Genomic DNA, 60,030 nt, shown 5'->3' with positions numbered 1-60,030 from the left:
TTAAATATTTTATCTCATCACTATATTTTGACCTTTTAGATATTCCAATTTATCTATCAAAGATTTTTTAGTTAATAATCTTTTTATCAAGATAATTCAAAGAAAATAAATTTTGAATTCTATTGATATAATGGTTTCTATGCTATAAATCAAGGAAAATATGATGGCTTAGGTAGTCACTTTAAATGTGGTCTTATCAAACTATAAAGCTATATGAAGTTTGGTATTTCAATTTTGTTTAGAAGTTGTTACAATTTTTCTAAGGATATTCACTTAGGTTTGATTTACCCTCTTTGTTTGCTTGTTAGTTTAAAAGTGATAAGATGTTGACTTTCTATGGTCAATTTTTAAAATGTGAAATTAAGTATACTATCACTTCATTCAAGAAATACTTGCTTCTATCACTAATCAAGATTCTTAGACATCTAGATCTAGTGATAATGAATTTATAAAAGAATTTGATTGCTTGCTTGGCATCATTAGCTTTAATTGCCTTTGCTTCAGGCCACTTAGTCAAGTATTTGTTTGCTACTACTATGTATTTTATCCCACTAATAGAATTAAGATGAACTTCTTTATTATAATCAATTTTCAATTTTTCAAATGGAACTAAAAATAATGACACATAAAGAAGTAAATTCATTCTTAAGTCTTTTCTAAGATATCATTGACATGCATTGCATATCTTAATATATCTATATGTATCTTGAAATAAGATGGGCCAACAATAATTGGCTCTAAGGATCTTTTGTCCAATTAATGTCTTCAAAAAATGACCTCCACATGCATTATTGTAATATGAAGATAAAATTGTAGTAATTTCTTCACTCATTGTATTCCTTCTTAACATCCCATCTACTCTATGTCTATATAATTTGCCACCAATTATAGCAAAATACCTACTATTAATTAGATCTTTTTAACATTCTATCTTAAATATATGAAAAGGTAAGATTTAGATGGTTAAGAATTTGGTAATTAATTCATATTAAGTAAAAGAGGTTGAAATAATAAAAAGACTCTTATCTATCAATGTATCATCTGTTTGAGCTTCATCTATTTGATTTGATAACTTAGATAAATGATTTCCTTGCATGTGCATTATTCTTAGCTTATATTCTATCGTATAATCAAACTCCTCTAATAGAAGCACCTAGCTTATAAGTCTATTACTCAAATTAGTCTTATCAACAAGGTACTTGTTAATAAGACTATTAAAAATTGTTATGTGGTCTATAAAAAAATACTACTAGATTTAATAGGAAATAGTATCTAAACTTCTTGATAAAAAAAAAACCATGGTAATACATTCCTATTTTGTGGTAATATAATTTGTCTCCACAAGATTTAATTATCTATTAGCAAATGCTATGACATAGTGTTTGTTTTTTTCTCTACTTGCTTGACATAAGGTGTTGCTTATTGCTACAAATGAAGCATCAGAAAGCACATAGAAAGTTAATGACCAATTTGATGGTCTCAAAACAAGGTATATGCTAAGTTTTTTTTAAAAAATATCAAATTCATTTTGATATTTTTTATTCTCGTCAAACTTCACATCTTTTTGTTGAAGTCTAATAATAGGTGTAGAGATGGTAGCATAGTCATTTATCACTTTTCAAACCATCTTATATGGCTTAAGGTTCTATGTAACTTCTTTATCAAGAAAAGAGGTTTTAATTCTACAATCACCATGATCTTCTCTAGATCTAATTTCCTACCATTTTTTAATACTATGTATTCTAGGACTTTTATTTAAACTATTAAAAATATCTTATTAAGATTTAAGCCAATCTTAGTTTTTTTATACCTTTAAATTTTAGTCCTTATATAATTATCATGTATTATCTTGGAAGATTATGTATTAAAATTATTTATAAACATTATTATTAATTTATATAATATACTTAAAAAAATATATGATATTATTTTTTGAAATGTTATAAAAATACTACAAAGTCTAAATGGCATGAGAACATAAATAAAGATGCCTTAAGGTATAATAAAGATTGTTTTATGGTGATGCTCTAGAGCTATAGAAATTTAATTGTAATTCAAATATTATCCATAAACATATATAATTTGTGACTTAATACCTCTTCTAGAATGGTATTTATAAATGAGAGAGAAAATTGATCTTTTTGAATTACTTGTTAAATTTTTTATAGTCTATAAACATCAAAAGTTTTCTATTTTTTTTTACTAATACCATTGATGAAATCCAATCTGTAATCTCTATGGATTGAATAAAATTTTTACTCTTGTCAATGCCTTTCTAGTCATTAGTCTTTAATAGCAAAAGATATTGGACAAAATTTTAGAAAAAAACCTCATTTGAGAAAGTAGATCACTATGGAGAGTATTTGCATTCTTTGCACCCATGAAAGATTGTAAATTTTGCCTTTGAATTGACTATCAAGGCCTCAATAAGCAAATTATTAATAATGCATATCCACTTCTATGCATGGATGATCTTCTTAATCAACTTTAAGGTACAATCATCTCTAGTAAATTGGATCTTTAGAGTGGCTATTGGCAAATACCTATTGCAAGAGAAGATATAAAAAAGATGACATTTTGTACACACTGGATATTTTGAATGGCTACTTTTATCTTTTGGCCTCATCAATGCTTCAATCTCTTTTATAGGTGAGATAAAAAGATTATTTTGAGACCTTTAGGACAAGTATGTAGTCATCTTTATTGATGATATTCTTATGTATAGTAAAACCTCTAAAGAGCATGAGCAACTCCTACGAGAAGTGTTGTGTCCACTATAAGATAATTGCTTCTATTGCAAGCAATAAAAATATAAACTTTGGAAGTCAAAAGTCACATTTTTGGAGCATGTTGTGTCCTCCAAAGGCATCTATATTCTTCTGAAGTTTGCTCATTTTTAGGACTTACTGAATACTATCACCATTTTTTTTGACAATTTACTCACATTGCTACCTCATTGATAAACTTATTGGAGAAGGGTGCCCTATTTGAATGGAAATTTGAACAGCAAAATACCTTTGATAAGTTGAAGGAGGCAATCATTACTGCTCTAATATTGCAATCATATGATCCTAAACTTCCTTGTACGCTTGACATTGATGTTTTCAACTTTTCCATTGGAGCAGTCCTTCACCAAATCTTTGGTTTGGGCCTTTAACTTGTGGCATATGAATCACGCAAGCTCAAAAAACCAAAGTGTAATTACTTTGCATATGATCAAGAACAATTAGCAATTGTATATATTACAAAGATGTGGCAACACTATCTATTAGAGAAGCCAGTGGTTGTTTGGACTAACCATTGATCTTTGCTATATAATTTATATTTGAAAAATATAAAATTACGACATTATTGTTAAGAAGAATAGTTGCAACTTTTTGATATCCAACTTGAGTACAAGCAAGGGCAACAATATATTGTACTAGATAGCTTATTACAAAGACCAAACTTGCAAGACAAATTGAGAGACAAGGCAAAAGTCACTACTATTAGTAGTGTCATTTATGACCTAACCAAAGAGGTATAATGGAAGGAAGCTATGCATCAAGATACTTATTTCAAGATGGTTAGCAATTGGCTGAAGGTAAAGGATATATAATATCAAGATTACACTCTTAGTGATGGCTTGTTCTATTTCAAGAAGCAAATTTATGTACTAAACAATGCTTAACTCCAAACGCACATATTTCAGGAAAGATATGATATGTTAATATCTGGACATCTGAGACAAGAGAAGACTCTAGAATGGATCTCAAGGATTTGATTTTAGGCAGATTTGGATCATAGTGTTCAAGCCTTTGTATGCTCCTGTAAGTCATATCAACATAATAAAATATGCAACGCATTGTCTTCTAGACTATTATAACTAATTTTACTATCTATGGCACATTAACAGTAGATGACTATGAATCTCATTATATATTTGCCACAAATACTTTATAATTATACCATGGTTTCCGTCTTTGCAGATCGATTCTTGAAACAGTTTCACTTGGCCATGGTGCGCTCTGATATTGATGCTTCAATGCTTGTATTTATCTTCTTTGATACCGTCTTTTGTCACTATGAATTACCTCATAACATGGTTTCAAATCAAGATCCACGCTTCATGGGAAGTTTTTGGTAAGTCTTGTTTAAGCTACTAAACATATGACTTGTTATGTCTATAGCCTTCTATCATCAAATAAATTGGCAAATAAAGCATGCAAATTAGATCTTGGAGGATATGCTACAGATATTTATGGTGGTTCATCATAATAATTGGAATAAATACTTGACGCCCTTAGAGTTTGGTTATAATGATAGTGTTTAAGTAAGTATCGATCATTCACCATTTTTTCTTAATATCGCTCAACATCTAATTAGACTAGTAACTTTCTATTGTTCCATCGATACTAACAACCTAATAATAGAGGAATTTATACAATGGCTTACAACGGCCTTAGAAGAGGTATGGCACTGCCTATTTATTACATAGAATTGAAAAAAGTAATATGCGAATAACCATCGATAACACAAGACCTTCTAGGTGATCAGTTGTTACTTTCCAATGCCAACTTGCCACTTGCAACATCAACTCAAATCTATAAACTAGTACTTTAGTGGCTTGAATCTTTTTGTATTTCTACAGTGATTTCTAATGTTGCATACTCTCTCGAGCTTCTGCCACATATTTAGGTCCATCTAATCTTCCATGTTTTGCAATTGAAGGAATTTCATACCAAGCCAAAGTGCTTTTTCGATTGATACCAATTACCATCACCACCAGTTGTAATTGATGACCAATAAGAATATGAAGTGGATAGCATTTTGGAGCATTGTTACTTTTGTCGTGGCAGTGGATGTCCATAACTTCAGTACAAAGTTCTTTAAAAAGATTATTCCATTCATGATGCAATCTGGAAACCTGTACAAAACCTCATCTATTACCAAAAGACAATTCAAAGATACCATCGAAAGCAAAACTAGGACATTCTATATTACTGGAGGAGAATTAACTGTAATAGAATATAGATAAGATAATTGTATAGACAGTTAGAACGATAGAAGATTCTAAGATTGGGGTTAGGTTAGTAGACCAGATAGGATCTACTATGGAACATTCTAAAAAGAATTTAAAGCAGTTATTTAAGTAGGGTCTACTATGAAAACTTCCAAAAAAGGCTTAAGATGGTTATTTATGTAGATCCACTACCTAAGAACATTCTAAAAAGTTCAAGGTAATAAGACAAGGTATAAATAGGATTGGTTAGGATCTTTTAGAACATCTGGTTAGATATGGCTTTGGACCTTTTTTCTTAGTAAAATTTGATTTTGCATCTTTCTGTTTAGTTCAATTTTGTTTTATTTTTATTTGCTCAGTTTTATCTTTCATCTCCTATTTTGTTTAGTCCCATTCAATTTTGGTTCTACTCTATTTTATCTTATTTTATAATGAGGCATTATGTTGTAGATTAGAAGGACCTTGAATTTTTGAGATAATTTGATCTGTTTGAAATACCATTTCTTTTTCTTGTGCTTATTTTTTTTCAATCCATAATTTGTATTATTTGAATTCAATTAAAACTCAATAATTCAATTGAAGGTGTACTTAGGTTGGAAATATAACTTTTGATTAACTAGTCTTCACTTTTTTTTTCTTTTTTTTCTTCTTTTTTCTTCTTTTCTTCTTTTTTAATTTTTTTCTTTTGTAAATTTTTTTATCTATTTTTTTTCTTAAAAATATATATATTTTTTTTATTGATTAAAAAAAAATATCTTATTATTGAAGTTCTTTTCTATACTACACATGTAAAAAGAAGAAGTACAAGGAATAGAGGGAGTGATTAAATCTCCCTACTATTAAAACAAAGTCATCAACTAGAAATCACAAAGACAAAAAGAAAAGATACAAGAAATAGAGGGAGTGATTAAATTTTCCTACTTCTACAAAATGGCTCTTAATTGAAAAAAATAAAAAGAGATAGAATCATAAATCTTTGCAAATGAGATCCTTGCTTTTAAATTTCAATTCTTTTATATCACTAAGTTTGGATTCTTCTATTGGTAATTTTGCATAAAATTATCAACCAAAAATTCTTTCATACTTATCTTCTAAGTTATTAGAATCACCTCATTCTTGGCAAAGTATCAAAATATGAACTAAAATAAATCTCTATTAGTTAAGAATTATTTTCAATTCACAAAAATTTAATTATTTAATAATTATATTAAGTTATTATTGTTATTTAAATTTTGTTGAACAACTCTAAAAACTTTCCAATTATGAGCTAAATAAACCCCTCTAATAGGTGATTTATTCTACTTCATTACTATTAATTAACTTATAATTTGATTAATTAAATACCAATTTATTTCTTATTAAGAATCCTAAATTTTCTAACTAATTAAATTTCACACCTACAACAATAATACAAGCCATTTAACAATATCAAAACCTGTTAGGGACATAGTCCTTAGAACCTTCTAGAGACAAGTTTCTAGAACCTTCTAGAGACAAGCTTTTAGAACCTTCTAGAAGCAAGTCTCTGGAACCTTCTAGAAGCTTCTTAGTTGGTAGAAGATGTTAGGGACATAGTCCTTAGAACCTTCTAGAAGCTTCTTAGTTAGTAGAAGATGTTAGGGACATAGTCCTTAGAACCTTCTAGAGATAAGTTTCTAGAACCTTCTAGAAGCAAGTCTCTGGAACCTTCTAGAAGCTTCCTAGTTGGTAGAAGTTACTTGAGAAGCTTCCTAAATAGGAGTATATATTGGAATCGAGGCTGAAGAGTTCTTCAGTCTCGACAACACATCTCTTGGAGCTCTAGCTCACATCTCTGGTGTTGTTCTTGTATTCATCTGATTAATCTAGTTCTTGTTAGTTCTTCTTGAACTTCTTGTTAGATCTCAAGTCTGTATTTCTGTGTCCGTGACAGTTTGTCGAGACTTCACTCACCTCAGATATCAGAGCTAGTTTCTTCTTTGTTAGAGTGTAGATTACTCCTCTGCTTGGAAGTGTACTAGCATTTTAGAGGTTGAGGATTACCCTCCTCTAAATTGATACTTCTTTTGTTACAATATTGGAGTCTTATTCTTCTTGGAGAGAGTAGATTATTCCTTTTCTGGAAGCTCTTAAGGCATTTTAGAGGTTGCGGAGTACCCTCCTCTAAACCAATATTGTCTTCTTGTAGAGTCATTTCTGTCCTTCTCTTAGAATGGCCGAGGGCCAAGACATTAGTATGACGAAAAGTTCAGAGTCCAAGTTAGATGCTATCATGAATGCCCTCGCTACGTTATCGCAAAGAACTGCAGAGATTGAAGGAGTCGTGGCAAGGCTTCATAATGATGGAGCATCTGGGATGGCACAATCTAGATTGCACCAGCCTCAAACTTTTGCACTTGGAGAAGCAACTTTGCCTCAGGTTCGACAAGCACCACTGGTTCTACAACATAAGGAGCCCCGAGTTAGCCTTCCGGACAAGTTCGATGGTACGCATTCCAAGTTTCGAGGATTCGTCAACCAAATCAGGTTGATAACAATTTTACAGTCCGAACGCTATCCAACGGAGGAGTCATGTGTTGGGCTTGTTGGAACCTTACTTACAGGACAAGCTCTATGATGGTTTGCTCCTTTGTTTGAGAAACAATCATCCATACTAAACAACTTTGAAACCTTTTTGGAGGCGTTTGCGGAAGCATTTGGTGAACACGACAAGGTTCGATGGGCTACAATAAAGATCCGGTCACTACGACAAGGGATGCGTTCTACATCAATTTATGCATCGAACTTCAGGTAATTAGCATGTGACATCAATTGGGACAAAGAAGCGTTGATGAGTCAATTCTATTGGAGTTTAAGAGATGATGTGAAGGATTTGCTGTTAACTCTTCCCGATCCGCAAACGCTCAACGAAGCTATTAGCCAAGCTGTGAAGTGTGATAACCGCCTATTCCAACATCGCCAAGACCAACATTCAAGACAACATACGGTTCGCCACATCCCAACTATGTCGACAAGCAGCGTGAATTCACATTCAGAGGTAGAAGACATGCAAATTGATGCGGTACGTGTCAAATCTCTTACTCTAGAAGAAAAAAAGCGACGTATGGAGGAAGGTTTATGCTTGTATTGCGGTGAAGAAGGCCACAAAGTTTGAAACTACCCCAAGAAGCAAAATCGACGTATTATCAAGACTAGGGGCACGTTTATTCAAGAAAACGAGGATGCCTAGCCACAATAGGAACCGTGCTGCTAGACAGTGAAATATCGCAACAACAACCAGGTTCCTTTCTTTCCGCTCAACCTGTCTTTTGTTTTACAATCCTTTTGCTTATTGGCCCTCAGAAATTGAGAACCTTAGCATTATTAGATTGAAAAGCATCTGCTTATTTCTTAGACGAAGAAGTTGCGAAGCGTCATAAGATCCCTTTAGTACAAAAATCCAAACCTATTCACGTTGAGGTCATAGATAGATGACCTTTATTATCTGGTAGTGTCACCCATGAATCAGAACCTATAGAAGTGACGTTTAAGGGCCATAGTAGTCATATTATTTTTAATATTATTAGAACTCTATCAAATCCTGTTATTCTTGGTCTTTCCTGGTTAGAAAATTATAACCCATCCATAGATTGGAAGTTGTGGAAGGATGTGAAAGATTTTTTTCTCTCCTGCGACATCTGTTCAAGATCCAAGAATCCTCGGCATCGCCCTTATGGACTCCTACAGCCATTGCCGATTCCATGTCGACCATGGTCTTCAATTTCCATAGACTTCATCATGGACCTGCCATCATCGAACTCATTTGACAGCATCTTTTTCGTGGTAGATCGGCTTACAAAAATGGCGCACTTTGTCCCTTGCAAGAAGACATCGTCCAGTGAAGTCACAGCAAGGCTCTTTCTCGATAATATGTATCGTTATCATGGACTACCAGATGATATCATATCAGATCGAGGAACCCAATTCGTATCAAAGTTTTGGAGATCTCTCTTTGAGATATTGAAGGTGGATATCAAGCTTTCTTCGACTTTTCATCCTCAAACTGACGGCCAAACGGAACGGGTGAACCAAGTCTTGGAACAATACTTACGATGTAGCATCAACTATCGACAAGACGATTGGACCACATATCTGTCGCTAGCCGAGTTTGCATATAAAAACACCCTCCATGCGTCGACTCAATACACACCATTCTTTTCCAACTATGGGTATCATCCGAAGCTTGATTTATTGAGTCCATCAACAAATAACAATCCAGCAGCTGAAGGATTTGCGAAACAACTATCAGAGCTTCAAAATACGTTGAAGCTTCAATTACAATCCGCTCAAGAATCCTACAAGGCGTCTGCAGATAGATTTCGGAATCAAGCACCTACTTTCAAAATTGGAGATAAAGCATGGCTTCTTCGATGAAATATCAAGACCAAGCGACCATGTGATAAGTTAGACTATCGAAGATTGGGACCATTTATCATCCAGAAGCAAATCAATCCAGTGGCATACCATCTGGAATTACGAGCTTCTATGAAGGTACATCCAGTCTTTCATGTTTCTCTGTTAGAGCCTTATCGAGAGTCGTCTTTTCCTGGAAGAGTGCAATGTCCGCCACCTAGTATTGAGATCAAGAACCACGAGGAATACGAGGTTGAAAAGGTACTGGATTCACGGCGAAGGTGCGGCAAGTTGGAGTATCTTGTTCATTGGTGTGGCTACGACATTAATGAGCGAACGTGGGAGCCAGCTGAAAATCTTGCCAATGCGCTACAAAAGATACAGGAGTTTCATCAACAACATCCTCATAAACCTAAGCTGGTTCGACGATAGCTTCTTTCTGAAGCTTGCTCACCTAAGAATATAAGAAAGGGGGAGAGCACTACCAAAATTCGTAGTTGATGTAGTTATTTTTTCCAAGATAAAATAGAATTTTTTCAGTAGCCATAGTTTGGTCTTCTGATATGGATAGGCAAGAGATAGATACTATGCCAGTCAGATTATCTCAATCAATTAGCTCACGAAGGCGACCCCGAGATGAAGAACCACATGCACCACGACGACGATGGAGGATACCAAGTAACCAATCACTGGTGATTGTATTTGAGTCCGAGCCTGCTTACGATGGTCAACCAGAAGGCATATTTGCAAGACAATTTCACAATGAAGACACGGAAGTTCATGCTTGGTCAGAAGTTGAAGAAGTGGGCCACTACCGTTGTCTTCAAGGGCCGATGAACCACTTACCTCGTGAACAACAGTTGGAGTTCATAGCAGACGTTATGCGACAGATCTTTATTTTCTTGCGTTGGTATTGATTGACAACAACATTACTTCTCAGAGACCTCGAAGCTAAAGGAGGGGGTGATGTTAGGGACATAGTCCTTAGAACCTTCTAGAGACAATTTTCTTGAACCTTCTAGAGACAAGCTTCTAGAACCTTCTAGAAACAAGTCTCTGGAACCTTCTAGAAGCTTCTTAGTTAGTAGAAGATGTTAGGGACATAGTCCTTAGAACCTTCTAGAGATAAGTTTCTAGAACCTTCTAGAAGCAAGTCTCTGGAACCTTCTAGAAGCTTCCTATTTGGTAGAAGTTGCTTGAGAAGCTTCCTAAATAGGAGTATATATTGGAATCGAGGCTGAAGAGTTCTTCAGTCTCGACAACACATCCCTTGGAGCTCTAGCTCACATCTCTGGTGTTGTTCTTGTATTCATCTGATTAATCTAGTTTTTGCCAGTTCTTCTTGAACTTCTTGTTAGATCTCAAGTCTGTATTTCTGTGTCCGTAACAAAACCACACAAATTTAAAAGAATTTATTTTTTAGTATTTTATTATATTATTGAATAGTTTTTATTTTTATTTTTATTTTTCTTCCTTAATAATAAATAATGGTTGTTTTTCTTATTGATTTGATTGCTTCTATTTTTGTAATCCATTATTTTACCAATGCAATAGTGACTTAGATCCCTCTTTTATTGCCTTGATTTATTTAAGTAATACATACTAAAATACTAAAGAACCTTGACATAATCTACCTATAACTACTATTTTATTACAACAAAGAATTGACTATAATCAAAGTCTCTTCTTTTACAAAAAGCCAATCCTTACAAAGTTCTAGCTAATGGCTTTGTATACCAACTAGGACCATGATATCGGAAGAAGACTATTCTAGCATCAAGCTACTACCTACTATACCTTAAGTACTCAATATCATCTACTGAGCTCAATGAAGTCTTCATCTTTCAAAGAGATCATACTTTTATAAGATGTCTTTGTATTTTGGATCATCTAGAAGATCCATGTTGTTGTTGATATATTGGCAATCTATAGTTGATTCAATTGGAGCATTTTTTAGATCATGATTCTTCAATAGAGACAATTTTTTCAAAAACACCGACTTTAGAATTGATAATTAAGATGATGCAGATGTTGCAAAATCTATAGAAAATATCATATAATAATACGGTCAGAGTGATGATATAGCATTTTTGTACAAATTCCACTGCTATGACTTAATAATCTTCTTAGCATACACAACAAATAGATTCTACCTTCATCAAAATTCACCCTTCTAATAGTCTTTTGCTTATAAAATAATCTTCATATTCTTCAAGTCTCTCTTTCAACCATAAATGAAGTCTATTAGCATCCTCTATTAAATAAGGTCTTAGATATTTATTGCAAAAGAATCTACATCCACATGCTCATAAGTCTTGTTGGCTTGACTCACAATATCACTCTAAGAACTCATTGCCAAAAGAAAAAATCCAAAATAATCTTCTTTGCCATTAAAACTAGTTCATAGTACATAACATCAGTATGAACAATCATCAATACTAGTGACAAACATCTTGGCTTATTGTTCTTACTACTATAAAGCTTCATTCATCTAAAGTTTCAATAGGAACTTCACCAACAACAATTTGGCTAATATTAAAAAAAATTAAAAAATACAATATAAGCAATAGTACTAAGTACTTCTTTATATATTATGTTAGGAAATCTTGTTCTAACCATGACCATTATCAAGATCTTGATCAATTATAATACCACCATAGTTACACAAAAAAAACAAAAATCAATCATTGATAGTAATCTCCAACTAACTACTATTGCACCATGCCATGGTCCTCAATCAGATCTTAAAAAAAAAACAATAGCCTCCACAAAGGAACAAAAAAATTACCTAAAGTAGAACTCTTTAAAAATACATACAAAAAATAAATAAATAAATAAATAAACAAACAAATAAACAAACAAATTCAACCACATGAGGGATTGTCAAAGACAAGAACATGATAAAAATAAATAAATAAGTGAGACTTCTGTCAAAGAAAGATGAAAAAATAGAAATAACTTGATATGTATATTAAGAAAGAAACTGGAATGGCTATTGCCAAAAGCCAAAAAAACTAGAGACCCTTGAAATTAGATTTGAAGCAACAAAGGAGTTGACAAGAGTGAAGAAGGCTTCACTCTTATCTCTATATATACTATCTAACTAGGGGCTATGTGGTGATGTTCTATAGGACCTCCAATATATGTTGACTTTGTAGAACACATACCTTGACTTACAAGGCAAGTTTTTCTACGTGTGGGCAACATAGTTAACTTGGTTTTCAAGCTGACAACATGTGTGGTATATGGCCAACTTGTTGACCACGTTTCTAATCCAAAAAATCAATTAAAGACATCTATAAAGACAAAGTAGCATCTATGAGGCTTCTAAGAAGCTTCTATAGTAAATATTATAGAATTAACTTACTTTTACCTACTTTTACTTACTTCTACGTATTTATATATGTAATTACTAGTTTACATGCGTATGTCTGTGACATTATTCCTCCTCCTTCTAGGTACGAGTTCCATGAGGAGTGGTCATTACATGTTGAGGAAATCTATCATGCGACAAATTGTATTTGCCACATACTCTGATCTTTGTTCTCTTCGAAGATGATTGATAGGGCCTCTCAATGATCGATAGTCTCTCATATCAAGGTAGGAAGACCATCCAATTATTTGATCATTTTTGAGGCCTTCATAACTTCCTTCGAATAAAATATTTGGAACACCGTCAAAAGTTGTTCCTACCTTTAGTAAAATCACCAAACATCGGGAGTCCCTTCCAAGGTCGTGATACCAAATGCGTTGTATCTTGCTATCTATTCAAGGAAGAACATGTCATTCTTGAAGACCTTCATCTCGATTACGTCGTCTTGAAGGTTGTGACAATGATAATATCTCGTCCACTAGGTCAACAAACAAAGGTTCTTGAGTCGAATCTACTGGTTGTTGGTTCTCCATCTCCTCTACATCACAACTATAAAGAAACTACAAACAAGGATTGAAAGTAGAATGTTATCTTTCTTAGATCTTGTTTCTTTTATAAGGAAGGTTTTTATCTTGATTTTAATGGATGTCGTCCATGAAAAGCCTCCATCGCCTTGGCTATATTTGCAAGATTCTTTACTGGATCCCATGTACGTTCACTAATATCATATTTGCACTAATGGACAATAGACAACCGTTGATGGTATAAATCCTAGCCTATTTCCTTGAATTAGGTTAATTAAGACTAAAGTGATAAGAGTTAGAAAATTAGAATAGCAACTTAGTTAGTTTAATAATTTAGAGGTTGTTAGTCATTACTATAAGGGTTGACTAAAAGCCTATGAGTGCATCTATAATCATTCACATGATTTAGGAGTTGGAATTATAATTCTCTAAAAGATTTAGGAAAGTTAGCAATGGTAATTTTGGATTTTCTTCCAAATTCGACAAATTTAAGCGGCATGGTGGTTCTTCTACTTAATGGGAGTCTTTTTAATGCAATAGTGGCACCAGATTTACCTCGTGGAGTAAAGAAAACAAGATAAGCAATCTCTCCTTCAAAATACAAGAGAAGCAATGAAATTCTTATTTTGAAGAATTTCACAAAAATTGCCAAGATCCTTGGAAGTAAAAACTTCCATGAAAATTATAATTGAACATGGATTGAGGTATGAGAGTAGTCGATCTTAGCTTAAAAAGGTGTTTTGAATGCAATAGTGAAGTTATATTTACAAAAAAATGCTTTCTTAACTACTTACAAGAGCCATCAGCCTTGATAACGAGATTGGCTCTTGGATGAATGAAGGCCGTAGATCTAGATTAGGGATCTTAAAAATCAAGGGTAGGGATGTAGCCACCCTTCTACGAGCCTCCACTCAATTGTATAAGAGAGGCTTGGTTTTCTAGGCCCTCTCTTCTCCTCTTTTGGGTGAAAGATGGAGCCATGTCAAAATTTGGCCGAAACCCTTATCTTAATTTTATTTAGATTTTAATTCTCATTGTGAACCTTGGGATTGTGTATGTATAGAATTTTCATTGTGAAGAATGGTCATTAAGTTTTAAAATATGTTTCATTGAGGTAGATATCTCCTCGGCCTTTCAAATACCCCAAGGGTTTCAAGGGCCTCGGATTTTCTTCAATCAGTCACTCAATTTCTATTTTTTCAATGTGAGATTCTTATTAATTGTAGAATTTGTTGTAAGCTTTCCAACAAGATAAGATTTGCTTGATTTGGAATAAGAAGGAATTTTCGGTGAATTTTTGAGTTTGAGGGAGTCGACTGCCTTTGCAGTTTGAACCAATCGAGTTTGGAAGGGCATTTCTCAGTGCTTGGTGATTGGATTTATTTGAAATTTTGGAACCATCAAGCTTTATAAGCTAAGCTCTGAAAGGCATAAGTTTTTTTGATTTTGAAGAAAATCTGAATTTTAAGTGAATTTCTAAGTGAAGAGGGTTGGTCACCGCAACAGTTTGGATCACTCAACTTCAAAGGAGGAATTCTCACGAATAGATCATTAGATTGCAACAAAGGTTGTTGGATCAAAAGCGTCTTCAAGTCAGCCTTGCAACAAGCTAAGAATCATTCAAATTGAAGCCAATTACAAATTTTGGCAAATTTTGGAGTAGAAGGAGGTTGCTGCCTTCAATCCTTACGTGTTGTCAAGATACCTTCGCCTTCACCTCTCTCACTTTATTTTTACTATCATCTTCACAATGAATTGTAAGCTCCACATTTCACTTTTTGGCTAATCAATTTTAAGTTTAACTTTTAACCTTTAATATTCTCACTTTAACATTTAACTTTAACTTTTAAACTGAACTTTTAATTTTAACTTTTTACTTAACTTTTAATCTTAACTTTTAACTTAATTTTTTTTACTTAACCTTTTAATTTTAAATTTTAACTTAACCTTTTAATCTTAATTTTTAACTTTAATTTTTTTAACTTAACTTTTAATTTTTTTTTTAATTTAAACTTAAGTTTTTATTCTTATCGTCAATTAATAGTAATAACTTAGTTAATTATTTTTATTGTGTTTGGATAGTAAATTTCATTTAACGTGTTAATTTAATGTTGGTAACCATTGCTTGGAAGGCCTAAAACTAATTAAATTTTTTAATATAAAGATTTAAATTAATCTAACAATTACACAATTGGGAGCTCTCCAATTCCACCTCTTGGACTTGTTGTGTGGCATAGGTTTCATCAAGTGGTGAAATTTGGCCTCACATCTCCCAAAATCTTGATACAAATTGAGTTCCTCTATCTGATATAATATCTTTGGATAATCCATGATAGCGATAGATATTGTCAAGAAAGAGCTTAGCTATTTCTTCACCTATGATAGATTTTGTACATGGTACAAAATGTGCCATCTTGGTAAAACGATCTACTATCATGAATATAGAGTCATAAGAACCTGAGATTAAAAGATTCGTGATAAAATCCATAGAAACAGAAGACCATGGTTGTTTTGGAATGGGTTATGGCTAAAGAAATCCATAAGGTCGATGACAAGGAGTTTTTGATCTCGAGCAAACATTACAAGATTGTACAAAATCTTTGACTACTTTCCACATTTGGAGCCACCAAAAGTCTGTGGATATTAGTTCCAAAGTTTTATTGTATCCAAAATATCTTACTATTGGAAAGTCATGACGAGCTTGAAGAACACGTAATCGAGCTTCACCTTCTGGAACATATAGGCATCCCTCAAAATATAGTAGATTCTTCTTGAATTCAAACTTTGAAGTATTATGAGACTTTGAAGGATTTCCCTTAATATCACAAAGAAGAGGATCAGAAGACATACTTGACTGAACTTGCTTAATGAAAGTTGAATCAATAATTAGTGTTGATTTCATTGCTCAAAGATAAAGATGCTTTGGCTTCAAGAAAATTGTCGATTATTGATCGAAAGTAGCATCTCTTTCCTTTGGTGCAAGGTAAGATTGTCTAGAGAGTGCATCTGACAAACCTTGTTGTTCTTTTGGTTGATAAGTGATCTTGAATTCAAATTTTAACAAAGACATACTCCAACGGGCTTGGCCACAATTCAAAACATGTACTAACATAAAATATTCAAGATTCTTATGATCCTTATACAATGTGACTAGGTTAGAAGCACCTTCTAGATAATGGCACCATTCTTGAAATGAATCCATGATTACAAGAAGTTCTTTGCCGTGGATCTCATAGTTGATCTCGGCTGCTGAAAATTTTTTGGAATAAAAAGCTATTGGATGAAGTTTAACATTTGTTCCCATTTGTGACAATACAGCACCCAAAGCAAAGTCTGATGTGTCTAATTTCATAAAAAATAGCATAAAAAAATCGACGCGATACAAGATTGGTGTAAAAATAAAAGCTGTCTTTAAAGATTCAAATGCTACTTCTACTTCTTGATTCCATTGAAGTTTGTCTTTACAAATCAAACGTATAAGTAGAACTTCAACTTGAAAAAAGTCTTTGATGAAGATCTGATAGTAGTTGGCAAATCTCAAAAAGCATTGGATATCTCTTACCATTTTTGGAATCTTCCAATCTATAATAGTTTGAACTTTCTTAGGATCCATCATAAGTCCATCATTTGAAATGATGTATCCTAAGAAGTTGACTTGAGTAGTGTGAAATACACACTTTTCTATCTTGGCATAGAGTCCCACATTTCTTAGTTTTTGTAATACATGATGAACATAAAGTTGATGTTCTCATATATTCTTAGAATAGATTAAGATGTCATCTAGGTAACAAACAATAAAATCATCTAAAAACTCCCAAAAGATATCATTCATTAGATGTTAGAATGCTGCTAGTGCATTTGTAAGTCCAAAAGGCATGACATTGTATTTGAAATGTTCATACCTTATTCAAAATACAGTCTTCCATTCATCTCTTTTTTTGATGCATACCAAATTGTATGCTCCTTATAGATCTATTTTTGTATAGATCTTAACTTGATTCAATTGATCAAGAAGTCGAGATATTAAAAGTAGCAAGTAGCATTTTTTGACAGTGATTTTGTTGAGTCCTCAATAATCAACACACATCCGCAATGATCCATCTTTTTTCTTCACAAATAAAATTGGAGCTCTTGTTGGAGATTTGGAATGGCGTATGAAGTTCTTAGCTAGATTCTCTTCAATATACTCCTTGAGTTCAACCAACTCATTTTGAGATAAATTGTAGATTGGTCCAAATGGCGGTTGTACTCTTTCTTGAAGGTCAATTGAGTAATCATAGGAACAATGTTCTAGAAGAGTATCCGCATTCTTTTTTTCAAATACATCTTGAAAATCTTGATATTGGCTTGGAATGCCACTTGAAGTCTTTCCACCAGTAGAAACTGGTGTGGCATAAATGATACAAGGTGATCATTCTTTTGCAGCATGCAAGAAAGCTCTTGTACCTACAAATATAGGTTTAATTATATTAGAGTTATGACTTTCTACTTGATTAACTATACTCTTAGTTATACTTTCAAAAAAGTCAAGACTACGAGAAGTCTAATCTATTTTAGGATTATATTTTTTTAGCCATGATAAACCTAAAATGATTGGATTAGAAGGACATCTAATGATATTAAATATTACAAAGCTACTATGACCATTAATTGCTATTTCTATAGGAAGGATTTCATGAGTAACATCTCCTAAAGACAATGGATAACCATCTATGACTTCTACATGAAGAAGTTTAGTTTTCTTCACTAAAAATATGCTATATCTTTTAGTAAATTCTTCATCTAAGAAACATACTGAGGCTCCTGAATCTAACAAGGTAGAGACTTTGTGATATTTAAGTCCTAGAATAATATTTATGGTAAAACATGGAGAGGATTCTGAGGGAAAGATAGGACCTTCACTAGGCATTGTACAAGGTTCCAGCTGCATGGTCCCTATTGTAGCTAGATAAATTTGTTTTCCGATATGCTATCTTCTTTGATCACCGTACTCCTCATTTTATAGTTGCGTCGCTTCTTTGGACAATGTTGAGCAATGTGCGTAGGTTTTCCACAATATAAGCACAATCCTTCTTAATAACGACGAGTCTTTTCTTGCTCAATAAGAAGTTTGAAACGTATCGCATGAATTTGCATATCCTCTACTTTCGAATGTATGTGTTGAAGAGATGTTGGTATTGCCATTGAATTATAGTAACATTGAGGTCCACTTATACGATTCTTAGATTGAAATTCAAAAACACGATTGTCTTACTTCACAACAAAGTCAATTGCTTGACTCAATGTTTGAGAATCTAGTAAGTTGAATATTAATTTTTTTATCTCATATTATAATCCGTATAGAAATTGGCTAACAAGTGCAGCATCATCCTACTTAATATCAGTTGCAAGTTATCGAAATTATAAAGCATACAATATTATTGATCGATTGCCTTGTTGCAAACTACCGATCTTATTGGTTGCAACACGAATTGCATCATGTTCTCCATACATGGATTGAAACTCCAACAAAAAAACCTCTAGATTATCTAATATTAGATCTTGTCGTTCAAGAAAAGATGAAAACCATGATAATGCTAAACCTGAAAGAAGCGTACCAATGAATCTAACTTGCGATCTTGGAGTTGGATAGCTTTGGAGATGAAGTTCAATCACAAGTTGTTGTCATGGACATACATTGGAAGATTCTTCGAATATTCTTCTAGAATATTCTCTAAAGATTCTCTAAAGATTCCTTTAGAAGGTTCTAGAAGATTCTTAGAATATTCTCTAAAGATTCTCTTAGAAGATTCTAGAATATTCTTAGAAGGTTCTAGAATATTCTGATAGATTCTAGGAAGTTGCTCAAGAAGTTTCCTAATTAGTAGAAGTTGTTGGAGAAGCGTCCTAGTTAGCGGAAGTAGCTCGAGAAGCTTCCTATTCAGTAGTATATATAGGAGTCGAGGCTGAAGGGTTCTTCACTCTCGACAACACATCTCTTGGAGCTCTAGCTCACCTTTCTGGTGTTGTTCTTGTACTCATCTGTTTAATCTAGTTCTGCCACTTCTTCTTGAACTTCTTGTTAGATTTCAAGTCTGTATTTTGTGTCCATGACAGTTTGTCGAGACTGCATTTTCATTGGTATCAGAGCTAGTTCCTTCTTGTTAGAGAGTGGATTACCCCTCTTCTTGAAGGTGTGCTAGTGTTTTAGAGGTTGCGGATTACCCTCCTCTAAACTGATATCTCTTCTTTCTCAATATTGGAGCCTTATTCTTCTTGGAGAGAGTGGATTACCCCTCATCTTGGAGTCTTAAGGCGTTTTAGAGGTTGTGGAGTACTCTCCTCTGAACCAATATTGTCCTCTTGTCAAAACTCTTTTTTCTTCTTTCTGAAGGTTAGCCGAAGGTTAAGACGTTAAAATGGCTGAAAGTTTGGAATCCAAACTAGACGCCATCATAAATGCTCTTGCCTCGTTGTCACATAGGACAACAGAGATCGAAGGAGTCATGGTAGGACTCCATAACAATGGAGCATCTGGGATAGCGCCATCTAAAGCATATCAGCCTCAAACTTCTGCGCCAGAAGAAGCAGTTCTACCTCCATTTCAACAAGATCGAGTAGTCCTACAACGAAAGGAGCCTCGAGTTAGTCTTCCGGATAAGTTTGATGGAACTCGTTCCAAGTTTCGAGGTTTTGTCAACCAAATCAGGTTGATAACAATTTTACAGCCCGAACGTTATCTGACGAAGGAAGCGCGTGTTGGGCTTGTTGGAACCTTGCTTACAGCACAAGCTCTGTCTTGGTTTACTCCCTTGTTCGAGAAGCGATCGCCAATCCTGAGCAACTTTGAAACGTTCTTGGAGGCGTTTGCAGAAGCATTTGGCGAGCATAATAAAGTTCGATGGGCTACAACAAAGATCCGATCGCTACGACAAGGAACACGCTCTGCATCAGTCTATGCCTCGGATTTCAGACAATTGGCAAGTGACATTAATTGGGGTGAAGAGGCGTTGGTGAGTTAGTTTTATTGGAGCTTGAAGGATGATGTGAAGGACTTGCTGTTATCTCTTCCTGATCCTCAAACGCTCAACGAAGCTATTAGCCAAGCTGTAAAGTGTGACAACCGCCTATTCCAGCGTCGCCAAGACTAATGTCCAAGACACCAAATGACTCGTTACGACGTGACTATGTCTGCAAATAGCTTAAACTCACATTCGGAGGCAACAGACATGCAAATCGACACGGCGCGTGTCCGATCTCTTACTCCAACAGAGAAGAAACGACGTATGGAGGAAGGGTTATGTTTGTACTGTGGAGAAGAAGGTCACAAGGTTGGAAATTGCCCAAAGAAGCAAAATTGGCACCCTGTCAAGACTAGAAGTGCGATGATTCCGGAAAACGACAATGCCCAGCCACAGTAGGAACCGTGCGGCTGGACAATCTAATATCACGACAACAATCAGGTTCCTCCTTCTCTGTCCAACCTGCCCGTTGTTTTACAATTCCTTTGTTTTTAGGCTCTCAAAAACAAAAAACTTTAGCTTTATTGGATTCGGGGGCATCTACTTGTTTTTTAGATGAAGAGTTTGCTAAACGCCACAAGATCCGTTTAGTACAGAAGTCCAAACCTGTTCACGTAGAGGTGATAGATGGACGACCCTTATTGTCAGGCAACGTTACCCACGAATCAGAACCTATAGAAGTGGTGTTTAAGGACCATAGTAGTCACGTTATTTTTAATATTATTAGAATCCCATCAAGCCCTGTTATCCTTGGTCTTTCTTGGTTAGAAGATCATAATCCGTCTATTGATTGGAGGCTACGAAGGATAACATTTCCTGAAAAAAATAATAATAAACCTGTTGGTAGAACCTACATGAAGAAATCCATGTTTATTGGAGCGAGAGCATTCCTAAGATTGTCCAAGGAAGGCGCACCATTTGTCATTTATGCAGCTCCAACTAGCGGCGAGAATATCTCAACATCGAATATACCAGAGCAATATAGGGATTTTGAAGACGTGTTTCAGAAGAAGAACGCCGATATACTGCCGAAACATCGACCATATGATTGCGTCATAGACTTAGAGGAAGGAGCGCAACCACCTTTTGGTCCAATATACAACCTATCGCAGACGGAGTTGGCAGAATTGCGGAAGTACATCGATGAGAATCTAGCCAAGAATTTTATTCGACATTCAAAGTCGCCAGCTGAAGCACCAATCCTATTCGTGAAGAAAAAGGATGGCTCACTGCGGATGTGCGTGGACTACCGAGGACTCAACAAGGTGACCAAGAAAAATCGCTATCCCTTACCTTTGATCTCCGACCTCTTAGATCAACTTGGACGTGCAAGGATTTTTACAAAGATTGATTTAAGAGGAGCCTACAACCTTGTGCGAATCAAAGAAGGAGATGAATGGAAGACAACCTTTCGTACAAGGTATGGCCATTTTGAGTACAATGTCATGCCTTTTGGTCTTACCAATGCTCCAGCGGTCTTTCAGCATATGATGAACGACATCTTTCGGGAGTACCTCGATGACTTTGTTGTCATCTATCTGGATGATATTTTGATATTTTCCAAGAATGAAGAAGAACATGAGAAGCACGTTTGTTTGGTTTTTGAAAAACTACGCGAACGAGGACTCTACGCCAAGTTGGAGAAGTGTCAATTTCACCAGAATGAGATGGAATTTTTGGGCTTCATTGCGACTACAGAGGGCTTGAAGATGGATCCAAAAAAGGTAGAAGCAATTATGTCTTGGGAAGTTCCGAAGACGGTTAGAGATGTTCAGTGTTTTCTTGGATTTGCTAACTTCTATCGAATCTTCATCAAGAATTATTCTCAAGTTGCTGCACCACTCACGCGTCTAACAAGCAAAGACAAGCTCGAATGGGGATCACAAGCAGCAAAAGCATTTCAAGATCTTAAGACGGCATTCACTACGGCTCCAATCTTGGTACACCCTGACTTTGCAAAGGCTTTCTATTTAGAGACCGATGCTTCAGATTTTGCTTTGAAAGTTGTGCTTTCACAGATGGGCATAGACAAGAAGCTTCACCCAGTTGCGTTCTATTCACGGAAGTTCTTTGCTGCTGAGATCAACTACGAGATCCACGACAAAGAGCTGCTTGCTATAGTGGATGCCTTCCAAGAGTGGCGTCACTTCCTCGAAGGAGCTGCACATCCAGTGACTATTTATACGGACCACAAGAATTTGGAGTACTTCATGACAGCTCGAATTTTGAATCGTCGTCAAGCTCGATGGAATATGTCTCTATCACGATTTGACTTTATTATCACCTACCGCCCTGAAAAACAGCAAGGATTATCTGACGCATTATCGAGGAGATCGTATCTTGCGCCAAAGGCTGGAGAAGCAGCGTTTGATCAACAATGTACAACATTGTTGAAACCAGAAAAATTCAGGATTTTTGCTACTGTTGCAACTATCGATGACGGCTTCCTCAGCGAAGTACGTACTGCGACCATTGAGGATTCTATAGCTCTTGACATCAAACAACGTGTCGATAATGACAAGTTTAAGGTGGAGGGAGATCTTCTGTATTTTGAGGAGCGGTTGTATATCCCAAAAGGACCAACTCGACTCCGAGTACTTCAATCTCGCCACGACTTTTCAGCTGCGGGACATTTTGGATTCAACAAGACTTTGGAGCTCATTTCACGAGATTTTTGGTGGCCCCAAATGTGGAAGGATGTGAAGGAATTTGTCCTTTCTTGTGATGTTTGTTCAAGATCCAAGATCCCTCGACATCGTCCGTATGGACTTCTCCAGCCATTGCCTATTCCGCACCGACCATGGTCTTCAATTTCTATGGACTTCATTACGGACCTACCGCCATCGAATTCATTTGACAGCATCTTTGTTGTGGTGGATCGATTTACAAAGATGGCGCATTTCGTGCCTTGCAAGAAAACATCGTCAAGTGAAGACACCGCAAGACTCTTTCTTGATAACATATATCGTTATCATGGCCTACCAGATGATATCGTGTCTGATCGAGGTACTCAGTTTGTATCCAAGTTTTGGAGGTCCCTCTTTGAGATATTGAAGGTAGATATTAAGCTCTCTTCGGCTTTTCATCCTCAAACTGACGGTCAAACGGAGTGGGTGAATCAAGTTTTGGAGCAATATTTACGATGCAGCATCAACTATCAACAAGATGATTGGACTGCATATCTACCGCTTGCTGAGTTCGCATACAACAACACTCTTCATGCGTCAACTCAACAAATACCATTCTTCTCCAACTATGGATACCACCCCAAGCTCGATTTATTGAGTTCTTCAGCAAATAACAACCCAGCAGCTGAAGGATTTGTGAAGCAACTATCGGAGCTTCAAGCGACGTTGAAGCTTCAATTGCAATCTGCCCAAGAGAGTTACAAGGCATCTGCAGATAAATATCGAAATGAGGCGCCTACTTTTAAAGTTGGAAGTAAAGTATGGCTTCTTTGACGGAATATCAAGACCAAGCGGCCATGTGACAAATTGGACTATCGGAGATTAGGGCCATTTGTTATCGAGAAGCAGATCAATCCGGTGGCATATCGTCTGGAGTTACCAGCTACTATGAAGGTACATCCAATCTTTCACGTGTCTTTGTTGGAACCTTATCGAGAGTCAGCTTTTCCCCAAAGAGTACAAAGTCCGCCACCAAGTATCGAAATTGAAAACCATGAGGAATACGAGGTGGAAAAGGTACTAGATTCACGACGTAATAGGAGAAAATTGGAGTATTTAGTGCATTGGAGTGGATACGACATCAATGAACGAACGTGGGAGCGTGCCGAAAATCTTGCCAATGCACCAAAAAAGATACAAGAATTTCATCAACGATATCCTCATAAACCTAAGCCGATTCAACGATAGCTTCTTGCTGAAGCTTGCTCATCAAGTAGCATAAAAAGGGGGGAGGGCACCTCCAAAACCCATAGTTCGATAGTGTAGAACTTTGTTAGCAACTATAGTTTGCTCTCATCATTTTAGCCTTTGGACATGGATAGTCAAGATACTATACTTGTTATGTCATCTCAAGCGACTAGCTCACGAAGACGACCGCGAGATGAAGAACCGCTTGCACCACGACGACGTCGGAGGATACCGAGCAACAGATCACTAGTAATTGTATTTGAGGTCGAGCCTGCCTACGACGGTCAGCCAGAAGGTGTGTTTGGAGGACAGTTTCACAATGAAGACATAGAAGTCCACGCTTGGTCAGAGGTTGAAGGTGTTGGTCACTACCGTTGGCTCCAAGGGCCGATGAATCATTTGCCTCGCGAACAACAATTGGAATTCATAGCGGATGTGATGCGACAGATTTTCATTTTCTTGCGTTGGTATTGACTGATAATAACATTGCTTCTCGGAGACCTCGAAGTTAGAAGAGGAGGTGATGTCATGGACATACATTGGAAGATTCTTCGAATATTCTTCTAGAATATTCTCTAAAGATTCTCTAAAGATTCCTTTAGAAGGTTCTAGAAGATTCTTAGAATATTCCCTAAAGATTCTCTTAGAAGGTTCTAGAATATTCTTATAGATTCTAGGAAGTTGCTCAAGAAGTTTCCTAATTAGTAGAAGTTGTTGGAGAAGCGTCCTAGTTAGCGGAAGTAGCTCGAGAAGCTTCCTATTCAGTAGTATATATAGGAGTCGAGGCTGAAGGGTTCTTCACTCTCGACAACACATCTCTTGGAGCTCTAGCTCACCTTTCTGGTGTTGTTCTTGTACTCATCTGTTTAATCTAGTTCTGCCACTTCTTCTTGAACTTCTTGTTAGATTTCAAGTCTGTATTTTGTGTCCGTGACAGTTGTACTTGATTGATAAATCCTCTAAACTTTGATCTGGTGCCATCAAACTTCTCGGATAGGGCAATTCTTGGTTCTCTAATACTAGAAGGACGTTCCACCATAAGAGAAGGGACATGATTTGGTGCAGATGTTGAAGCAGCTCCAATCATTTCTATATCTTCACTTCCTGCCAATCTTGTTGCTCCTTGTAGTAGTAAATTGAGTTGATGCATCGCAAGCATTATCTCCCTCAATTGCTCTTGCATTTGTGCCATTGCACTCTTCATTTCAGCAAGTTCTACCATGATAATACTCAGAAAGAAAAGATGTCTAATATTACTCAAGACAAATAGAAAGAAAAACTTGAGAACAAAGAAAATACGAAAGACAATATTGGTTTAGAAGAGGGTAATTTGCAACTTCTAATATGCTTATGTCTTATCAAGAGAAAGAGATAATCTACTCTTAATCAAGATTAGACAAAGTTTTCATATTGTAAATGTACTCTTGTCAATCTGTCAAGAACAAGAATATGATAAAAACAAATAAACAAGTGAGACTTCTCTCAAAGAAAGATGAAAAAATAGAAATAACTTGATATGTATATTAAGAAAGAAACTAGAATGGCTATTACCAAAAACCAAAAAAACTAAAGATCCTTGAAATTAGATTGGAAGCAACAAAAGAATTGACAAGAGTGAAGAAGGCTTCACTCTTGTCTCTACATATACTATCTAATTAAGGGCTACGTGGCGATGTTTTATAGGACCTCCAATATGTGTTGACTTTATAAGACACATGCTTTGACTTACAAGGCAAGTTTTTCTACGTGTGGGCAACATAGTTAGCTTGGTCTTCAAGCTAACAACATGTGTGGCACATGGCCAACTTGTTGACCACGTTTTTAATCCAAAAAGTCAATTAAAGACACATATAAAGTCAAAGCAGCATCTATGAGGCTTCTAGGAAGCTTCCATAATAAATATTATAGAATTAACTTATTTTTACCTACTTTTACTTACTTCTATGTATTTATACATGTAATTACTGGCTTACATGTGTATATTCGTGACAGGGATTTTTTATGCCAATTGCTCCAATAGCAACAAGATCCCATGATATGCAAATTAATACTCCACTTAAGAACCACCACTAAAATTCTTTGGTATATGGCACTTGTATCCATCTTTAGTACTATATTACGATCGTATGGAGTACTATCACTCTTATATTCTTATTGTATATCTATTATATTTTCACCATATAGCTATTATGTTACATATATATATTTGTTTCCATACCTTGTATAAAATCTAATACTATATTGACCACATATCTAGACCATCTATATTGGTATTTGGATTATATATACTAGAAATTTGAAGGTTCTCGATTCTTGCTAGATGCTCCTTAAATACTACAATTGATGCTCAATTGATGCCTCTAAGATGCTCCTAAAATACTACAATTGATACTCAATTGATGCCTCCAAGATGCCTTCTCAAATTCGGATTTCCTACTAGAATTCCTACACATAAATATGTTTCTTTCTATTAAATCCTATGCTCGACGGCTTAAAATTAGGAGCCGAAGAAGACTCACCAAGTGTTGATGCTAAACTATTTTAGAGGTTAGTCGGGATGCTCATCTGTCTGGTTAACACCAAACCAGAAATCCTCTTCGTGATCGGTGTCTTGAGTCGCTTCATGCATAGCCCTCGGGTTCCACACTAGGAAGCTGCTAACCACGTACTCTGATATATCAAAGGGGCATTAGAGTTCGGCATCTACTAGGGAAATCTAAACTCCTGAAACGGCGAAACTCAGCGCCTTAGTACCCGCTCACTTGCTGTTTGCATTCTTCCCAACTCCGAAAAAGTCCTCTTCTGAAACCATGTCTTATTGCGTAAATCTTCTGCACTTCCATAGTATGAGGTTGACAGTTAATCTCCAATTTGCTCAAATTAGTTTCCCAATCCCCGACATCAGACTCCAAATGTTGAATTCGTTTCGCTAGAGTCAGCACACCCAAAGCAAAATCCAGAGTTTGGTGAAGAAAAGTCAAGAGCAAAGGAAGAACAAAGATTTCCGTCTGCACTGAAGATAACACTCCTCAAATAGTCACCCTAATATGCGATTACAATTCTGAAGGCAAAAATAATCTTCGAAACCTTACCAATGACATACCAACCAATTGACATTAGTTTCCCACACTTGTCTCCACTGAAATCATCCTCGCTCTCCCACCTTCTATGATTCACCACCCAACAACACCTACTGTTCTTCTAGTACTTCCTCTGTATTTCGCCTTTTAAGTCTCCATATGGAGTCTACATTCTTCTGTTTATAAGGAAACCATGACTTTACTTGTGGTTTGTCCAACCATGAATAACTCCAACAGAGGTCTCCAAATTCACACGAACGCGTGCTTCTCATCCACATAAATTATAGGGCAGATTTTTTGCACATCTGTGACTGGTCAAATTGCTGAGGGTGTCCTGTCAAAGTGCGTGCAAATCATAAGTTTTGGTTTATTTTTCATTTTCTCATAAGTTGGGTTTCTTAACTTTCACTGCAAGGGTGGAGGGATATTGTTGTTGTTGCTATCTTCCCCGTACTGAGTTGCATACAACAGGAATTTCTTTCGGTACGAGTAATTTGCTTTACTGAGTGAGGGGTGATGTGCATGACGCCGAAATTAGATTTGGTTTACAGATTGTATAAGTCGCTGTTGCTGTCGTAGTTTGTGTTAGAGGTGATGCTTTAAAGGACGAATTCCTGTCCATGTTTCGAATATAACAAGGTGTTGGAGCAGTTCATCATCGAATAAGATGGATGTCGGAGAAATGAAGCCAAGCCTCTCGCTGGGGCTGGCGCAAATGATGCAACAGACCACAGCACCAGCTCCAGATAGAGCAAGTCAACAACGTTCAACCTACCTTATCTAGCGGTTGTCACTGGAATGATCGTAACCAGGTAAGAATACTTGTCTGTGAAACCATATAGTACATTTGGTATACAAGTCACTTAGGTTTTTTCAAAAAATAAAATACAACAAACTAGGGAGAAAAAAAAGGAAGAAATTAAAATTATTAATCCTTTGCAGCATCATCGTTGTTGATGGGCGAAAGAAAAAAGAGTGAAATTATGAACGAATAACAGAACACCAGGTTTCAAGGTTTTCAGACTTTAATTTGAGCCATTAAAATAGAATACCATTATTAAAGGAAAACTTCGAGAGAGCATTTTCTCTGATCATAATTTTAAGGACATCGTATCCAAGGACTCATTCGTAAAAAAATATTTCATGTTAGCCTCCCGAATTTCGACATTGAGTCTGGACGTCTCCCCTTGAATTGTTTTCTCCTTGCTTCGTGGACAAATTCCATTTTTCTTTTTGAGAGATTGTAACATTTTGTTGACATTGAAGGGTTACCCGATAGTACGGAATTTATGGCGAGGGTTTCTTGAGTTTCGCTCAGTGAAGTCGTGCGAGATCATCGTTCTTTGCTCTGATGGTTTGATGGAATTGGGCAGGTAGAGACGGTCATGCAAGTTACTACGAGAGATGGCAATCAGCTTTTCTTTCCAGGTTCATGTGGTTCCTTGGGATTTTCTCATGTAAACAATTTTCAGCTTACGAAACGGAAGGCTACAGGAATGTTGTAGGGCAGTCAGTTTCGTACTCCTCCAGCGCCTTCTCCTTCCTCCGCTCAGCAGTCCCCTGTCGTGTATCAGACTTCCCCTCGTAATTCACAACCTTTACTGCATGGCCCGTCTCCTGGCGCCTTTCGCAGTCGTTGCATCCGAGCATCTTCAGAATGGGATTCCCAGGGCTTTGCCAAACCACTCATCGTCTATTGGAAACAGAGGAGCCAAGAACCAGACCCCATTTCAATACCATGACCACAAGGAACGGAGACGAGGAGTTCGTGATTGGGGTAATAAACCCCTTTCCGACGTGGATCCAGATTTGTATTATATCATGGAGAGAGAAAAGCACAGACAATGGAGAGGCATTGAGTTGATCGCTTCAGAGAATTTTACTTCGCTAGCCGTCTTTGAAGCATTGGGCAGCCATCTCACCAACAAGTATTCGGAAGGCTTACCTGGCAGTAGATACTATAAGGGGAACGAACACATCGATCAAATTGAGTCTCTTTGCTGTTCAAGGGCGTTAGCAGCCTTTCATCTCGACCCCGGAAAGTGGGGTGTAAATATACAGCCCTATTCATGTTCATCAGCAAACTTTGCCGTTTTCACCGCATGTCTGCAACCGAATGATCGCATTATGGGATTGGACGTTTTGTCTGGAGGTCATCTTAGTCACGGATATCAGACACAGGGGGGGGAAGAAGATCTCTGCTGCTTCCACCTACTTTCAAACTTTACCCTTTAAGGTCCATCCTGAAACAGGCCTCATCGTTTACGAAAAAATGGAGGAATTAGCGCTGCTCTACCGTCCGAAGATACTAATATTCGGCGGGAGCTCTTACACACGAGAATGAAATTATGCACGCTTTCGCCAAGTGGCTGATAAAATTCATGCTTTTCTAATGTGTGACATGGCTCACATAAGCGGGCTTATAGCTGCACAGGAATGTGACTGCCCGTTTGATTACTGCGATGTAGTAACATCCACCACTCACAAGTCTCTTCGCGGGCCTTGGGGCGGCATTGTCTTCTTTCGGAAAGGATTGAAGGCCCCAGGGAAATCGGGGGATACCGCCTCTGTTAACCTTGAGAAGGAAATTAATTTTGCGATACATCCGACTTTGCAAGGAGGGCCGGACAACAACCATACTGCAGCCCTGGCGGTGTCCCTCAAGCAGGTGTGCTCTAATGAGTATAAGGAGTACATCCAGCAAGTGAAGAAAAATGCTCAAGCTCTTGCAGAGGGCCTCAAGAGGCGAGGTTGCAAGCTGGTCACAGACGGAACTAATAATCATTTGCTACTTTGGGACCTTCGTCTTTTTGGTATTACTGGCAATCTTCTGGAAGAGGTCTGTGAAGCATGTCACATCACAGTTAACAAGAATGCTGTGTATGGAGACAGCAGCTCCTGGCAACCTGGTGGTGTACGCATTGGAACCCCAACAATGACGTCTCGTGGCTGCAACGAAGGAGATTTTGACACGATTGCAGAGTTTCTCTATAGGGCCATGCAAATTGCTGCAAATCTAAACAAAGGAAACTCCAAAACACAGTCAAAGAATGAGGTCCTCGGTAATGGCGAAATTTTGGAGTTGAGGTCTAAAATTGAGGAATTTGCCACGGCGTTTGAAATGCCTGGATTCGACGTGCCACAATGAAGCAGTCTCGTGTCAGCAAGCTTTGTGAGGGTCGGACTGGTTTTGCTTTGCACGTTGGTAAACTTTCCCTTCATTATGGTTATTTTTACCTTGGTTATGGCTGCCCGCTCGGGCAGTGCTATTGTTCTTCAAAATGACAAGGAGGTTGAGTTAAGCGCAGTTTACATAGCGACATGGGAAAGATCGTTGTCTTTCTCACAGCTATAGCCCGCTGCAGTTGAAGCAGCAGCACTTGTTCCTTCTCGTGGGTTTGCAGACGGTAGCAGCCACCTTCTACATCAAGGTATGCAGTTTCGATTCTCTTTCATTGTGTTAGGAATTTCTACGGTTTCTAGTTCTATGAAGCAAAGCTTAGTTATTGAGATTTGCTATCTGTAATCGGACCTGATTATCTCCCTTTTCTGTGAAATTATAATCTCTTATAACATTTTTGCTTTCCCTTTGAAAGTACAACTGATGGTAGAAAGGTTAATACATTGAATTAGTGGTGGTCTCCTCTTCGTGTTTTCTTTCATAATTAGGTATATGTTTTGTATATCGTCATATTCATGTTCGTTGAGTCAACAAACCATTTTTTCACTTATGATTGACTGTAGTGACGTTGAGTGTTCCCGTGTAATAGAACTATACATGCTTGTGCCTGTTGCTGCTCTTTAGTCTAACAGTACAAGAGGGTCAACTGTAATCACTGGCAACAGGCTGATGCCGTTGTGGACCATTCATCTGTACAATTCGTCTTCTTCGACACCCAAGGAATTTCTCCAGACGATCACACCTGAATATACGCACAAGCGCCAGCATTTGGCGTTGAGCTGCATGTGACTTGTACAAATAGTCAGAATGTTTAGCATACAGTAGGGTTTTGTCTTCAATTATTTAAAGACCCCTTTTACTACAAACTTTGTTATCATTGTCAATGATGCTCGATTGATTAGGGTGTGTCATTGCGCCTTCATTTGCCGCTTTCCACAACGTAATTCCGCTGGTATTGTTGTGTATTTCGATGGATCTTGAAGCAGAAAACCGCATCAGATGTTTATGACAAGGTGTGACATATGACTCCTGAATCTTTGTCCGTTACAGTGTTTGATTGAAGTCAACATGAAATTTTAGTGTTACACTAATCGTCCCGTCCCATCAACCCCAGGAGCTAATTAGGCTTCTGTCGACTAAATATATATATAGAGGGAGAGAGAGAGAGTGTGGCATTTTTCCTGCACAATGATAGGGTTGGGGACGGGTATCAGTGTAACTACTTGGTTGACCAGGCCAAACTCCATCATTAGGAGTATTTCCTCAATAATGACTCACGTCCCTTTGATACGCATCTAGATTCCAACTTTGGACCTGGATATGGGGTAGCAGTGTTTCACAAGAACCAGCCTTTTAGTTACAGACTCATCGACTGGAGCGCTCTAATTTTCAAGCCTCTACCAGTTTCAAAGCAGTCTATCTTCTTTGAAGCCATACAGAATACTTAGTTTTCAATGAACTGTTAAAAGTGGGGTATTAGCAGGTTTTACTCACATTCTCCTCCGACACATGCGCTAGGCAACTAGCCTCTGGGCATCAATAAAAGCTGAGAGCTCCAATTGATCATTCTTTGAAACTTCGAACCTAGGCTGGAGACAAGGTAAACAAAAGACAATGATCAAGCGTGCGACTTCACAATTAGAACCCATCGGACTGTCCCCACAGAAGCTTTTACAGACCGCTGGCCGTGCTCAGTTCAACTTAGCAGAAAAGTGGGTATAATCACATCTCCGGAATTCAAACTCCATTCACTGGAGGGAGAGAAGCCTAACAAAAGGATCTCCACCGGTTTTGGTGCATAGTTGGCAGGGGGGATAATTCGGGAGTTAAAAAAACGTGAAAGGGATAAAGGTGTCTGTCAAATTGCATGACAAATCCTCCTAAGTACCAGCCATAGAGTAGACCATCCAAACAGCAGACCGCGTAGGAATTAAGCCCAAGAGTGGGGGCGCAGACAATGTACCCACGACCACCCTTCTACGCCGCTGAAAATGTCAGTGTGTATGCCACCGTGAGCGTCCGACTCGTGTCACTACAAATTAATATAGGCCCCACTTGGCTTAGCACTCAAGCAACTCCATCGCGTCATCACTTCGAAGAATGCTCTCATCTCCACGCACCCAATTCCACAAGAAAATCCACATTAAAAAATGGGACAAAAAGGTGGACGTTGCATTCTCCGAGTTTCTCAGAGTCAGATTCTGCAGAATCCAATCAAACTGTATGAAGAAAGAAACTGTGCACTCGTCAAATTCCGAGATGTCGATTGTGGACGCCAATGGCTTCATAGTTACCTCGATTGGGACCTCGATGGGAATTACTATGTGACGGTACTCGGGGGCACTCGGTGAATGGGGGGGTGGGGGACTTGGAACTTGAGGAAGTGGAAGTCTGTTCAAGTCTTGTTATCGACCTCCCATTCTGTCCCCCATTGTGAGCGTGTGTGTGTGTATGTTTGTGTGTGTTATCGTTGCCGCTTTTCTGGTGCGTGGCTTGTTGCTCTGTCCAGGGTTAGAGGCCCGCTTGCCAGGGAAGGGTTTGCTATTTTTTCCGCCACTTCCGAGTCCGCGCACCTTGGGGTAGCTTCTTCCGCTTTCAGATCTATTGTTCCCGCGGGGCTCTGCCGCCATGGGGCTCACCTTCACCAAGCTCTTTCAGAAGCTGTTTTCTAAGCGGGAGATGCGTATTCTTATGGTTGGTCTCGACGCAGCTGGTAAGACCACTATTTTGTACAAGCTCAAGCTCGGCGAGATCGTCACCACCATTCCCACCATCGGTATGTTCTGATTCAGCATACCTCTCTTCTGGTCATGTCCTCTCTTGCCTTCGTGTTTTGCGTTCGCTGTCCCTGAGCGTGAGAGGTTCGGTTCTGGAGTTTGAGCGAAATCTCTTTTCTGTGTCATTGCATCTCAGATCGAACATCGACGCTTTGATTCGGACTCAGTTTTGCCGTTGTTGGTTGTGTCTTTCATTTGTTTTTTGTTGCTTTTCAAAATTAACATGTTGACATGTGGAATGCTTACGGAGGCCGTTAATGTTATCTTTTATTGCCGAAGCGTTTAAACCTAGGTATTTGATTGAGAGTTAAAACATTCTTTGATTTTTGATGTTCTTCTATTCTTGTCCTTCAGTCACCTGCATAGTTGATCACGGAGCAATGGCTTCGAAGTCTCGTCTCATTCTTTGAATTCTGAAGAGAGACAATCACTTTTATAATTGCATTAAATAGTTCTAAAATGTAGGAAGTGAGCACACAGCAATTGCACTGGATTTTAGTAATGTGAACTGAAAGTATTATGACTAACTGATTGGCTTAATTGCTACGGAATTGCATAAGTGAAAGGATGGAATGTTTAGAGTCAGGTTGTTCTGGTTTTGCTAATGATAGTCGGGATTGCTGGATTCGTTTGTTGGATGTGGACTGGGAATCAATTCTGTGGGCTTAACCTTTCGATGTTTGAAACATTGTGTCACAATTACATGTCCGAAGAGTATCTGAGGTGGTACAAATTTTTTACAGGTTTTAACGTGGAGACTGTTGAATACAAGAACATTAGTTTCACTGTGTGGGATGTCGGAGGTCAGGACAAGGTAAATTTCTCAAACGTTGTTTTCTCTTCCGAAGTGTTTATGGTTTACCACTAGGTCTTTGCAGCCGCACGCAATGGATTTAGAGGTAGATTCTTGTCTTTATATAATGTCTGTGCGCACAAATCAGATGTGTTATTGATCTTTATCGTTGATGTTTTTCTTTTTTTTTCGCAGATCCGTCCATTGTGGAGGCATTATTTCCAAAACACTCAGGGTCTTATCTTTGTGGTGGACAGCAATGATAGAGATCGTGTTGTGGAAGCCAGAGACGAGCTTCATCGGATGTTAAATGAGGTACGCGTTGTAATATTTGAACCGGTGTGAATACTTCGAGCAAACAGTCATTGACACTGAAATCTATATTGCCGATTATTAATTATAGTATCTCATTTCATCTGCAGGATGAGTTGCGTGATGCTGTCCTTCTTGTGTTTGCGAACAAACAAGATTTGCCGAATGCAATGAACGCTGCAGAGATTACCGATAAGCTTGGTCTCCACTCACTTCGGCAACGCCACTGGTAAACATTGTCACTTTTCATCGTTTAAAACAATATATTGGAGAATTTTCCTGTTTCTTATCTTTACTCTGAAGGAGCTGAAGAAAGGTCTTCACTGGTAGATGACGTAATGGAATGTTATTTATTATTTTTTGTGTTCTGTGTAGGTACATCCAGAGCACCTGTGCAACTTCCGGAGAGGGTCTGTATGAAGGCCTTGACTGGCTGTCAAGTAACATCGCAAACAAGGTATATTGTGTAACTAAGCCTTTGGGACTGCAGTACCTTAAAGTTCGAGCTGTTCCTCTCTGAGAGAGGCAAGTCCTGATGCTAATTGTGAAAGTTTGTCTCTCACGTATCATCTAATCGTTCTATTTTGGTGATGTTTTCTGCAGGCATAATTGTTGTTGGCTAGTTCTGTGTTTTCATCCAAAAGCTTTTATGCAACCCAGAGAGTGGGCACCGTTCCTTTTGAATTTTGTATGTGCAGATTGGCTGCCACGATGTTCCCTCAGTGCTGTAGAAGAGCAGAATGCTGTATTAATGAAACGTGCGTGCCTTTTATACGTTTCTCTTCGTCGCTTGCGTTACTACGTCCAGCAGGGCCACTCATTATCAGTTTTGTAACTCTTTTACATGCAGTACAGTATTCTGGAATTTGTCTCAGTCCAACATTCGTCTCGAATCTTATCGAAAACACTCCGATATCACAGATTGTTTGTTCTCGTCGCATGTTTGGTGTTTGATGAATGCCACCGATTTTGAGTCTGTGATGAATTGTCTCGAGCCATATGTTCCCTTAAGATATGCGAATCATATTACGATTTTTGCTCTAGACCTCTAGCTCATTCTCTGAATAAGTCGTTTTGTAATGCATCATGGCCAAATCTATGCAATGGAAGCTCACATTATCCCTCAGTTAACATGTAGTCTCTCCGAGGTAGATGTCCTTAATGTTGTCGCTCACAATCGAATTATTTTCGTGAACTGGGCACGTGATATTGGCGTCTGATTGAAGAATCGATAAACGGTGTGACAAATATTAGGGACTGGATGTCCTCGAAGACGCGGTTACACATAAACTGTTCGCAGAGTTCCGCAACTCTTCAGGCTGCACAATGTTGTCTTGTTGGAAAGGGAGAATATTAAAACAAAAAATGAATAAATAAATAAATAAATAAACAAATAAATAAATACCTATATTTACCACGCCGAAACGTTTACTTGCTGAAGACGAAGGTTCGACACGCATTAATACAGACTAAAAGATTACATCCATTAAACGCACCTTGGGATGAGCTCTTTTATATGCATTGTCTTTCACAAGTAAATAGTAGTGACAAAATAGAGAAGTATTTTTCACACAACGCAGTCTGTGGTATTTTTTCATTACACTTGTTTCATGTAGAAAAATTTGTAACGCAACCTTTCGACTGAATGCAAATGTATATATTTATTTTTGTCAAACTTCTGAAGTTAATTAGTAAAAGTTCCACCAACATGAATGGTGGAGGATTAAAAACATGTTTTTGTAGAGACGCTTTAGTCTACAACTGAATGGCTAGTAAGATACATTTTTATGCCATTACAACGAAAGAAGAAAAACTAAATTATTAAAGTTTTTTTTAAAAAAAACAACAATTGCTATAAAAGTTTGAGAATACGGTAGCGTAGTTTTGATTTGTGGGAACTTCTTTAGAATTACTGAACCTAAGCCAAATCACTAAACATGTGTAATATAACAACATATATTATGATGAGAGAAGCATACATACACTTTTATTTATTTACTCCTAGCATCAACGTTACAGAGACATGTAATATGATCATAAACATCGAATGCACAGTGCGCCGAGGCAAACCAGCAGTCATCTCAAATTTTACACTCCACTATCACTATTCACAATTTGAATTGTTCAAGTAATTAGGAGCGTGACATCATGACGCATTAGAGTTTTTTCTTTTGCTTCTTTTTTTTGCCTGCACGATATGATGCGACCTCGTTATGACTGGAGGGTCCAAGTCATGCAGCCTCTCTCAGTGCATTATGAAGTCTCCTGAAAGAGGTGGAGTAAAGTGCAAGTTGAAGCTGTGGTGGTGATCTCAACGGGTGAGCCCACACACACATAATGCCGAGAACCCAGTTGCGAGTCAACAGCTCTATGCTGAGAGAGAGATTCTGGAAGCTCCGTCCCTCCCACACTCTCTCTCTGGCTTGGATTCCTCCAACTCCTTTACATCAAACCCAGAGAAGGCTTTAAACCCATTACAGAAACACAGGGAAGGAGACTTACCTACCGAAAGCGCGGTTATAGGGCGCGACAAGTTGGGGAGTTGAGCCTCCACGAGTGCTTCGAGGCCACATAAACGGCCCCCAGAACACGACCCAGGGACGGAAGCATTCGTCACAGGTCCTCCGCGGGGCCACTCACAGCCCCCATCCACGTCCCCAGACCCAGACTCGCACCTCGATTGGGTCCAGGAACCTGGTTGACGAAGCGCGCAGTCTCGAACCGCGCGATTGCTTTACCAGTCTCCAGCGAGGGCTTCTCCTAAAGCGCGGCTTGCCTCGTTGATCTTCGTCACTGCGACCTCTCGCGTCGCTTCCTTCTGGTTTGTTTGTTTGTGTTGCTGCTGCTGCGAGGGGCGCTCTGGGGTTAGCTCGCTTGTCGGTTTCTTTGCTGTGCGGTTCCGTTCTGTATCTCCCCCACCCGTCGTGGTTTAGTCGCCGTCCCCGCGGGGTGCTGCCGCCATGGGGCTTACGTTCACGAAACTGTTCACGAAATTGTTCTCGAAGCGGGAAATGCGCATTCTGATGGTAGGTCTCGACGCAGCTGGTAAGACCACCATTTTGTACAAGCTGAAGCTGGGCGAGATCGTCACCACCATTCCCACCATCGGTATGGTTCACTTCATTGTTAGTGTGTTTTATCTGTGGCGGAGTGCTGCGGGGGGGAGGGTTTGAGTGTTTCCGGGTGAAGGTTACGGTCGGTAGTTGTTATGGGGTTGGCTGGATGGTTTTTGTTACTTGCGTTTGAGGATGTTGATCAGGTCACGCCGTAAGAGTGCGGCATGTAATGTCATTTTAGTATGGATCTGAGTGGTTGTGCGGGGCGTTTTGTGTGTTTTGTTGGTGATGGGTAGGTGCACGTTGCATGAAATTTAATGAGCGTTCTTAAAATTTCTATGTCTTTTGGAAAGGATTGAGAAAAGTTGACTAGTTTGCTTGACTCTGAACAGAGTCAGTTGTAGGAAAGATAGGATATTATCGTGTGCATCGTCCTACTTGTGATATGTACACCATGCCGTAAATCTGCTGGTAAATGTATGATTCGATCCACTCCTCTAGCTTTTGTGAGAACCCTTATTGGTTTTCTCTGGACGCAAAACTTCAATTCCGCTACGCAACAAGCTTCGAGAGTTGTCGGAAAAAGCGACAATTCTTTCTTCAGCGTTCTTGGCGTGGTACAAATGTATAACAGAAGTTAATAGGAGTGAGGAATAGCAAATTTTTATCGGATTAGCTCTCTTTTTTATCTCTTATGTATAGCCTATGTTATGAATCCTTGTGCTAAAATTTGTGTGAATGTTGATGTTGTAGGATTCAATGTGGAAACCGTAGAATACAAGAACATTAGTTTCACCGTTTGGGATGTCGGAGGTCAGGACAAGGTATGTATATTTTCATCATTTGCATGGCGGGGTCATGGGATATGATAGTCTGGTCTTAGTAACTGGTTTAAACTCATAAAATGAAATTGCGTGGGTGCTGTATTTGAAAGGGCAGTCTCCGGTTTGGTGACCTGATGAGGAACTCGGTATGCCTTGACAGATCCGGCCACTGTGGAGGCATTACTTCCAGAACACTCAAGGGCTGATTTTCGTGGTGGACAGTAACGACAGAGATCGTGTTGTGGAAGCTAGGGATGAGCTCCATCGCATGCTGAATGAGGTAGTCGGCAATGCCTAATGGACGTGTCAATTTTTTTAGACATCTCGAACTTATGTGTGATTCAAATTGCCGTTGATAAGATATGAATGCTGTCAACACGGAAAACTAACTGATCTATTGGTCTGATTTTTCGGTAGGACGAGCTGCGTGATGCTGTCTTGCTGGTTTTTGCCAACAAGCAGGATCTACCAAACGCCATGAATGCCGCCGAGATTACTGACAAACTCGGACTCCACTCATTGCGCCAACGCCATTGGTAAGTCATTTTTCAATTCCTGCCTCACTTAAACGTCGGCAGTGTTTGGGGTCGTATAGCGTTCCACACTTGGAGCACTCATGTTTTGTGCTTGTGGTCTTGTCCTGTTACTCAGGTACATCCAGAGTACCTGCGCGACGTCTGGAGAAGGATTATACGAAGGGCTGGATTGGTTGTCGAGCAACATTGCCAATAAGGTACTGCTAGCACATTGAGAAAAGATGAAGTTAATTAAACTGATGCAGATTTATTGTATGAAGGTTTTCCATTGGTACGATACATTTTATTTATAATGTACAAGTGTTGCTAACTTTGTGTATTTTGTTGTGTAGTCTTGAATGATGGTGCCTGTGAATATGGCGAGATGCGAAACTTTGGGGACTCACGTGATAACCCATTAACTAAGGCAAAAGAATGTAGTCCCGTATTTTAGACTCGACTAGGTGTTGTAAGGTAGATCTTCTGATTTTTAATGATAACGTCGCTGTGTATGAGTGCTTTGTTAGGCACGATATATTGGAGGAACGTCTATGCAAATATGCAACCAAGGTCCTTTATCTATCACTTCCATGCTTGTATCTGAGTATTTTTTGTGTGTGGTTTTGCAATCTCTCTATAATTTGGAGATCTGTTGTGTATGATATACAGCCATCAAGCATGTGGAACAATTTTGATGAGATATGTGAAATATTATGACAATAATATTTTTACATTTATTTTAGTAATATACAATAAACATATATTCAATGTGGCACTCTCACTCTATACATCCATCTCACTTTCAAATTGTAAAACAATTCTTTCCACTTATATTGCAAGAACCTTCTGTCAATAAAAACTGTTAAAATACCAGCGTCCACGAACGGGTAAGTGCAGCACCTGCCATCGATAGCTACATAATTCTGTCAGCCCAGTGACCGTTTTCACATTCTGTAAATCCAATCACTGTTTGAAACACGATCCGGGGCCATACGGTGAACTTCGTCCATATGCAAATCTGCTACCGTAAAATATAGGAGCAGCTGGAATTTCACGTCTATTCAGAAGACACCGAAAATGCTGAAACCTACTCACAGCTTGGGTATGCCCTACTTTCGTATACTCAAGCGTGCTCCAAAGACGCTCTGATTCAGGGTGAAACATTCATCGATGTTAATAAAAAAAATCTTTGAAACATTCAGAGACCCTCGAGTAACAACGATCCGCCATTCTTCTTCACTTACAGCTCTGATGAATGTGGCCGCAACAAAAAGAACACAAATCCTAAAAGAAATTTACATGTACCTTGGGAACAAAACTCATAAATTGGATGGGAAGATCAGATGTACCTGCAGCTGCTGCAGCACGTGGCCATATAGTTTGCAAGATATTCGATTCATCAGCTGTTTCGCCCCACATGCACACCTCCCCTCCCAACATAAGATCCTGCTCGTCCTTGTTTTCTATGTTGGAGAAAGGTTCAGTCTCGTAGAATTTGTCCCAGGTAGCGTCTAAATGGTCCAAGTACCAAGAACTTTGATCGCTTAATATGCAGCTAAATCCCTTTTTCACAGCTTGTGCACACGTTCCACTCTGAAACCTGATTTCAATTTTACAGACCGCGACATCAGAAAATATTTCAACTCTAATGAAGTTAGTCGTCTCAGATATGAAGTCTCGATCCTAGTCACGTCGTCTGTGAAATATAAAGCCGTGCAATGGTAACTTCTTTTTACGAATTATCGTTTAGAAAAATCTTGCACGTTACAATCCGCAAATATGAGGCTAAAATCTTTGGTTACATTGATCTATCACCACAAACCTGGAACTTAAAAATTGAAGGTACGACAGGTGGGATTTATCGAAATTCAGCCAAAATCTGCTAGTTCTTCTATTGACATTTTTCTGATAATTTCATTAGAAGAAGCTTATAAAGCTTAAAAAAAACATCATACCATGGTCGTCATTAAGCAAAGGGAAAAAATGAACACTGCAAGATCGAGGTTCGAAAATCGTACCAATTGTGGACAACCGTCTCCTTCTTGAGACGCGATGAAAATGTATGAAACGTTTCTTCCCTGTTACACCCAAAATTAGGCGTGAGAAAAATACTCCACCCTATTTTATAATTCAGAAATATGACTGCATTAACACGTACGTGTCAAAATCTTCCGTCCGATGCAATCTACAAAACGAATAGGTTCTAGTCCTAGAAGTACTTAACTATTGGATACTGTGGCGTAAGGACAAGGAGAAAGGAAAAATAGGATTACCAGTTCACAGGCACATAGCCATGCTTGATTGCGATATCCTGAGCACGGACTACAAAGTCAGCATATGCATCTTTCGCGGTGATGTTCCTGACGTTCAACCTACACAGATGAAGTTATTAGAATTAATTTGTAACGAAGTTGAAGGAAATTTCATATTAAGTATAGAAGTGCAAGTGTCAGTTCGTGATGCAGATTTCACACCAGTTCTGAATGTGGGAAGTTCGCTCCCAGCAACCTAGATACATTCATACAGAATGTGGATCAGGTGATAAACTTCAGCATTACTCATTAAAACAAGATTGCAATACACTCCACAAAAATGGTTTGATAATACAAAGCATAGGCAATATTTGGCGAGGACAATGAAAACTCATTGATTTATCACTAGAGCATTGCCATACTAGTATACATTGTTCATATATAATACCCCAAAACTACAGTATTATGAAAAAGTTACAAAAAGGGAATATCTATTCCACAAATCTTCAACTCTACTGTCAAAGATGCCAACACGGTAATTGCACAACTCAGAACAACCTATGGGAGATTGACTAGCTCTTCAAGAACAACAAAAACACATGAAGATTACTTACACATCTCGTACAAGGAGGTCAGAAAAAAATATGACTTACCTGTGTCAACTTCATCACCACCCAAGTGGGCAAATTTAAATGGAAAGACTGTCCTGAAATCTGCAGCAATACCAAAGAGGGATTTGTAAGCCAAAAATAATGCAAAAAGGAGTGATCAAGAAGAGAATACTCATACATGTGTTAACGTATGCACTACATTGAAGATATTTCAGGAGACTATCCCAGCAATGAATAGGAGGGTAACTCAGACCTTCGATTATGCCGTTGATCACATCGAATGTAAAATTACTGCTTACGTCCAACGGCTCAATGCACTTTGATGTGGGCCAAAGTTCTGGGTAGCCCACACCCCTGCCAAGTACACATCAGCAGAGTCAAATAGGAAACTCTATTATTAACTTTCATAATTAAAAAATAAATAACTCAATTATTTTTAAAATCCCTCGCTAGTATTGCTCGACAATTTGGATGAAGCAATTTGACGCATCAGCACTATCTTTTGACTATTATCCCTACATTCGCATTGGAACTTGTAAACATCCAGTAATACCACGAGGCTACAGATATTGAAAATATAAGGAATTCGTACACTGAACACCCAAAAACACAAAGTTGACCGGTCAACATTACCAAGACGCTGCGTGACCAGGCACATCCAACTCCGGCATAACGTTAATGCCTCTCAAACGTGCATATCTGGACAAAACTCCGTGTCAATAACAACTACAGCCCGATGAACAAGATGCAACCATATAAGGAAATAGAAAGGCAATACAGGAAATATTGAAGTCATTCATAAAGACTGCAAAAATAGGTCGGAAGTTCACAACATTGGAGTTATTCAGCACTTCAATGAATAACAAAGGTGATTGACTTTTCAACAACTTAAAACGTCCGAGAGGAATACTGGGCGTTAGATACATACTCCACAATTTCACGAGCATCATCCATGGTGTAGCGCTCAGCATACGAGTAAGCACCATTCCAAAGCAAAGGGTATGAGGGAATTTCAATTGGGAATGATTGCTCGTCAACAATATGCCAATGCAGAACATTCTGCACACCATATTACTACTGTTGTTAGTGTCTCTTTTCGCAGCCTGGAAGTTTAATATAATCAATGACTGAAGACAGAGCACAACAAACAACTCAATTTGGAATGATAAAGTACTCTATTTCACCTAATGAAGGCCGGGTTGTTCTACTCGAAACTCGGGACACAGTTAAAAATTAACTTACAAGTTTGGAATATGCCATCGAGTCAAGGACACGTTTTATAGACGTAACTGGTTGGTAATGGCGAGAGGTATCTGTTCAAAGGAACTGTATGAGTACATGCAAACGCTGACAAAATCAAGAATAAAACAATGTCACGTTAAGTACTTCGTTCTAAGGCTAATAATATTAAAGTAACAAACAATGTTGGAAAAGAGGAAGAAATGTAACAGAGAGATACGCATGTACCTATAAGAAGCCCACGGTATGGAAATCTGGGAAAGTCTTTGATGAAGCATGGAGTCCTTCGTATTTGCACCGATTTCGATGTAAAATTGTATGACGTCAGCTGACTAAACGTCTACACATTGATCAAATCGTGTAATTCCACATTTAATAGTATCCCAAATTTATGATTTGTCCCTAAACTAGAACAACAGGCATTACAATCAACTAACCGCAGATATATGAAGACCTGAAAATTCAATATCCAGCATTTACACAGGAACTATCTTTTTGTTCCAATAACAAATGTGAACACTGTAGCAGTAAGTAAATGATTCACAAAAGCATTAGTGAGAGACAGACCTCAAGACCACGTAGAGCTCCGTAAACAGTCAGCGCCTGCCAAGATGTATCATCTTATCAGCAGATCATTAGGGTAAGCAAGCTCTCTGAACGGTCAACTACGACCTTGAGAAACAAATCATATGTAGTGAGCAATGAGTCATTTATTGCCTACACATCTGAAGTTCGGCAGATGTCACAGGCTCAAAGTTAGATGAATCGTTTTTTGATGTAGTGTCTACCACATCACTGCACGACACTTACTTCAAGGTAAGCAACGTTGGAATCTGATGAATCACGAACGTCCAGCATGTAGGACTCGTCCACTCCGTATTGAAGCTGTAGACGATACAGAGCCGCAGAATTTTCACCCAGGATTAGAAATGCAAGAGATGATATCTGCAACAATTCTGTTTTTGATGGTACAACTGCTTTCTATCCAAGTACAGAAATTTAAGGATACCAATCCAATGGTTGCTTCAAGACTCAACCAACGCAACTTACTGAAGGAAACGATATCGATTAAAGTGTAAATTCCAACGAATCCGCTACCTCTTCGTTTTGCGACCCAAGAGTGACTATGAGCTTCGTGAGCGCAGGGGAGGACGACCCCGAATGCTGTGCGTGCAATGAGAAGATAATAGCGTGATATCTCACGAAGGCCTTCGCAAGAGTATCTGGCACAGATGGCAAATTTGCGACTTCAAATTTGAACGTGTGTCCGTCCAAGTAGAGCGGCTTCTCACCAAGCACAACTTCTACAGGCATTGGCCAGATCTTCACATCAACTTTCTCCAATTCCCCTATAATCTCCATCTCGATAAATCCCCCGTTATCCCCGGCATGTACATGCCAGTCGCCGTTCACGTCTAGAATCGAAGACAATTGCGCCCGCGGAGCACCATTTCCTTCCACCGTACGCAATTTACTCGCCTCAAAAAACCCCAGAATACAAATCAGAGCTGCAGCTGCTACCCCCCGATGCTCCATCACATCTAGGACTTCCTCCACTTAACTCCTCAATTCAACTTAATTCTCCTCCTCTCCAACAGCGACCGACTTCCTCAATCCTAAAGAAAACCACAAAAGAGTCGATTCAACCCTCTCATCCCGTTTCAACATTCAAGAGACCATCAACTGCCGTAATGGTGAATGCATCGAGCTTCTGGCTCACTGACAATGCTTCGGAAAGAGGATATCAGAATGGGGAAACGAATCCACTCCACACCATGTGCCTCTCTGTTTCTAAGTCCTGTACAGCTGGAAGCAACGAGGTTGAAACATGCCTCTGTATTAATACTTGACCGCTGTCACTAAGAACGAGTTTATATTCACCGACAACACTAAATTTACAATTATTTCAAAATTTCAAAGATTTCGCTGCGTGTAGATACTCCTTCCATTACGGACATTTCCTGGGCTCGGTAATTTACAATGGGTAGTGCAGCAATTAAAGTTCCTTCAAAATAGAGTTACCAGAGCAGCATTATAAATGCGGTGTTGGTCTTTAAGACTATCTGAGAACAGATGTGGACGCAGCCTTTTCACGCATTGTATTTATTTTGTTACATGCATGGAGTTCGAGGATATTAAATCATTCAGGTATTCGATATTAACGACAGTCTATCATGCATCCACTACATCACGATGACAAGCGAAGAAACACAACTTAAACAATCCAAGTGCTAACATTTACTCTAAAATTATAAAATAATTGGAGACAAATCATGCAAATTCAAACTAAGATCAAATCATAGAGCTGTGATACATTTAAGGGCCTAAATTCCATATGTGCATACAACTGCCTTCAAGGCATCCTGCTTACTGAGGCACTCGGACTGAGAGACATTATCATTCAAAATCAGAATTTCTAAGCTACGCCATCTCAAAAACTCTACAATAGGAGTTCACTAAATCCTCACATTTCAGCTAAGGGACAGCTCACTTAGGAGCATAGAATTCCACATATCGCCGTAATCAAGACTGCACAACAAATACACAGCGAAGTTAGCGACACCCAAAAACATGGCCAGTTAAATAGCAAAATGTGTAAACTGCATTAAAACTTCAAATACGAGGCTAATTGACGTGTTGATGGTACCTTGTTGGCAATGTTGCTTGACAACCAATCCAGACCCTCGTACAAACCCTCTCCAGAAGTTGCACAGGTGCTCTGAATGTACCTGATTAAAACCCAAAGTCAAGGTTAGCAGGAGTATATTACGTCCATACAGGACATAAATGGAACTGCGTAATCGTAACATAGGAGAAATATAGCAGAAATACAACAAAGTACGACTGATTACCAATGGCGTTGGCGGAGTGAGTGGAGCCCAAGCTTATCAGTGATCTCTGCAGCATTCATGGCATTTGGCAGATCCTGCTTGTTGGCGAACACGAGTAGGACCGCATCACGTAGCTCGTCCTGCAAAAAACAAAAGAGCAAGTGGTTCAACAGAGGGAGCAGAATTCGGAGGCGCTCTCCATGGCAAGCCATCCTTAAAACGAGGAATGAGCTCTTTGTAAAATGCCCACAGAAAAAAGCCCAGAAAATCGAAGAGGCATCGACAAATACCTCGTTTAGCATGCGATGAAGTTCATCTCTTGCTTCCACAACACGATCTCTATCGTTGCTGTCCACCACGAAGATCAACCCCTGAGTGTTCTGGAAATAGTGCCTCCACAATGGTCGGATCTGTGAAACAATGAAAGCTAATTAGTTACATAACCAAACGACTGCTTACTCGTCCACACGACATCCACAAACCAGCACTTGGATACTTCCAATTTCTGAAATCGTAGGGTGTCACAAAACCTCATGGCCGCATCCTCAACTAATAAGCGCAAATCATCGTAGGCAAATCGTACCTTGTCCTGACCTCCGACATCCCAAACGGTGAAACTGATGTTCTTGTATTCAACGGTCTCCACATTGAACCCTGCATTTACACCACCCACACATTTCTCAGTTCGAGTCCAACTCTACAAAATGAAACTCAACCTACGTTCACACACACACGCACACGAGTAAAAATAAAAATAAAAATAAAAAATAAAAACATCCTGCCAACCTTGTAATACTCTCCGACCGTAACCCTCACCCAGAACCACTCAAACCCCCCCGCACTCCGCCACAGATAAAACACACTAACAATGAAGTGAACCATACCGATGGTGGGGATGGTGGTGACGATCTCGCCCAGCTTCAGCTTGTACAAAATGGTGGTCTTACCAGCTGCGTCGAGACCTACCATCAGAATGCGCATCTCCCGCTTCGAGAACAATTTCGTGAACAGTTTTGTGAATGTAAGCCCCATGGCGGCAGCACCCCGCGGGGACGGCGACTAAACCACGACGGGTGAGGAGATACGAGCGATGAAACCAACGCGCAGGCTAACCCCAGACAGAGCACCCCTCACAAACCAACAACAACAACAAGAACGAGGGTGCAGGGCGAAGAGCTCTTAGTTTCCAGAACACCGCGTGGATGATGATGTCTCCGTTGGAATATGAGCTATGCCTGACCCTAGCCTAGCTCAGAGTCTCAATCATGTGCGGGTACCGGGTATCCCAGGTCGTCAATCCGGTTCTTGGACTGAATCGAGGTGTGGCCCCTGATAACAGGACGTGAATGGAGACCATGGATGGCCCGATCGAAGGGCTGTGATGGGGAATGACAGTAAGAGAGTCTTTTCTCTGCGTTCTTCAACCAACTTAGCTCACTCTTCGAGTGTCTTGTTGCACTACTTTTTTAACTTTTCATTGAGGTCAATATTTACTTGAAATATTTTTTTGAAGCATATCAGTTGAAGGTTAATATATATATATATATTATTTATATATAATTTTTAGTTATTTTCGTGATTTTAAAGTAGAGTTTAAAATGCTGGTAACTGTGACCCGTGTGAAGAATTTGTAAAAATATTAGTTTTATTTACGCACTAAACACATGCATGCAAAACTTATGTACAGAGCATGGATGATTCTTCAGTTTACTGTAAGCGTGATAACAATAATAGGCTACAAATTGTGTCTGCATAGCAAATAATGGAATGGTTGAGGTGAAACTTGTTATTTGTAACTTATTATTTGTTTAATTTATTTTACTTTTCAAATTTATGTTGAAATAAATTTCAAGATACAAACAAATAACCTTACAAGCCAGAAAGTTCAATTAAAAATCCCAAAAAACGTATAATAACCTGTGAGGACAAGGCTGGTTTTTTTGTGCATATATAGGCATCGTATAATTTACAATTAATGATATTCAAATACCTGTTTTTTTAAAATTAATGATTCATTTTTTTATTATTTTTATTCTATTTGTATTTTTAAAACAATATTTACTGGTTGCAAAAAAAGTAGTCGTAAAGAGATAATATATTTTCTCTACGAAAAATACTTTCAGTTTCGATATTTTTACGGATATAAATTGATTCAAATATTAAAAAAAGCTTGAAAAAAAGATTGTTTATTTTAACTAAGTTATATGAACTACATATAAGTATCACTGAAATGATACATCTATAACACTACACACAATTTTTTTTTTTTAATCGCGAGCAGTATGAGTGAATTTCATAAATATCATGATATTCATAAATTCATAAATATGCATTGTATAGTAAAGTTTTTGATGTGAATCAATGAACATGATTTTCGAAGTTATAACAAAATGTTTAGATTGAACTTCGTCCTTCAGATGATTCAACAATCGGCGGAGGAGATTAGTCGTCTGCGGAATTCGGTGACCTGCCTCACGGTCTTCAGGTCCCCAGCCATCGGTGAAGAGTGCATGACTCACACGGTTAAAGGCCTACTCCCCCTCAAGATTCTCAGGCTGGAGGCCTCATTTTCTCGTTTTCTCGTTTTCACGTTTTCTCTAGTCGCGTGCATAAAGCTGCTGCCCTACTTCGCCATAGCTAGAATAAGCAGAGATGAGAAAATTCTGGCCACATCGCGAGGGGAGGAGGAAAACTTTGATACACACCTCAGAACGATGCGCTTCGAACGAAGCCGAGATCAATGGTGAAATGTGATGGTCGCACCGGTGTCCAGGTAATTACTTGTGCCAGTCATGAAGATAGGGCATCCTTGACTCAAGTTCCACTTTCGCTATATCGAGGGTGAGGATTTGGAGAAAGATGTAGTTCGCAATGGTGGCTCAAGTCATTTTTCACCCTGAAGGTGTGGATGTTCGATTGTCCATTGGCACATTCGTGTGATTCACTCATTTGAATTCTTTTAGACGAGGGGCTGTTTGATAGAGGATGCTAGCGGTAAGATAAAGTGGCGGCGATTACTCCGCTACTGAGGCTTTGATTCAGATGTTGAGGACGAGAACGCTGAAGTTTGCTTCTTTTCAAGCATGGAAGGAAGAATTGATGGATTTAGGTTAAATTTTCCAGTTAGATTAATAATCGTAGAAGAGAGTATAATACAAGTGCTCTTCAATCTATTAGGCTGTTCATAGAGGTCTATGAGAATATCTTGCATATTTTTCTCTTCTGGTCACGAAGTCTTAGCAGATTTGGTACAAGTATCTCCAGGAAGAATTTGTAAGTCTTTACGTCGATCGGTGATCGATGTTCTTCTGCACGGGGAAATTTCAATGCATCAGGAATGTTGTTTAATGAGCACAGGATGGATTAAAAGTGAGTTATACGACGTTAATTTGCTTTGAATACCTATTTTTTCTAGAGCACTTGCTGCTGGCGAGGTTGATGCGAGAAATTTTTAGTTTAGGTAGGCTGGGAAAAAACTATTGGTAGAGAAAATCAAAATTTGGTGGAATTGTTACTCTTGCCATACAACTATTGTGCTCACATATTTAGTTCATCGTAATTGTGGACTCGATTGGGATTCCGGGGGCTCCTTCTCGAGACATTATTCTTTCATTCTTTGCCAACCCTTGTGTGATTCATTTGGAAGGAGACCTCCTTGACGTCAAATTATATGTGCTTGACTTATAGCGATTTGATGCAGCGTTGAATTGTTTCAGGCATTCCAATGACCTCATCCCCGTATTCATCAGAATTATCAGGGGCTTGTTATACAGCACTTATTCCTGCGTCAGGGACTGGTGGACTCTGAAAGGGTTTTGCAAGATGTTGAACAGATATGGCATGGACAGATTCAAGAAGGCGGAATCTGTCGAACCTTTCTCTGTAAATCCAGGAGTTGTTAAGCAAGCTATCACTCCGTCTCAACCCCGGGTTCCTCCGCCTGCGCCCCCAGCAGAAGCTCAAGCCGCTGCGGTGGGCTGTCTTCGTCCTTTCAATTCAATGTTCTTGAAATGCTAATACAGTATGCAAGAATACAACTTGTCTTCCTCACTGATGCTTTTTGATGCTGCCCGAACGTTGTGAGTGAGTAACTCTAAACGGCAGTTATGCTTAGGTCTTCAAAACTTAGAGGTCACTTGTTTAAAGTGCAGACTTCTAGCACATCATTGGGACAAGGTGGATCTAACTGGCAACCTCCTGAATGGGCCGCGGAGTTTAAGAACGGGGTTCATGTTCTGGAAGTGGTTAAAGATGGTACAGTGGTGGACAAGATTTCTCTTGAAAAAAGGCGGGCACTGTTTGGGCGTCAAGCTTTAATGTGCGATTATGTGCTGGACCATCCGTCAGTGTCTCGGCAGCATGCTGCTGTTGTACTGCACAAGAATGGAAGGTTTGAATTTGCAAAATAGCTTTTATTGCCGTCATTGAATTCACTTGGTGAATAGATTCACTGTTCAATGTTTTTGCCAGAGCTAATCTGGCCTTTATACACTGGTCACGGTGACAGAACGGTCATGGGATAGCTCAAAGATGCAAATTTGAACATGTGTTCAATCAAATAGTTAATATTCGTTCAAGTTTGGTGTCTAAGACCACAACCATCACGGTGGTCATTTTGCAGTGTGTATGTTATTGATCTAGGTTCTGTTCATGGGACCTTTGTGGCAAATGAACGCCTTACGAAAGACAATCCAGTGGAACTAGAAGTAGGCCAATCTCTCAGATTTGCAGCGTCAACACGGACCTATGTTCTCAGAAAAGTTGTTCGAGATCCACCTACAGGTTCTGCAGAGGTGCCAGCACAATTTGTTTACCCGCCAGGTCCAGATATGAGCGATGAGGAAGCAGTTGTGGCTTATAACACAAATCTCAACAAGTTAGGAGCTCCAAGTCCAAATCCTGTTCCAACAGTCACATATCAGAGGTATTTCCTACGAGATGAATGAGTTTTGGCATTTTGCAGCAATTTTGAATTTCGCAATAAATTATCTTAGTAACATGATTCATATATCAAGAAGCCTGCTATTTAACACTGGCACTAATGTTTAAGTCACATATCAGAGGTATTTCCTACGAGATGAATGAGTTTTGGCATTTTGCAGAAATTTTGAATTTCGCAATAAATTATCTTAGTAACATGATTCATATATCAAGAAGCCTGCTATTTAACACTGGCACTAATGTTTATTAAAATCATGGAGTGCATATGTGAAGCCTACAAGATTATATGTATACAATGCTTCTGTATATGAGATTTAACCTTCAAGGTTTGTCATGTAATTCCTCGTTCTCTCCACCCACTACAGAATCACAGACCTAGCGTGTGCAGGTACAAGAGGAACTATTCCACAGACTCGAAAACAAGAGAAGAAAATGCTAGTGAAAGGCCTACAAAACGGATTAGGAAGTCTCGGGTGTCCTATCGAGATGAATATGGTGGGATTCTAGCTGAGGTTGTAGGAATCTCCGATGGTGCAGATGTGAGTACAGAGCCAGGACCAATTGGTGTAAGAGAAGGGAGCTTAGTTGGGAAGTATGAATCACTAGTACAGGTCACAGTTATTCCGAAAGGGAAAGATGATTCTAAGGGGAAAGTACAGGGTGGGTCAGTGCCTGGTGTGACTGAAAAGCTAAAACAATACTTGGAAAAGGTTAAGTCTCCTGGTAAAGGTGGTCTATATGAAGATATGTATTCAGTATCAGGATTAGTGGGTAGTGGTTGGGCGGGACCCACCCGAAGGGCTTCAGACGGAGCCAATGCAGATGGGGGGAGTACCTCACCTGGAATAAAGATTGAGAAAGGCAAGGATGCAGCACATTCTGATGGCAATTTCGAAGGTGCTCAACTGAAGAGCTTAATCCCAGGAAGTCGTGGGTTGACAAAATATGACAATGATGATCTCTTTGGGGATGCAGAGGATAGATCTGTAGCTGCATCAGTTGTCTCAAAGTCTTAGAAAAGTAAAGTTAAACCACATCTATTTTCTTAATTATTTTTCAAGTGTATGTCATGTTACGTTTTTGGCTCTAGCTGTTGTTTCTCATGAAAAATGACTTCATGCTCGTCTTTCTCGTCTCGCGTTTGGAGTGCAACACATCGGGTGAACAATTGGAGAGCGTGGATTTTATGAGCACCATTTAGTTTTATGAAACAGGACGAGATTCTAGTGCAACTAATTCCAAACAGCTCAGTGTCATTCGTATAAACGTAGGGGAGTTCAAAAGCAACAATTACATGCGCAAACATGGTCTACAACTAATTTCAGCAATTCCACCGTGAACTTGGTGCAGATTGCTATCCCCATCACTTGAAGTTGGAAATGTCCAAATGGCATTTGTGTGTCCCTTTGTCGGTACAAGTAATGCATGGCATGAAACGGTTCTCTGTTGCAGGTTTGGTGACGTACTAGACAAAGTTTTTGGAAGTTGACAAAATATTCGCTCAAAATCCAAACAGTCGCAAACTCATTTCTCGGTCTTGGCATCACAAACCCTAGTATTTGACAACGTAACAGTCCATTGAGTTTGGTGCATTCTTTCGTGTGGGCTTACACAAGTTTCACCTCCACATGTCACTAATTTACGACACTCGCACCCATCAAACAAGAATGCATTGAAACACTGACAGTCTCACAAACTTCAGTCGACGTCGTTCAAGCACAACATTCTCAAGTGAAACCGTGCATGCGGGAATCACTGGCAATCTAACCGGAAGGAAATGTCCACAGTATATCAAGCTTGCTTAATGTGCCAATGGCTTAGATATCTGATTGCAATCTGAACGATTTCCAGCTTGGATGACCGCCCCAACCATGTCCTCAAGCACAGCCAGGACTATTTCGAACTGGCTACTTCTACTTTAGCGTCACTAACCTCGACCTCTCTTTCCTTAGCATCCGCTGTTTCCTCGTCTGATGAACATTTCTTCTTCGAAAAAGCTTTGGAATAACGTTTCTTCAGCTTGCGCCCACAGAGAAGGTATCGTATGTGCCACCTGGGATCTGTGTTTTTCTTTTCTGTCACCAAGATAAACACAAAGCACACGAAAACCGTTCCTAAAGCGACGCCAACACCAATGAAGACGCCTACCAATGTGGCTTTAGACCAGCTGTGGATGCTCGTAGACTTGCGTTTCAAACGCTTGGAAGACTTGGAAGACTTCGACTCCTTTCCTCCACTGCTGCCGGACTTCAGAAACCGGTGTTCTACATGTTGGGATCCTTGTGCCGGTGTCCCAACAATGGTGGTGATCACTTGTTCCGCGTCCTCGAGACGATTTGAGACTGCGCTAGAGCGAGACTGGGGCCGAGCAGATGCGCTGAGTGCAAGGGCTAGACAGAACAGCGCGATAGTCGGAACCTTTGTGGAGATCCTCATGGTGTCTACAAAGTATTGTACAGGGAATTGATTCTATGCTGAGCATATACTGTCCGATACACCAGCCATCTCAAAAGCTCTTGAATGTCGGCGCACATTCAATACAAAGGGAAACTTCACAACTAAATGATTCCTGAATGCACATCGAGGTTGACATGAGACGCAGTCGTTAAACTCACACACTCGAGATCTCAGTGCGCACTCACAATGCGGTCGCAAGCCGGTGGGAGGCACACCTACAGAGCAACCAACGCGGAGCAGAAATCGAAGTTGACCCAATTCGAATGAACTTGTTTCCGAGGGAATGTAGAGCGGCGAGAAATGGGGCGAAAATTGACTAAATGTGGGGTCTGACACCGTCGATGACAGAATGTAAAGCTAAATCTAGCGAAGGGGAGACAGCGGCTTTCCCCTGCCCCATCAAGGTATCTTCTTTGTGAATCGATCTCTTAGGTTAATCCATTCCCAGGGTTCCATGACTATAACTCTGAAACGTCTCCGTCGGTGCCGCAGATTCTGTCCCACATGGCCTAAAATGGCGGAACTAGTCCTCATCCAACGCCGAGTTGTGCAAGCCTCATACTCTGCATGAATTCGAAGTCTTTAGACACATTTCCAGGCACTTGGTGCGTATGAGTCATCTGCTCTTTATAGCAGTGCTGGCATCAGAATTGCTGAGCTGTGTGCTGTTCCACATGGGATGACTTGGATCCAAGAGATTTACTGTCCCATGTTCCAGTTCCAGCTCTTAAAGGGTTTGACAATATGCCATTGTGGGAAACCTAGCAACGAGCTAAAAGGAACAAGCGGGAAACATAAAGAACGACACAATCAATCTGATGGTTTGCATTGCGATTAGAACACTAAACATGCTGTCGGTAAGTTGTCGTTGTGAACAAGTTAATCGAGTAAATTTTCAGTTCTAATGCTCTTCGACTAAGCTGTGCAAACATCTTCTAATCTCTCATGCATCTCATCGTAAGGCAAACCGCAAATTTCTCTGATGTAGTGGACGAAACGACTCTGTCAAGCGATCAATCGTTACTCGCTGGTGGATTTGATGCAAAATACATGTGACTTACTCTTGAGCACGTTTAAAAAGGCTGCGTGAGTTTGTACTTGATCCCCACATTCCGCAAGACAAGGATTCGTAAGTTCTGGAACGCCCCGGGCTAGTAAAGAAGGAGTTGAAGATTGTCCCCGCGGTGGTTAGGATGTTTGTATAGCGCTTGGGTGGGAGTGCAACAGCCCTCGGTTAGCGAATAGATCGATTAGGCGAAATCTAAGCTGAACGTTGCTACTTTGCTCCCATACGGATCACATGCCATTCCGAGACTCGTCGCAAGGACCTCTTTCTTCAAAGAGTCTTGCACCGGGTGCAGTTTGGGCGTCACCGAAGCCTAAACTTTAACTAAAGAGTGTGTATGTGTATGTGGTCGCATGCGTAGAATGGTGGTTTCTGACAGCGAGTTTTCTAAGCTTTCTCGATAGTGTACAGCATCGGGTAACCTCATCCAGGGCAAGTTTGTAGACATCTTGAAGACAATATGTCTACAAACTTGCCTCCAATTCCTATTCCAGCTTTAGATGGTTTCCTAGTCCTGCGCATGCCGAAAGATGAGCAGAGCTGGAGGATCAACAATCTGCAATTGCTTTGTAACACCATCGAACTCGAGCCCGTTTCATTGTTTACTAACGGTGAAGTGTGGAAGAGTACTTAGAGGGGAGGGGGTAAGGATTAATATCGAGACATCTGTTGCAATAAGCATAATGTTGAGAGTATCAAGGAAGCCTTGATTGTTTTTATATCAATCGGCAAATGACTATGGTATGTGTTTTTTTTGTCTTCCATGTTTTATGTTGATGCTTTTGTACTATTTTAACCATGCTAATAAGTGTTTGTGTTTATGGTGAAAGGATACTTATTTTTGTTGTGCACATGAACAATTTTGGAGTTGTTGTATAAGCTCTGCTGCTATGCGTTAGATTTTGTTGATGTGCTTAATTGCATATTCTAACATGGAATATTAAGTGAAGTTTTTAGATGGGATTCAAGTAGGCCTTCTTGCATGTTGTTTTTCAATGCTTTTTTCTTAGTAAATATATATATATATATATATATATATATACTTGTGTTTTTAAAAGTTTTTTTTTTTTTTTTTTAAGTAGGATGCATTGATAAGGATAATATAGTTGATATGGTAGTATTAGTTGTAACAATCTATGTTGTAAGAACTCTATTGTTTTATGAAGTCAAAAAGTCTCTATCTTCTTAGCATTGTTGTTGGCAAGAAAGTGCATCCTATGTGCCTTCTAATTTGTCTTCCATTAGTATTAGAATTTTTTGGGAAATGAGGATTTTGTGATGTAATTTCTCTTTAGATAGGATTCTTATGGCTATTAACAATAGGTTTAGCTAATATTATTTCCCACTAAAGAGTAGATACTAATATTTGTTAAGAATGAGTTATTTCAGTGTATATAGGATTTAGTTAGGTTGCTAAGACTTTGGATGCTTAATGCATCTTCATAGATTTTAAACTTAATTCTTGCTAATAGTTTTGTAAGTAAATCTGCCAATTAGACATTTGTAGTATTATAATAAAATGCAATTTTTCCTTTTAAAACTTGCTCTTGGATAAAATAATTGTGTATTTCAATACATTTGGTTCTAGCATAAAAAATATAGTTTTGTGCCAATTTGATCGATCCTTGATTATCACAATGTATAGTGATAGATTGTTGTGGTAAAATATTTGAAATGCTTTGATGTATTTTTGTGTTTTTGGAAGTGATAAAGACTATTGCAATAGTGAGTTGAATTTTATTTATTAGTGGTTGTTACTAGACATTTCCTTGACCTCTCTCAATAAAGGCTTGATATTTTGATTGTATTGAGAATTTAGTGACTTTAAGGTGGTGTTTACTCTGTCAACTAATTGGATTGTTACAAAAATAAAAACATAAGCTCTAATAAAGCGATATATTTATATATAAGTTTTCTAATCTATATTAGTCTAATCTTTAATTGTACAATTTTCTTTTGGTGTATAAAAGAGATTATAGTCTAATGTTTGCATTATATATTATAATATATGTTTATCAACATTGAGATGAAATTTTTGTAGATTGATAATAAAGTTACTAACTTGGCTTACAACATATAAGATATCTAGCCAAGTCATAGTTAAAAAATTAATTTGCCTACTAGTTAAGAGTTGTAGGTTGAGTTGATATAGAGAGAATTCATGTCACTAATATAGACTAATCCTTTTGGAAAAAATATTTTGGAATTCTTGTAGTTTGACATTTCAAATTAGTTATGAATAGAAAGTGCATATGCTTTTTGATGTATTATTGAGGATAAGAATTCAAGGAAGATAAATAAATAAGTGAAATAAGTATCAAAGAGAGATGACAAAATAATAATAAGAAAATATGTATATTCAAGAAGAAATTCCAAAATATTTGTGCCAAAAGGATTATCCCTAATCCGCAACTACTAATTAACTTATGGAATAATTGAATAAAATTCTTTCTTTCTTCCTACTAAAGAACTTAATTTTTCTAACTAATTAAAATTCACACATACAAATCTAAAACCACAATGCAAGCCACTTCACAAATAAAAACCATATACACAATTGAAGAGAATTTTTTATATTAGTTTATTTTATTTTAATTTTTTATTTAGTAAAAAATAAAATCCTCCAAGTTAAAAGTTCATCCAAAGATTTTTTTTTTTTGTCTACAATTGATTTATCATCCATAAATGAGTATTCATCTCCAAATAGTTTTCCATCCAATAGAATATTTTCTCATTTACAACAACTCATCCAAAATTAACCTGATTCATTCAAGTTTAACCTGATTTGTAAACCGTCTTTCAGTCACTCTTAATATTAATTAATTGTGCCTATTTATTTATTTATTGAATTGGTTCTAATTCTTATACAAGATTCCAAAGATCTTAAGCTTGGAGATGTTGCAGTACAACAAAGAACTCACAATTCCTTGGTCTGAATGTCCTCAATATGGTTCCCTTAATCGAAAGCTCAATGGCCAACATCTCCATCCTTCAATGCCTCTCTATCCAAGATGCTCTTTGTGGCTGTGCTCTATAACCATTGGCTATAGACTTGTTGATGCTGGAGCCTTCAAGTTTGAAACCTAGTTGAGACTCAATCTGTTGTACCTATAAGAATCACCGATTTTCACGTTGCTAGACTTTGCAATTGGAATCGTCCGTTTGAGACTTCCACCGTATTCAAGAAAGCCAGATCTAAGTCTACCCTAATTTCAATTAGCAATGTGCGCTACTATAGATTCCACATTGAACCAAGGATGCTACAATTTTGACGCTTCTTGGTTGGTACAGATTATTACAGTAACACGTCCTGATCATGCTATATTAATACTAGCAATCCCACAATCAAGATGGATTGTTGTAAGGCGAGTTATGATTGATCGTAACACTTTTTTATGCGAGCCTCATGACTAGTGTGCATCCTTGAATGAGTTGCAATTTTGTGTCCAGAATTCAACTAAACAATTGATTGAGAGCCCAATATGCAGGTGACGCCTTAAGCAAGGACTAGATATGGTGTTGATCTAGCTGCAACCCGATTACCGAACTGTAAGCCTTATCACAATGCTACACCAGGGGAAGAAAGAAGAAAACAACAAAATTAAATTCTTCTGATTACTCTAAGTAATTGACAACAATTGATGCAAGGGCCCGACACAAGCTGCACTCTCAAAACCACACTGTACCACCGCAAAGAGTTTCTCTTAATAATTGCCGTAACCATATGAGGATCGATTGATTCCACACCACAAGACAAAATCAATAGCATAATATGATATTCAATGGTACCACTGCACGAAGTTGAGCCCAATCGATATGATGCCACTGCAACCCTTCAACAGAGAAAACAATCAAAATAATGCCTAGTTGCCACTTGCTAGAATGCATGGAGCTTCGTCGCACCACAGCGAAGAAGGGAAGAACAATCATTGCAACACTGCAACAAAGAGGAAGAAAAAAATACTGAATGCGGAGTTTCGCACTTCGCAACCCAACTAAAAGGAGAGAAAACCTCAGTAGTCCAACAAGGAAGGAAGAAAACCTCCAACCGCAACCACTTGGTATCTCAGAGCTCCTGCAAACCACAACACCAAAAATAAACAGAGAAGAAGAAAAAAGGGAGAGTCTTGGGCCCAAGCTGGACCCCTATCGACAGTCCAGAGGCCCGCGACGGCTGGCCTGACAACTGGATGTCGATATCCGGCCCCTCGATACCCTGCTGTTAGCTCGTATTTGATCCCGTGGATATTTATCTAGCCCATATATAGTATGTGTTCAATATTATATTTTACTATATATTGACTCATATAAGGACTATATTTTAACTATATATGATACCATATTGGAACTATATACTACTATGTAATATTAGAATCTTAAAATGGTTATATTTTTTTTAGATATTCTAGAGATGCTAAAAGATATCCAATTGATGTTTTTTAAGATGCTTTTTATATAAAAATTTATATTAGATTTTCTATACTATTCATATTTTTTCTTTTAATACTATTTTTCTTTTTTAACCTAATTTTTTATCTAATATTTGCACTTGTCATCCTAATTGCATTGTCCTATTTCAAATACAATATATGAGCCATTTTGGTAATTCATACTACTAATACAAAGAAATCATAATAAAAGATAGAAGATGGAATGCAATCTTTATTGAACATCCTTGTTTTTATAGTACAAATATGCTTGATTCTTCATCTTGGTTTTGATGGATGTCATTTATAAAAAACTTTTATCTTCTCTGTAGCGCTTATAAGATTCTTTGTTGGTTCCCATGTGCATTCATTAATATTCTATCTCCACCAATAAATAAGATATTTCAACCTAAGTTGGTGCTACCTCAAGTCTAAAACTTCTTCTACCTAAACTCTTAATTATTATCAACTTCTATAGCAAGTAGTGGCATTTGTCTTCTTCCTAAAATATTCACTGTTTTATATGGCTCGAGAAGAGATACATGCAATACAAGATGGATCTTCATAAACTTCAATAGATGTAATCAATATCAATTGGATTGATTTATTTTTATATAAGAAATGATTTAAGTCTACAATAATCCAACTTATCACAAAGGTAAATAGTCTTAATATTATAACAAAGTAATTATACCTTATTGCCAACGTAGAATTGAGGTTGTTCTTTGTGATAAGCATCTACTATTGAGATGAGAGTATTTTTTTTGGAAAATCTTAAGATTTATGGTTGCAATTAGATATGGTCAAATAATATCTTTTATTCAAATGAATTCCATCATGTTATATTCATGATAGTATATAAAAATTTCACCCCTTCTTTCTTCAATTAAATGCCATAGCTCCATACTTTATTAGATATGAGTATGTCATGGCTCTTTGAAGAGCTACTTATTCTATATATATGCATATCAAGTTTCACTTCTTAAAATTATTTATAAAATATTTTATAAGCAAAAAAAACCAATATTTATATCAACAGAAGGTAATTTATTCCTCCTTATCTAAAAAAATACTAAAATTTTATACTAATTCTTTTTAGAGTAATTAAGAGCTTTCTAAATAACTTATAAAAAGAAGAACAAGTCTTCAAAATATACTCTAAGAAAACCTCCAAAGAATAATCTTCAAGAGTAGTTGGTACTTTTTTTATCCAAAAAAACATGACTTGTTCATACTAACTTCTTTTGGAGAAAATGAGAGCTTTTTAGAAATCTTATGAATAGAAGAAAAATTCTTAGAAATTTCAAATCCAAATTCGAAATAAACTTTCAAAAAACTTCAAAATAAATAAACATGAAGAATGGCGAGTTTTGTTTTTTTTCTCAAAAAGGTGTCTTTGGATTCAATTAATTTTATTGGAAGCCTTGTCAAGGTAAAGAAAGTTTTCCTCAAGAAAGCACTAGGCTCTTGGTTGTTACTAATTACTCAATCAAGCTTCAAAATAAGAGAAGCACTAAGTTTA

The 60,030-nt window shown here is 38.2% G+C and overlaps 5 protein-coding genes and 1 pseudogene across 9 annotated transcripts; 4 read left to right on the top strand and 2 right to left on the bottom strand.

The window, feature by feature from the left end:
- The first annotated feature begins 28,682 nt into the window (after positions 1 to 28,682).
- Positions 28,683 to 31,372, top strand: LOC112289257 (serine hydroxymethyltransferase 4 pseudogene; annotated as a pseudogene). Its single transcript, XR_016505795.1, has 2 exons — positions 28,683 to 30,657; positions 31,073 to 31,372. The product of XR_016505795.1 is annotated as a serine hydroxymethyltransferase 4 pseudogene (transcript).
- A 1,397-nt stretch (positions 31,373 to 32,769) lies between these two features.
- LOC112289261 (ADP-ribosylation factor 2) lies at positions 32,770 to 35,169 on the top strand. The gene is made up of 6 exons (XM_024534338.2): positions 32,770 to 33,183; positions 33,928 to 33,998; positions 34,173 to 34,292; positions 34,400 to 34,518; positions 34,665 to 34,746; positions 34,893 to 35,169. The coding sequence occupies exons 1-6, from the start codon at positions 33,036 to 33,038 to the stop codon at positions 34,896 to 34,898; spliced, it is 546 nt and encodes a 181-aa protein (XP_024390106.1). The 5' UTR covers positions 32,770 to 33,035; the 3' UTR covers positions 34,899 to 35,169.
- A 1,922-nt stretch (positions 35,170 to 37,091) lies between these two features.
- Positions 37,092 to 39,269, top strand: LOC112289259 (ADP-ribosylation factor 2). The gene is made up of 6 exons (XM_024534336.3): positions 37,092 to 37,397; positions 38,099 to 38,169; positions 38,330 to 38,449; positions 38,587 to 38,705; positions 38,821 to 38,902; positions 39,038 to 39,269. The coding sequence occupies exons 1-6, from the start codon at positions 37,250 to 37,252 to the stop codon at positions 39,041 to 39,043; spliced, it is 546 nt and encodes a 181-aa protein (XP_024390104.1). The 5' UTR covers positions 37,092 to 37,249; the 3' UTR covers positions 39,044 to 39,269.
- Positions 39,270 to 39,393: 124 nt separating this feature from the next.
- LOC112289256 (beta-hexosaminidase 1) lies at positions 39,394 to 44,622 on the bottom strand. The gene is made up of 14 exons (XM_024534331.3): positions 43,885 to 44,622; positions 43,597 to 43,671; positions 43,354 to 43,389; positions 43,015 to 43,126; positions 42,790 to 42,860; positions 42,476 to 42,606; positions 42,181 to 42,246; positions 41,801 to 41,901; positions 41,590 to 41,649; positions 41,159 to 41,192; positions 40,958 to 41,056; positions 40,703 to 40,762; positions 40,034 to 40,284; positions 39,394 to 39,829 (listed from the first exon to the last, which is right to left on the bottom strand). The coding sequence occupies exons 1-14, from the start codon at positions 44,320 to 44,322 to the stop codon at positions 39,648 to 39,650; spliced, it is 1,716 nt and encodes a 571-aa protein (XP_024390099.1). The 5' UTR covers positions 44,323 to 44,622; the 3' UTR covers positions 39,394 to 39,647.
- A 451-nt stretch (positions 44,623 to 45,073) lies between these two features.
- LOC112289260 (ADP-ribosylation factor 2) lies at positions 45,074 to 46,756 on the bottom strand. Its single transcript, XM_024534337.3, has 6 exons — positions 46,502 to 46,756; positions 46,201 to 46,271; positions 45,908 to 46,027; positions 45,639 to 45,757; positions 45,434 to 45,515; positions 45,074 to 45,315 (listed from the first exon to the last, which is right to left on the bottom strand). Exons 1-6 carry the CDS (start codon positions 46,647 to 46,649, stop codon positions 45,310 to 45,312), a joined length of 546 nt encoding a protein of 181 aa, XP_024390105.1. The 5' UTR covers positions 46,650 to 46,756; the 3' UTR covers positions 45,074 to 45,309.
- Positions 46,757 to 48,169: 1,413 nt separating this feature from the next.
- On the top strand, positions 48,170 to 51,607 carry LOC112289258 (protein phosphatase 1 regulatory inhibitor subunit PPP1R8 homolog). Of its 4 annotated transcripts, none has more exons than XM_024534334.2 (5): positions 48,170 to 48,390; positions 49,334 to 49,589; positions 49,769 to 50,007; positions 50,239 to 50,541; positions 50,947 to 51,607. In XM_024534334.2, the coding sequence occupies exons 1-5, from the start codon at positions 48,371 to 48,373 to the stop codon at positions 51,572 to 51,574; spliced, it is 1,446 nt and encodes a 481-aa protein (XP_024390102.1). In that variant the 5' UTR covers positions 48,170 to 48,370; the 3' UTR covers positions 51,575 to 51,607. The 4 variants fall into 4 exon arrangements, with proteins under 4 accessions (XP_024390102.1, XP_024390100.1, XP_024390103.1 ...); XM_024534332.2 differs by having other exon boundaries at positions 50,932 to 51,607; XM_024534335.3 differs by having other exon boundaries at positions 48,214 to 48,390; positions 49,318 to 49,589; positions 50,932 to 51,607.
- The last annotated feature ends 8,423 nt before the right edge of the window (positions 51,608 to 60,030 follow it).

Source organism: Physcomitrium patens, chromosome 12 (genome assembly GCF_059467195.1).
Source record: "Physcomitrium patens ecotype Gransden chromosome 12, ASM5946719v1, whole genome shotgun sequence".
NCBI lineage: Eukaryota > Viridiplantae > Streptophyta > Bryopsida > Funariales > Funariaceae > Physcomitrium > Physcomitrium patens.
Note: the sequence above shows the minus strand (reverse complement) of the source record. Positions and strands in the feature narration are given on the sequence as shown.

Bases quoted from the DNA above. Each gene is read 5' to 3' on its own strand.
- LOC112289261 (XM_024534338.2), top strand. From the start codon at position 33,036: ATGGGGCTCACCTTCACCAAGCTCTTTCAGAAGCTGTTTTCTAAGCGG. The intron at 34,293-34,399 runs GTACGCGTTGTA...TTTCATCTGCAG, and splicing joins TTCATCGGATGTTAAATGAG to GATGAGTTGCGTGATGCTGT. The intron at 34,519-34,664 runs GTAAACATTGTC...TGTTCTGTGTAG, and splicing joins TCACTTCGGCAACGCCACTG to GTACATCCAGAGCACCTGTG.
- LOC112289259 (XM_024534336.3), top strand. From the start codon at position 37,250: ATGGGGCTTACGTTCACGAAACTGTTCACGAAATTGTTCTCGAAGCGG. The intron at 38,170-38,329 runs GTATGTATATTT...ATGCCTTGACAG, and splicing joins ATGTCGGAGGTCAGGACAAG to ATCCGGCCACTGTGGAGGCA. The intron at 38,450-38,586 runs GTAGTCGGCAAT...ATTTTTCGGTAG, and splicing joins TCCATCGCATGCTGAATGAG to GACGAGCTGCGTGATGCTGT.
- LOC112289256 (XM_024534331.3), bottom strand. From the start codon at position 44,322: ATGGAGCATCGGGGGGTAGCAGCTGCAGCTCTGATTTGTATTCTGGGG. The intron at 43,127-43,353 runs GTCTGTCTCTCA...ATCAATGTGTAG, and splicing joins GAGCTCTACGTGGTCTTGAG to ACGTTTAGTCAGCTGACGTC. The intron at 40,763-40,957 runs GTAATCCTATTT...TGGGTGTAACAG, and splicing joins GGCTATGTGCCTGTGAACTG to GGAAGAAACGTTTCATACAT.
- LOC112289260 (XM_024534337.3), bottom strand. From the start codon at position 46,649: ATGGGGCTTACATTCACAAAACTGTTCACGAAATTGTTCTCGAAGCGG. The intron at 45,758-45,907 runs GTATTTGTCGAT...TGTTTTTTGCAG, and splicing joins TTCATCGCATGCTAAACGAG to GACGAGCTACGTGATGCGGT. The intron at 45,516-45,638 runs GTAATCAGTCGT...GGTTTTAATCAG, and splicing joins TCACTCCGCCAACGCCATTG to GTACATTCAGAGCACCTGTG.
- LOC112289258 (XM_024534332.2), top strand. From the start codon at position 48,371: ATGGTCGCACCGGTGTCCAG. The intron at 48,391-49,333 runs GTAATTACTTGT...GAATTGTTTCAG, and splicing joins ATGGTCGCACCGGTGTCCAG to GCATTCCAATGACCTCATCC. The intron at 50,542-50,931 runs GTATTTCCTACG...ACAGAATCACAG, and splicing joins CCAACAGTCACATATCAGAG to ACCTAGCGTGTGCAGGTACA.